This window comes from Mytilus edulis, chromosome 7 (assembly GCF_963676685.1).
Source record: "Mytilus edulis chromosome 7, xbMytEdul2.2, whole genome shotgun sequence".
NCBI lineage: Eukaryota > Metazoa > Mollusca > Bivalvia > Mytilida > Mytilidae > Mytilus > Mytilus edulis.
The window spans coordinates 56581848-56649211 of NC_092350.1; the positions used below are offsets into that span (position 1 = coordinate 56581848).

Consider the following 67364-nt stretch of genomic DNA (forward strand, 5'->3'; position numbering starts at 1 on the left):
ATAAAATTGAAGAGAATTAATGACATAAATGCCTTATATACGTCCATTGGTCCATCAGTTTGTTTAAAAGCATGGCATATAAAACCACTATCCGAGTATGATACATTATTACTAAAAGTGTAGCTAATGGCGAAAATCTGTCAAACTAGCATTTACAACAAAATCAAATATTACTGCACTAGATATGGAACATAAAAAGTAAAATCACAAAAATACTGAACTCAGAGGAAAATCAATTAGGAAAGTCCATAATCACATGGCAAAATCAAATAACAAAACGCATCAAAAACAAATGGACAAGAACTGTCATATTCCTGACTTGGTACAGGCATTTTCAAATGTAGAAAATGGTGGATTAAACCTGGTTCTATAGCGCTAACCCTCTCACTTTAATAACAGTCTCATTAAATTCCGTTATATTTACATGATGCGTTAAATAAACAGTCACAATTAATAAAATAGTCAAAATATGGGTACATCAGTCATAAATAAGAATAACGTTATGAATTTGAAACGATGATTTCTAAAATAACAACGAAATGGCTAGTTCATGCTCTTATGATTATATTTTATTTTTCATGTAAACATTCTCTATTATAGTATGGCGACTTCATTTTTGAATTGTGGTGTATGCAATCTCCGCCATATTTCCAAACTTCCCACAATCTGGTGTACTGAATGTGATGAAGGACTTTGCGAAGGCTGCAAGGAACACCACAGTTTATCTAAAGGAACTAGGAGTCATACCGTTATCCCAATTTTGGAATATAATAAATTACCGAGTGAACTCGTCAAAATTTCTCATTACTGTAACAAACACAATGGAAAATATATCATTTACTGCAAGACTCATGAATGCCCTTGTTGTATCAGCTGCATTGTTCAAAATCACAACAAATGTGATGAAATCGTAAAACTAGATGACGTCATTCATAACGCTAAGACATCAAACGCATTCTACGAAATCGAGCAGACATTGGTAGAAGTAGCCGAAAATTTTAAAAACATCCGACAAGACCGACAAAAGAACCAGCTGACCTTATCTGAGATTCGGAAACAGATTGAGAAAGAAATCGCAGAGACCCGAATAGCGATTAATAATTATATCGACAAAATACAAGCAGATATAATAAAGAAGCTATGTGCAACAGAAGACAAGGAGAGTAGAAAAATCCGTCAACTGTTAATTTCTCTAGAGGAAAAACAACAAGAGGTTTCGATATTGCAGGATAGTATTTCAGATATCAAACAGCATGCTTCAGATCTTCAGACTTTTTTGTCTTTGAAACGAATCGAAAAGGAAGTAACTGGCAAAAATGAATTCATTAGGTCAATATCAGGTAATGAGAATTTAAAAAAGTTCGTTCTGTCATTTCGTATCAACACTGCAATTAAAAATTTCATTTCCGACATTCCAAATTTCGGGAAGATACTGGTTGAAAGTCAACAGTCTAGTAATGAGCTTACTACAAGAAAGCAAAAGCAAGCTCAAATGATGGTTACAAAAGTACCGTCAAGATCGTTTGGAAATATCAATTTAAAGTTACAACAAACCATTAACACGAAACAGGTCACAAACACTCTTGGTACATGTATGCTACCTGATGGACGGATGGTATTTTCTAGCAGTAGATCTAGAATCGGTTTTATAACCGTTCTGAACGCAAATGAATCACTGAGTTTTGAAGTAGAATTACCATCATTATCCTTTGATGTAGCATACATTACAGAAAACAATACATTGGCTGTATCATCTGGTGATGCTGGTGCCCGATGTATTTATATTATTGACATGCAAACCCAAAAAATTAATAAAACTATTTCTATAAAGAACTTTATATACGGGGTAACATATAATGGATCCAAAAATTTTTATTCTAGGATAAATAGAGGAATTCAAATGATCAAGCCAAATGACGATACTATAAACGATATAGTCCGAGTTGAAATGCCAGCTTATTGCTACGTTACATCATTTGGCAACAAACTTTATCATACAAATCCAGACTATAATTTCGTTACATGTTATGATCAACAAGGTAAAAAACAATGGATATTTCAAAATAACAGCGTTTTGCAGAAACCCGCGGGCATCTCTGTAGATAATGACGGTAATGTTTACGTAGTATGCCATAACTCAAACAATCTTATAATAATCTCTCCTGATGGGAAAAAACATCGACAACTATTATCTGCAAATGACGGGCTCTCCGACCCACGGGCGATTCATTTCAGCAAGGAAAGAAACATGCTGATTGTTGCTAATACAAGAGGAAAAGCGTTCATATATTCTGTAAACTGACATATCTTTTTGTTATGATTCAGTTACTGTATAAAATCTTAACATGTAAGATATCACAAATATGTAAGCTGCTTCGGATAGAAATCGGCCAATGATATTTAAGTATGAAAACGAATATCAATACATCTGTTAACCTATATCTGGTTGAAAATATTGCTGCAAAGTCTCTAACTGTAATTGTTTAATAACTGAAAACACATTAGAACCTTACAAAATAGAACAAAATTCATCTGCTATTTTCGTATATTAATGTTCCAAAAGTCAATCGAAGTCGTATCAATGTATACCTGTACTTGCATAATGTCGGTCGAATTCTATAAGACACAGCTTTTTTAAAATAATAGATTTTCCTCGTGTCGTGAAGTATCATATGAAGGTTTGCACAATATGACTGTGAATTGAGCAGGAGGTTCGATATTCGTTTTATAAAAACTGCAACCAGCTACTCGCAGCTCTTTTCTCTGTCAAATGTTCTTAATATAAAAAGAATTGATAGGATCATTATGATATTCAAATCTAAAATAGTACATTTGAATTAAAAGGAATGTATCTGACATTTATTACTATATCCGATACGTAGCTATAGTTCATATCAATAAATTGAGAAAAAAATCTTGTTATGGTGTCATCAAGTCACAGTTTTTTATTCGTTCTGAATATCGATTCGAGGTTCTTCCTGCCTTTAGTCCCGTCCATATAGCATAAGAAAATTATTGACTTAGTATTCCAAACCATTTAAGCTGTATCAATTTTGGACAAGAGCAAACACAGATAGAGATCCACAAAGGTTAAAAGTTCATGGTTATATAACTATATGAGACAAAAGACAAAAATAAAGCCAACATTCGTAGCTCATCGTAAGGCCTTCAAAAATTAAGAAAAAACAATTTTCTTCAGTATTAGGTAAAACATCTAAGGATAGCAAAATCTAAAATTATTCAAAATATCATTCAATAACCTTGTCCGAGTTGTGTATGGTTAAAAAGTTAAACAGACAAAAAAAAGAACGATGAAGAGCAATCACCAACAGTGCAGTGACTATAGTGGCATATGGTCATTCAAATGGTAAACATTTCAGGAAAAGGATGTTAAAACTGCGTTACCTTTTAATACTTGGTTATAATGTATCATACATCGGAAGGAGGAAACTACTCGAATACAGCATATCACACGTGAGATTAACATCGCAAAAATAACAAGTAGAAAGTTAATACTATGAGATAATTACTCAATCAGCTGATGAAAAGATGATTACACATGTATTCGTACATTTGTCGTACGCTATTATATATCCTGTTGTACGTCTGATAAGATTTTACTACTGGGTAATTTGCCTAATGTTATCATTGATTAAACTATCAATACTAAAATTATTGCCTTTATGACGGGATTGCTTCCTTCAGCGGTTAACTAAGGAAGTAAGTAATTCGTTAGCTTAGTCAGTTATCACGCTGCCTTGTAACACAGATGTCCCGGGTTCGAGTCCCGGAGGAGACAAGCAATTTAGCATGACATTCATGCTCTCCGGTTACACCTAACTTATCAAAAGAGAAAACTTCACTGCCGCATACTGAAAATATTTATTGACGCATCACTACATGCACTATGTCAAGGATTTCACTAACTGTCGTAAAAAGTTCAAGAAATAAACATTTAAGACATAAGAATAAATGAAAGGGAAGGGGGTTGTAGTTACAACGTAAAGAACATATCCGATATCATTTGTAAAACAGTTATTCCATAACGGTCAACCAACTCGTGATGGCGTACGTAAACTTTACGAAGGGATGATTTCAACTTCACCATTTGGAACTAATTGGTGTAATAACTTCCTTGTGAGCAGTCACCCCCATTAAGAAAATAATGATAGAAACTGCCAGCACGGGAATATCGTATTAATTAAATTATATGATGACATTTTGCCTAACATATTTTCCGCCTTACAAAAACATAAACATAATACAAGGTGATTTTTATGCCCCACCTACGATAGTAGAGGGGCATTATGTTTTCTGGTCTGTGCGTCCGTCCGTCCTTCCGTCCGTTCGTTCGTTCGTTCGTTCAGGTTAAAGTTTTTGGTCAAGGTAGTTTTTGATGAAGTTGAAGTCCAATCAACTTCAAACTTAGTAGACATGTTTACTATAATATGATCTTTCTAATTTAATTGCCAAATTAGACTCTTGACCCCAATTTCACGGTCCACTGAACATAGAAAATGATAGTGCAAGTTTCAGGTTAAAGTTTTTGGTCAAGGTAGTTTTTGATTTAGTTGAAGTCCAATCAACTTGACACTTAGTACATATGTTCCCTATGATATGATCTTTCTAATTTAATTGCCAAATTAGACTTTTGACCCCAATTTCATTGTCCACTGAACATAGAAAACGATAGTGCAAGTTTCAGGTTACAGTTTTTGGTCAAGGTAGTTTTTCATGAAGTTGATGTCTAATCAACTTCAAACTTAGTATACATGTTCCCTATGATATGATTTTTCTAATTTAATTGCCAAATTAGACTTTTGACCCCAATTTCACAGTCCACTGAACATAGAAAATGATAGTGCAAGTTTCAGGTTAAAGTTTTTGGTCAAGGTAGTTTTTGATTTAGTTGAAGTCCAATCAACTTGACACTTAGTACACATGTTCCCTATGATATGATCTTTCTAATTTAATTGCCAAATTAGACTTTTGACCCCAATTTCACAGTCCACTGAACATAGAAAATGATAGTGCAAGTTTCAGGTTAAAGTTTTTGGTCAAGGTAGTTTTTTATTTAATTGAAGTCCAATCAACCTGAAACTTTGTACACATGTTCCTTATGTTATGATCTTTCTATATTAAATGCCCAATTATATTTATCATCCCAATTTCACGGTCCACTGAACATAGAAAATGATAATGGGAGTGGGGCATCCGTGTACTATGGACACATTCTTTTTTTTTTATTTCGATCCCCAATGTAATCAACAGGTCTTTGATCTTAGAATTAAACGGTACTGTGATTTGCAAGTGCAATTCTAATGATGAAAACTTGAATTGCTCAATTTTTACTAATATGATGCTGTTAAGTATTTCGTGAAATACGACTTGTTTTAAAGGGTAACGATGTTTAAATCTGATAGTTTCTCATTTGTAATTTTATTATACATTTGTCATAGTATATGCTTTTAGATACAAACACTTTAATTATGTTTTTGATTCGGGCGTCAATGATGAGTTTTGTGTTGTTAAAACGTTTATCTAGCGTATACAATGCTTATCATCATGATCATAGTATCTATGTTGAGTTATTTCTCTGAATGTTTTAATTTTGAAATTCAGCTTTGAGATATGTTTTATTTTATTTCGTATTGATGATAAGAACTTACAAAATGTATTATTCAGAGCTATTTTCCATTCACTTAAATAGACTTTTTAATGAGATTCATTTTGCTCTCAGTATTACTACTAATCACAAGTGATTGGCGCACAAGAACATTCGGTATATTGCTTACTTTGTACTCTTCTTTTTTTTAGAATTTAGATGTTTCTGGATGAAATAGCATGACCTAATTTTTTTCGTAGTTTTGATTGCGTGATATGAAATATTAAAACAGGGTGATATTATATTTGAGACATAATCCACAAAGATATATCAATTAACGTGAAGGTAAACACCTGTATGTCACCGTAGGGCCTTCAACAATGAGCAAAACCGATACCGTTTAATTCAGCTAAAAATACACCGAAATGACAGAATTAGAAACAGTTCAAATGACAAAAAGTAACGATCTGCTTTCAGCTATGAAAACAAGCGAATAACAATTCTAGACACTAACAAAGAGAGACAACCCCTGAATGAAAGGAACCTAAGTAAAAACAAACATAGAAGAATTTGACATGATTGTACGTGATCTTCTAGTTGTACCGTCATCAGGAACGCTCAAAGCCAAACATTTGAAATCACATGATGTATAAATACCGAAACAGTTGAAGCGCTAGCTCAAAAATACTAAAAACAATTAGCCAAATTCATCTAAGGTCGACTTTTCCTGAGAGAGTTGAAACCTTAGTTTCTTTATAATTTCTAAATTTATAATCGAACAATTTTAGAAAGGTAAGTTATAAATCATTTCAGTACCCAACCAGCTAATTTCATGAATTGTAAATAAAGAATTACCGTAGAATAAAAAATTCCCGAGGCACATAAGTATAACGGGAATTGATTGTCTTCTTGCGCATTTGTAATACATGTATTTGTAGGCGTAAGGATTTTTGGCGCCAAAACATAGGTTGTAAAGTAACTGTTTTATATAGTAAATTCTAGCCTATACTTCGTACTGTGAACATCGTATTTTGTGAGTGCCGTTCACCGTCACGCTATGGATGGAAAAGACTCAGCTGCCGCGAAGGCAAAAGAGAAGATATCTGAAAGTATTGAACTTTTAAATTATCGGCAAAAATTAGTAAAGATGGCAGACTCTTCAGAATGTGGGTGGAAATTGGTTCAGGAGTATACCGCAAATCCTTTGGCGGACGATTCAGAAGATGACAGAAAGATATTTCGAGCACAAATCACAGCGGAAAGGAAGATCAAAGCAGCCAGAGAAAAGAGGAGATCCCGCGCTGACCCTTATGTGAAACCAGCGAGTTCCGGTGGAAGCAGAGATAGACAGACAGTATCAAGGAAACCTGGTGTTTGTTATAATTGTTACAAGCCTGGTCATTGGCAGAATGAGTGTCCTGAAAAGAAACTACCAAAGTTAAGTAAAATTTTTGATAAATGTTGTAATTAAGCTTGGGATTTGAGTTACAAATCAAATTTTGAGTTAGAAGGGGGGAGTCGTTTAGTGAATTCTGCTCACAAAGAGGTAAACAAAACAATGGTCAATTGTGTTAACGGTTCAGTCAGGTATAACGAGAGTAGTGACCAGACGTCTGGTCATTTAAATTTACAGGTGAATGTTTTGACACCAGTCGGTAAATTAAATAAGGCAATACACAAATGGAAGGAGACTGGTACAAGTGAGTACATTTTAAAAGTAATAGAGCAAGGCTATGGTATACCATTTAAAACTCTTCCAGACAGTTGTGTTCTCAGAAATAATGAATCATCTTTAGATAATTCTGTTTTTGTAAATGGTGAAATTTCTAAATTATTACATAAGAAGTGTATTTCAGAAGTTCACGAAATACCGTATGTAGTAAATCCGCTAACGGTAGCATATAACAGATCAGCAAAACCTAGATTGGTTCTAGATTGCAGACATATCAACGAGTGCATACATCAATTTAAATTTAAGTTTGAAGATGGGTCAGTTGCCAAGTAACTATTTCATAAAGGAAATTATCTGTTTCGCTTTGATTTAAAAAGTGCTTATCAGCACATAGAAATATTACCAGACCACAGAAAGTATTTAGGTTTTAGTTGGCAATTTGAAGGGACAACCAGATATTATGTATTTAATGTTCTTCCTTTTGAAATTGCTAGCGCTGGTCATATATTTACCAAACTTACAAAAGAAGTTGTTAAGTACTGGAGGAGTCAAGGTTTGAGAATCATAATGTACTTAGATGATGGTTTGGGCGGAGACATTAATTTCGATTGCGCACACCGTGTTAGCACTTTTGTAAGAGAAAGTTTGATAGAGTTTGGTTTTTTAATAGCAGAAGAGAAATGTATATAGTTGCCTGTTCAGAATATTACTTGGATGGGTTATTTTGGGAAATGCAATTTGGAAAAAAATTAGGTTGTAAAGTGACTGTTTTATATAGTTAATTCCAGCCTGTACTTCGTACTGTGAACATCGTATTTTTAAGGGTTGTTTAAGAAAAAAAATTTGCATAATTTTGTGTTTTGGTAAATATATTGATTTTTAGGTAGGTTGCATTGATTGGCTATACAAACGTTTACGACTTTTGTACTAAAAATTTTCATAGCCCTTGAGTCCTAATGACTCGCTTTCTTTTCTATTTCGAGATTTACAAACAAAATTATGTTTTTCTTTTTCTCATTTGATAAGTGAGGTACAACACTTAGAGTTTCGTTGGCATGGACAAACGGACACAGGTTTCCTCAAACGGTTTTTCCTGGGCGGCCACGAAACATTCATTTATTCAGTTATTCTAATACAAAAGGTCAACATTGAAGAGTATATATTTTTGTTGAACATTGATGTTATTGTTTTCACATTGTATAGTGTATAATATGTTTATATTGATCATTTGTCTTATTAAATCGGCAGCTCACAATATGCAGTACTCGAGCTAGTCAACAATTATGTGTTTTTGGTGATCTCAGGTGCTCCGGAAGGGTAAGCAGATCCTGCTCCACATGTGAAACCCGTCGTGTTGCTTATGTGATAACAAATCTGGTAAATAGTCTAATGCGGTAGGTCACATTCATGAAAGGGAAGGGGATTGTAGTTACGACGAAAGGAACATATCCGATATCATCTGTGAAACGGTTATTCCATAACGGTCAACAAACTCCGTATGGCGTCCGTAAAATTTACGTAGGGATGATTTCAACTTCACCATTTGGAACTAATTGGTCTAAGAAGTAAAATCACAAAAATACTGAACTCAGAGGAAAATCAATTAGGAAAGTCCATAATACATGGCAAAATCAAATAACAAAACGCATCAAAAACGAATGGACAAGAACTGTCATATTCCTGACTTGGTCTAGGCATTTTCAAATGTAGAAAATGGTGGATTAAACCTGGTTCTATAGCGCTAACCCTCTCACTTTAATAATACGTTCCTTGTGAGCAGTAATCCTCATTAAGAAAATCATGATAGAAACTGCAAGCACGGGAATATCGTATCAATTCAATTATGATGACATTTTGCCTAACATATTTTCCGCTTTACAAAAAAAAACCAAACATTAACAAGGTGAATATTTGGTTTTTTTATTATTTCGATCCCCAATGTAACCAACAGGTCTTTGATCTTAGAATTAAACCGTACTGTGATTTGCAAGTGCAATTCTAATGATGAAAACTTTAATTGTTCAGTTTTTACTTATATGATGCTCTTAAGTATTTCGTGAAATACGACTTGTTTTAAAGGGTAACGATGTTTAAATCTGATAGTTTCTTATTTGTACTTTTATTATACATTTAAGTACCCAACCAGCTAATTTCATAAATTGTAAATAAAGAATTACCGTAGAACGGGTTTTTTTCAATACCATACCCGTATCACCTTCCGGCTCACATATACAGTAATGGTTGAGGGTTTATACAGGTGTCTGATATTGACAAAAGCTAAAGTATATTTACAAGGAAGTCCGGAATTGGTTTTCAGAATAAAGAACAATAAGTAAGTATATGTTGTATTAGTTCTTCTATAAAAAAAAAAAGAAAAAAAAAAGAATGTGGTATTATTGTCAATAGATAACTCGCCACAATAGACTAATTGACAGATAAATTAACAACCATGGGTCACCGTACGGCCTTACACAATGAGCAAAGCCCATACCACACAGTCAGCTATAAAAGACCCAGAATAGATAAATGTAAAACAATTGTAATTAACGGCATAACTTGTGTACAAACAATGAGGGAAAAACAAATAAGTAACACACCAACAAACGACATCAACTAAATTACAGGTTCCTGACTTGAGACAGGAACATACATACAGAATGTGGCGGGGTTAAACATGTTAGCGGGATTCTTACCCTCCCCTTACCTGGGATAGTTGTGTAACAGTATAACATCAGTTGAAAAAGGCTTAACTTATCAGATGTATACACACAGAAATATTACACAGAGTCGACGTGGCCGGGTACTAGTCTATGTGTCATTTCTATCACTGGGCATGTCTTTAAAGTCAAGATAACGTTTTCTTTTACTGTCGCCTGTAGTTTCCGTATCTTTGCAAGTTTCCGAAAGAGAGCCTAAAGCATTCGTGTCGTTCATTTCCTCTACAGTATCGTTATTTCACGGTCACTTTGGACTATTTTTGTCTTATATTTTTATGAGGAAATCTATTCTATTAAGTAGGAAATTAAATATTGATTTATGTCATTACAAAGGTGGTTTAATGTCAAGTTGTATTAGATGGGCTATGTCACAGATTTTAGTAAAAATTGGCATACAACTCTGGCTCGATGAACTCAACTGAAAATCGAAAAAATATTGCATTTATCTCAATTATCATTTGAAATATTACTGATTGAATTCTTACAAAATGGGTGAACATTTGTATAGAAAGCACATAAAATCGGCGAAAACCCTTCTAAAATTTGTCTTAAAATCGCCACATCTCTAATTCTACTCCATAGATTTTTCTTTAAAAACTATATGATGTTGATACATAAATTTTCGTTATAATGATGCAAAATAAAGATAGGGTCACCGACTTCGTTTTTACGGTATACATCATTCAAAGTTGCGTTCTTTGTGAAAAAATCCAACAAAACGTCGAAATAATCGTAACTTTATCGCGTTGCAGGCCATAAAACGTTGATTTATGACGTTTTTCACTACCAACAAGATAACAAATTGATTATTAGACATAAAACGAAGTCGGTGACCCTATGATTATTTTATATCATTAAAACAGAAATGTATGTGTCAACAATATATAGTTTTTTGAGAAAAATCTATGGAGTAGAATTAGAGATTTGGCGCTTTTGAGACAAATTTTAGAAGGTTTTTCGCCGATTTTATGTGCTTTCTTTACAAATATTCACCGATATTAAAAGAAATCAATCTGCAATTTTTCAGATAATAAAAGAGATAAATGTAATTTTTTTTCGATTTTCAGTTGTAGTTCAACGAGCCAAGGTTGTATGCAAATATTTAGCAAAATCTGCGACATAGCCCATTTACTGTTCCTTGACCTTAAAGGGAATTGATTGCCACTTCAAGATCTGATAACCCGTAAGAAGCACATGAAATGGGAACTCTTGTTTTTCATAGTACTTTATTAAGTTGTAAATCGATAATTGAATAATCCAGGTGTCAAGGCGACTATATATAATTTTACTACAAAAATTTAACCGGACGTAGTTTGTCTACGTTCAAACGTATTATAAATACATAAATATTTAACACGGAGCTTTGGTTCACATCGATCAGCAAGCTATAAAAGAGGGACGAAAGATACCAAAGGGACAGTCAAACTCATAAATCTAAAACAAACTGACAACGCCATGGCTAAAAATGAAAAAGACAAACAGAAAAACAATAATACACATGACACAACATAGAAAACTAAAGAATAAACAACACGAACCCCACCAAAAACTAGGGGTGATCTCAGGTGCTCCGGAAGGGTAAGCAGATCCTGCTCCACATGCGGCACCCGTCGTGTTGCTTATGTGATTACAAATCCGGTAAATAGTCTAATTCGGTAGGTCAAATTCATGAAAGGGAAGGGAATTGTAGTTACGACGTAAGGAACATATCCGATATCATTTGTGAAATGGTTATTCCATAACGGTCAACCAACTCGTGATGGCGTCCGTAAAATTTACGAAGGGATGATTTCAACTTCACCATTTGGAACTCTTGATTTAATAGCTTCCTTGTGAGCAGTAACCCTCTATCAAGAAAATCATGATAGGAAATGCAAGCACGGGAATATCGTATCAATAGAGAGATATATACCCCGTATGCAGGTGCTGCTGGAATGTTGCTACTTAGAAATGGAAAGTTCACAATTGGAAAGCTGAAATCATCTCTTTTGTCGTAAAGTTTTGTCTTCAACCGACCCTCATTGTCAATTTCTAGATGTAAGTCAAGATATGAAGCTGACTTAACTGTATCTGTAGTATCCTTTATCTCCAATTCGATGGGATAGATGCGTTCCACATAGTCACCAAATTTTGAATTGTTTAGTGAAAGAACGTCATCTATATAGCGGAAAGTAGAGTTAAAGGATATTGCTAACTTCTTATCTTTCTTCCTAAGAAGTTCCTGCATGAAGTCAGCCTCATAATAATAAAGAAACAAGTCAGCAAGTAGAGGGGCACAGTTTGTTCCCATTGGTATACCGACAGTCTGTTGAAAAACACGTCCTCCGAACGTAACAAATATGTTGTCAATCAAGAAATCAAGCATCTTGATAATATCGGTTTCAGAGAATTTTTTGTTTGAATCAGAGTGATTCTTTACAAAGTAGGATTTATCCCTCCCTAAGACAAGATACTTGTATCTACGTTGGCCATTCTTTTTTATGAAGCAAAGTAATACCAACTCTTTTAATTTGTCTTTAAGTTTGGAATGTGGAATACTTGTGTAAAGAGTAGAGAAGTCAAATGTTTTAATACTGTTACAAGATGAAAGAGAGTTAGATTGTATGTACTCTAAAAGATCTTTGGAATTTTTAAGTATCCACATCTGATTCACGCCACCTCTAGAATAGGCAGTTTCACAATAACTTTGAAGCCCGTCTTTGATTGCTGATAAAATGGATGTTAATAATTTAGAAAGAGGTTTTGTGGAGCACTTGGAAGACCCAGCAATATACCGCTGTTTGTAAGGACACTTATGTAGTTTAGGTATCCAATACAGTGATGGAAGATCCAGTTCTTCATCTTTGGTTGAAATACCAAAGGAACAAAGAACAGACCTGTGATTATCCAGGATTTCCTCTTTGGTAAGTGTCGTGAGGGTATATGTTGAGTTTCCAAGTGAATTGTCTATACCTAATTCGTTTATCAAGCAATTAATGTAATGACTTTTACAGACAAAAACGATGTTATTTGGGGCTTTGTCTGCGGGGACAACAACATATTTATCATGGAGGTCGGATAGGTGTTTAGCAACATTTGGGTCTTTAAAAATTGACGTAGCATGGGCATTGATGGACCCATTCAGTTTCTTAATTCTGATTTGTATTAAGGACCTCACTGCCTTTATCCATTCGGATAGAGTGTCTACGTCTTCCTTCTCGCGCTTAGCCCATTGCCTGGCATAATCCTCGACTGAATCCATCAAAATTTTAAAGTTGTATTTCCAATTGATGGATTTAGGCTCACGATATTTCGGACCTTTCGATAACACGTTTCGTAGAGAAGTGTTATTAACAATGTTAAGGTCACCGGTAATAACGTGGCCAGCGGGATTATATGTGAATTGGGAACTAGCACAAGTGCAATCAGGAGGTTTAGACTTGAAGTCGTCAATATCGAGATCCTGCAAAACGCGTTTGTAATTGAAAATTTTAGTTGCAATAGGTTTGGTATAGGTATAAGAAATTATTGGTACAGACTGGTCTTTAAAATAAGGAGGTATTTTCGATTGAACTAATTTATGATGAAGGATATTGCCAAGGTTGACGCCATCGAGACCTCTGTTGGCAAAGGAAAGATTTAGAAAATATCTTTTCTCTTTTTCATCTTTTCCAATGCGAACTGGCTTGAAAAGTCTGTGACTTGCAATATCCGAAATTATAGCTTGAAGTTTGTATTGGTTTGAATGAGGGTTTGTAACAGTGGATTCCAAACATAAATTGAACAGAGAATGAAGTTTTGAAAGGGGTAATGAATAAAGTTTCGTGCGAATGTGATGAATACCTAACGGTTTTTGTATGAATGGCAGCAAGTCATTAATAGAGACATCATGCAGAGAGGGTGATGTATAATGACGATGACCATGACTGCGTCTACGTCGAGGAGTCGAGTTGAAAATATTCATCACATTCACCGAGTTACACGAAGGACTAGATAGAATACCTATACCATCAATTTTGTCATTGCAGCCATACGGTGTTGCAGTTCCCAATTGTCTAATCCAGTAGTCTTCTTTTTGTCTACGGAGAGTCGTTGAAAGATTAGGATTGTTAGAGCTATGGTATATCTTTTCGATAATGCGAACTGTCATAGAAACGATGGAATGATCGGGCTGATTGAAATGCTGGTATAGAATGTCGTTAGCATTGAGGTTAATGTCTGATCTATGACCGCACATCCGTTTGTTTAGCCTTCCTTTCGTTTCACCGACGTATACCAATCCGCAAAGGTTGCACTCTAATCCGTAGACGACATTTATCGATTTACAATTCAGATCATCGTAACTTCTGGTAAAATATGACTTCTTGGTCAAATTGCTAGTGAATTCAGCATCTGTAATTAAAATAGCACAAGTTTTGCAGCCTTTGGTCTCACATTTTGAAATGCGACAGTGTTGTACTGTGTCATCAAAAACCAAAATGTCTTTAAGGAGAACTGAACATGGCTGTATATGTGTAATGTTGCTGCTGTCACTAGGACGATGATCTGAATGAGTCGTGTTTGGGATATTTGTCATGTCTGGTGATGAGGGGACACCTGCCGTATCAGACGACACCGTGTCCATGGTGACGTCTGTTTCGGACCTTTTTATACTGGGCGACGTCCGAGCCAGTTTCCTGTTAGTTCTTCGTAAGTTCATGCAATTGTAGTTTTGCTACTGGGCGGATGATGTCCTCGGGGACAAAATGTCCACCAGCAGAGACATCGACCCAGTGGTAATAAAAGAGGGACGAAAGATACCAAAGGGACAGTCAAACTCATAAATCTAAAACAAACTGACAACGCCATGGCTAAAAATGAAAAAGACAAACAGAAAAACAATAATACACATGACACAACATAGAAAACTAAAGAATAAACAACACGAACCCCACCAAAAACTAGGGGTGATCTCAGGTGCTCCGGAAGGGTAAGCAGATCCTGCTCCACATGCGGCACCCGTCGTGTTGCTTATGTGATTACAAATCCGGTAAATAGTCTAATTCGGTAGGTCAAATTCATGAAAGGGAAGGGAATTGTAGTTACGACGTAAGGAACATATCCGATATCATTTGTGAAATGGTTATTCCATAACGGTCAACCAACTCGTGATGGCGTCCGTAAAATTTACGAAGGGATGATTTCAACTTCACCATTTGGAACTCTTGATTTAATAGCTTCCTTGTGAGCAGTAACCCTCTATCAAGAAAATCATGATAGGAAATGCAAGCACGGGAATATCGTATCAAAATTATAAGGGGCACCAACAATATGCCTAGTGTTGAAATATTCAATAAGGACAACAAACGGTCTAATCTATACAAAAGAAGGAAAACACTTATGGACCACATCAACGCCAACCTCTGAGCATCATGGTTTTGAATTTAGACAGTTGCAAACAAATGAATGGGGTTTAAACGTTTTAATAGGTACAAACCTCAAACGTTAAATAAATTTGATATATGACACAACGTAAAAATACAAAATCAATAAAATAAGGGGTGAGATGTTAAAAGATATCAAACATATAAAAAATGAATAAATATTTATACATACTAGATTTCTAAATAAATAAATGTTCAAATATAATCAAAATATATAAAGGACAACCAACTATCCAGATTTAGTTTTAACTATACTAGTTTAAATCGTATGTGTATCATAATGATTGTTATCTTAAAATGTTTCTGTCATAAAGCCATGTCATCAGCTGTGTATTTACCAGTTGTGTATTTACTTTCCTGAACGCCCCTTTACATGCTCAATGAAATACTGCAATTATCAGGTAAATTTAAAGAACAAAGCATGATTTGTTTACATTTTGGTTATCAATCGATACATCATTTTCTTAATCAATTATTAATACAAGTAAGTAATAATATTGTATTTTATTTCAAAACCAAAATCATGCTCAAAGCTCAAAACCACTATACGATTGGACAACAACTGTATTCATTTCTGACTATAGGTATTAGTTGGGCACTAAACCTGGTTTTATAGCTAGCTATTCCTCTTACTTATATGACAGTCATGTATATATATATTGATTACAATGCGTCCACATAACATACAGACATTAAAGGTTCAAATATTAAAAATAAGTGTACATCAGTCAATATTGTTTTATAATCTTAATCATTAAACAACCATGTATAGCTAACTATGCGGTATGGGCTTTGCTCATGATTGAAGCCGTACGGTGACTTATAGATGTTAATTTCTGTGTCATTTCGGTCTCTTGTGGAGAGTTGTTTCATTGGCAATCACACCACATCTTCCTTTGTTTATAAAGAGACAAAACACAGAAGCAAACACGAAAGATAAGAATACAAAAATAACTATAACACATTAACCAGTGACGGGAAGTATAAGTAACGAGTAATGTCAAATATTGCCAAAACAGTAAAGGGGTTTTACACTAGTAAGTGTTTTGGACCCTGTATAGCTTGCTGTTCGGTTTGAGTAAATGCTCCGCGTTGAAGACCGTACCTTGACCTTTAACTGTTTACTCTTAGAATTTGGGACTTAGATAGAGAATTCACATTTGCACGCATACCACATTTTCCTATATCTATTTACTATTATATAAAGCTATTGAAGAATCATTGAATACTACCTAAGATGTGGAAAATAAATATAAGAATACTATACTGTAAGGAATTCATAGTGACCATTTCTTATAAACACTCTTATAAGTGTATTTTATTTTTAGGGTGAACATTCTTAACTTTATAATGGCGACAATATCTTTGAAATGTGGTGTATGCAATCTCCACCATATTTCCAAACTGTCGGCGATCTGGTGTATTGAATGTGATGAAGGACTTTGCGAAGGCTGTAAGAAACACCACAATTTATCTGAAGGACTTCAAAGTCATACCATCATACAAATTTCCGAATATAATAAATTACCACTTGATGTCGTAAAGAGTTCACAATACTGTGACAAACACAATGAAAAGTACACCGTTTACTGCAAAAAGCATGAATGTCCTTGTTGTATCAGCTGCATTGTTCAAAGTCACAACAAATGTGATGAAATCGTAAAACTAGATGACGTCATTCATAACGTCAAGAAATCGAATGCATTCTACGAAATCGAGCAGACATTGGCAGAAGTATCCGAACATATAGGGAAAATCATAAAAGATCGACAAAACAACCGGAAGACATTATCTGAGACTCGGAAGCAGATTGAGAAGGAAATACAAGAGACCCGAACAGCAATCAATAATCATATCGACAAAATACAAGCAGATATAATAAAGGAGCTTTATGCGTCGGAAGACAGGGAGAATAAGAATATCTGTCAACTGCTTATTTCGTTAGAGGAAAAGCAACAAGAGATTGAGATATTGCAGAAGAACATTATAGATATCAAGCAGCATGCCTCAGATCTTCAGACATTTTTGTCAATTAAACGAATCGAAAAGGAGATCGCTGGCAAAACTGAATACCTTAATTCAATATCAAGTAAAGAAAATATGAATCAGATAGTTCTGTCATTTAATATCAATTTTATTCCTGACATCCCAAATTTTCGAAAGGTAATAGTTGAAAGTACACCAATATTGAGCTTACTAAGAACAAGCGAAAACAAGCTCAAATGATGGTGTCAAAAGTATCACCAAGATTGTTTGAAAATATCAATCTTAAGTTACAACAGACGATTGATACGAATAGAAAGAGAGACACATTTGGTACATGTCTGCTTCCAGATGGAAGAATTGTGTATACAAACCACAATGACTTTGGCGTAAGAAGTGTAATGGTGTTGAACGCAAATGGATCTCTGGATTTTGAAGTATTGTTACCATCATCAAAGTTAGCATGCTTTGATGTTACATTCATTACAGACAACAATACACAAGCTGTATCATCTGGTGGTTCTATTTTCATGCGAATAGACATTATTGACATGCAAACCGAAAAAGTCAAGAAAACTATTCCGTTAAAGGGTAATTTATATGGGATAACATATGATGGAACTGGGTTAATTTTTTCAGAGTTGTATCATTGAATTCGAATGATCAATCTAAATGACGAGACAATAAGCGATATTTTCGGAGATGAAGTTCCTTTTAACTGCTACGTTGCAACATTTGGCGAAAAACTTTATCATACAAATACGAACGAGAACACAGTTAAATGTTATGATCTTAAAGGTAAACTACAATGGACATTTCAAAATGAAACCATTTTGCAGACACCAGGAGGCCTCACCGTAGATGGTAGTGGTGACATATACGTAGTAGGACGAAAATCAAACAATGTAATATTGATCTCTTCTGATGGAAAGCAACACCGACAACTGTTATCTACCAAGGACGGTCTCTCCGTACCATGGGCGATTCATTTATGTAAGGAAAGAAACATGCTGATTGTTGATAATAAAAGGGGAGAAGCATTTTTATATTCAGTAAACTGAACAATTATGCAGATATGATTAAGTGATAACAGAAAAAGTAAACAATTTGAAATATCTTAGCTAAATATGTTTCCCTAATGTCATGAATACAGTATTATATGTTCTGAGTTTCTTACATTGCATGTATTGCAATGGTGTCAAGATAAAACCATTAACAGTAGTATTTTCTTAATATCAGTTAAGAATTAACTCTTAAAAGGAAATGCACATATACACCTTTGTTAGGCATTGTCATGCACTTTAAGCTATTCCGCCCAGCGGCAGATCGAGGAATTTTAATAAGTGGGGGCCCACTGACTGACCTAAGAGGGGGCCTGCTCCAGTCACGCTTCAGTGATTCCCTATATAAGCAACCAAATTTTTCCCAAAAAAGGGGGGCCGGGCCCCCTGCCCCCTAAATCCGCCTCTGCCGCCCCCGATGTGGACGTGACATTAGCAGGCGATCCAGTAACCCTTAGAAATACAACCGGTTTCTTGCAGTTTGTTCGAAATTTTGTTTTTCTCAGTCACTTTTTGAAAATATGGGGTACTTTGCTAGGATCACAATTGCTATTCATATTTAAAGCAGTGAATTTGTACAAAAAGAAACTTAAATATCTTTGATAACAATTTCCTAACAGTAGCTGCAGTGTATCAAAAGATTGAAAAATGTATATTGTTATAATTTTACTGTCTATTAATCAGTCTTGACATTTGATTTTAGATTCTATTGATTTGAGACAAGGGGAACAACCACCGTTACCTGGTTCATACAAAATGTACAATCAATATCGTTTATAATTTAATATTAGTTTTATTTATTGAAATCCTTTATTCAATAAAGAAGAGAATTATAAAATTGGGTTTGCAAATATATAATAAGAAGATGAGGTTTTATTGCTGATGAGATAACATTCCACCACGTGTGTTACATGTGTTAGTGCCTATATATAGTATTAGGTCACAAGCATACCATGTAACGAATTTATCTTACCAACTATCTTCACATGTTGATTTTTGACTAGCGGCCTGTCAAAGGGATCAAATCTTCAAAACTTTATAGTATTTAGATCCTACTGCCATTCGTCGATACAGAAAACAAATGCCAACAATAACAACTTTTAAGCTTTTAATTTTGTTTATGTACAACAATCGTCTGTTGAATCTTTTCAGATTTCTTTTTTTTTAATGGACTCTCACCATTGCATCAACTATATATATGGCCAAATAATTACTATATTTATACAGCAAAATTGTACACTACCGCATACTTAAAATATGTCCTTGCTATCCTAAAATCACCTTTGTATACAATATACAATAGAAGATGAGGTATTATTGCCAATGAGACAACTCTCCCCAAGAGACAAAATTGACACAGAATTTATTCAGCTATACAGGCCCCGAAATGACAAGGACAAACAATTTTAACGAGTTAAATGACGGTGGCCATGGAAGTCGGAAACCAATCATGGTTTGTTTTTTTATTGCAATTTCCAATTGAGTATAGCTGTACACAACATGATAAAAGATTAATCAAACATGTGAAAATTTATGTTATTAGTACAAACTAAATTAAAAGTTGGACAAATATCCTGTTTAAAATAAGCAAATTTTTGTATGTACTTGGACTGGACATGTAAAATGCACTGACTTATAGTACTTGCATTTTGTTAACGATTTGTTTAAACAATTCTCATAATTGTTAACATAATTTTTATATGGTAACTTTATTTCATCCATATTTTAAATTAACTTCCATAAACTGCACCTTGAAATACATATAAAGTCTGGAAGAGGTCATAAGACAAACAACAAACTCCTTATAAAGCATATTCAATTGAAAGTCAAAATAATTCAGATCAATGATGATAAAGTGTAATGGGTGTCACAATGTTCACGTATGTCTGTAGTGAAATTTTTGGTTTATTAGGAAGATGAAGTTTGAAGTTACCATTTTAAATCATATAAAACAAAATCCATTCTAAAAAGAACTATAGTTATATTAAACGTTAATTCATTCACATCATTCCAAATGCTTTTTTGTTTTTTTAATTCATTGTAATCAGATGTAATCATGATTACTTTGCCAATGTAATCATTAATTTAATCAGACACTTTCAGAAATGATGTAATCATTAATTTAATTTAATCGTACAAATGACAAAGTAATTGTAATTTAATCAATTACATTGAAAGTAATCGGACCCATCTCTGGTGATTCCATCGGGGACGAAACGTCAACCAACAGTGGCATCGACCAAACGGTGTAAATAGTTATCAAAGGTACCAATATTTTCATTTTATACGCTAAACGCGCATTTCGTCTACATACGACTCAGTAGTGGCGCTCAGATCAAGATAATTATAAAGCCAAACAGTTAAAAGGTGAAGAGCATTGAGGATCCAAAATTCCAAAACGTTTTGCCAAATACTACTAAGGTTATCTATGCAAATGAACGAAACAAATATGTAAAACACAAACAAACGACAACCAATGAATTACAGGCTCCTGACTTCGAACAGGCACATACATAACAAATTCTAATGCAACAACGTTTGTAACGTTCATTTTGATTGGATAACGTCACTTATTTACATGGCATCAATTGACAATTGATGCTATGGGACGTACGCGCAATCGCAGACGGCATATGACAGATTTTAAATACATGTTTTAACGTTGTTTTCTGTCAGTTTCATTAGAATGGAGATAACAATATTGTGTTTTAAGCTCCGACGGCATCAATTGGGGATTTGATGGTCGCAAATACCCGTTTACTGTCTCCGCTAACGCGTCGCCAGTAAACTTAATTTGCGACCATCAAATCCCCAATTGATGCCGTCGGAGCTTAAAATACAATACAGTTATCTCCTCAATGTGGCAGGATCCCAATTCTCTCCTACCTTGGACAATGGTGTAACAGTACAACATAAGAACGAAATATACAAATCAATTGAAAAAGGCTTAACTCATCAGATGGATGGAAATACAAATGCTACAAACACAAGTGTACGTGGTCGGGTACTTGTACATCCCAAAAACAAAAAAACGTTAAGTACACATCTGATAGTAATCGCAGTTACTAACAGCTAGTTCAAAGCCACAAACAACTTATAAAAAATGCATCTAAAACCACTTTGAGTTTTGAATAACACCATTTAGTGAGTCTTCGTTTAGATATTGCATTGTAAGGTCACGAAAACTATGGATTCAGTTATTTTATTGGGTTTAATGTTTGTGCATTCAGGAAAATTTGCATATTCGTGGATTATATAGTTTAAGGTTTTCTAAAAGTCTATATATCGGCATACAGCAAATTTGAAAATCGTTGAACATTTTAATTCGTGGTTTCCCTGTACCCACGTCATCCACGAAAATTGTTAACTTACGAATAATTATAAATCAACAGCAGTGCAATATCAATTGGTGGATTCTTTTAGGTCAGTTTTAAGGATTTCATGAATATTCAGGACGCGAAAAAAATACAAGAAATTCAGCCAATTAACTGGCAACCTACAGACACCTTCATGAGTTGTTGCAAGAATAATTAGTGTGGAGAGATCGTGAAACCTCCCTCTACATAAAGCGTTAGACCATACGTTCTCATTTTCACCAGACGTGACAACAAATTCATACATTCCGTTCAGTTAAATTAATATCTCGCATTAAATCGACGGTCCAAAATAATACAAAAGTGTTACCTTTTTATATACGTCAGTGAATGCATGGCATTTACAGTAAAGCAGATCAAGTTAAATAAACAAGCAAAGTACATGAGTATAAAAACCTAGACAAAAAAGAAAAGGCAAGCTTCAGTCTTAACTAAACTAATTAAAATAAATACCATAGCATAAGATGATATGATTTAAGAACACTAGTATAATGATATCATTTATGGATCAGAGTAAGTCCCCTTGGAACATTGAATACATTTAGAGCAGATCTCGATCTTCGCCTGTCTGTTGTAGTTGTCTACTTTATATTACAAAAAATGTAATTGTAACATCTAGAACGACAACGTTACACAGCCGTTTTATATTAAGTGATTGTAATTGTTCTCTTATAACATGTCCAATTGTCACTCATTTGCTCCTAATTTGATATTTAATTCAATTGGAAAGAAATTCCTTATCTTTTTGTAGGTTTGTGTTGGCCAACTATGGGATTTTAACCTGTATAATAATTGTACTGAAGTATGAAAAAAATCACAACAATGTAAACAATAATATTCAACCTCTGTATAATATAAATTAATAGTACTCGTCGTTAATTCCGTTGGTCATACGGGATATGGCATAAATTATATAACAAGATAAAGTAACGCATGGACTACATTTCCTTTACCAAGTTAGGAATATGACAGTTGCTTTTCAGTTGTTCCATTGATTAATAGCGTTTGATTATGTCAGTCTTTATGGACTTTTTTTCTATTGAACTATCCTTATAGTACAGTATGCTGATACACATTTTTTGGCATGTTAATAAACAAATGAATATTTCAGGTTCTTAACCTATAAGCGTCCTTTTAACATCAATGTGTGTTTGCATGGAAAGAGCACATTTTAATCTTTATTCAAACACTATTTTTTTTTTTTTTTTTTTAAATATGGTTCAATTAAATAATTGTGATACAGATAAAAGTAATGTATTTTAATAATTGTTTTTGTTTGACCTTTCAGTATTATGTAATAGCGACTGGACATAACGCAAACAAAAAACAAACAATCTAAAAATTATTATTTTGAAATGAAAATCTCTTTCTTTTCTTCGACTTTACAGAATGAATAAACTGTTGCCAATTACAAATTACTTACAGCCTTTATAACATTCGTCTATAGATAAAACATTTGGGTTGCAAGTACGGCTGTACCAAATATATATTAAAGACATAAATCATTATACATTCACGAATTGACGACATTGGAATATTATTAAATAAATTAAGCCTTACTTCGTTTACTGATGTTAAAAAATCTGTCGAATGCATAAGTGTCAACAATATTTAAAATAATCAAAATTTAAAATATGTTTATAGATTGTGAGTACTCTGAGATCTGCTCTTTGTTTTTGTTTGTTAGAAATATTGAATATATATATAACCAAATAACGTCGAATCAACGTTTTTGTGTCATGATTTTTTTATCTATCGAATGAGTTGAGCCCTTTTCAACTAATTTGTATAATTTGATTTTATATTGTGTTGTAACACCACTGTTCCTTTAGAATACGAGCAGGACGAGCGCTCACAAACAAGTTTAATAACGTCATATCTTTAAGTGCCTTTTCCAAGTACAAAGCCTGTATTTAAGGTGGATCCCTACAGATATAGCAAATTTTTTTTCACCATTGAATTTTTCTTAAAATTTGCATACATATACTATACAATGGCCTCTATGAAAATTTGAGTTAAAAATAGTATGTCACCAGACTCGTTTCCATGGTAACGGTCACCAAAGTTGGTACATCACGTGTATGCATAAATACATACCTGATGTAGAAACTCTGGATTTTTTTCAAGCCTTTGAAAGTATTTTGAAGGGTTTGTTCTTCATTTATTACAAAATTATTATTTAAAATGTAAATAAAACACAAATAATGGCAGTTTTATTCATTTTCATTGATTTCGTCTCTAATTTCATCAACACTGCTCCACAAAAAAAACCACAGATTTTGTTAAAAATTTCTATTTTTCTTAAATTTCCAAAAAAATGGTCCAATGAATATTTTTTTAAATTTGACATAAGATGGTCATAACAATGAGCTTTAAAAAGAAATAAAAAAAAATATGGGTCACCAGACTATTTTTTGCACGAAAAATGTTTTTGTGACCCCTAACGAAACAGTGATCAACAGCAGTTTTTTGTATATCTTTCATTATTGGTGATCAAAGTGTGACATATGTTGTCATATCCTTTGTTAAACTAACACAGAATAATACAGTTTCACAAGGCAATCAAATGAGAACAATTTTTTGGTTTCTATGAACAACGGTTACCATGGCAACAGGACATGAAGTTGGAAAATTCAAGTTTTTGCATTGTTCTGATGTGCAAGATTAACAACCTAACAGACAATGGCAGATCAAATACCATGATTTCAGACCAACAACACATGGCTTCTATGTAAATGTAAACAAATATTATGATACATTGTAATGCAGCTTATATTAGCATTACTGTGGTCTTAAATGAGCAAAATAAATTACTCAGAAGTTAGCGAAAATCAGCAAATATATATTTTTTTAAATTATCGATTCATAGGTAACAGTCATGCAAGTAAATGGATTAAAAAAGACTTTGTCACCTTTTCCACAATTAATGATTTAAGTCTGATGAAGCATAATGATAATACATTATATATTTCAGTTGTCATAGTAGCATAACCAAAAAATGATGAAATTATAACTTTTTCAAAGGTTTTTCAACTTTCTTTATTTTGAATGCCTCAATAATCAAGCAAACATATAACTGTTATATTTACAAATGTGTAAATAGTTTACTCCTCTGATTCAGTCAAGTACTTATTGATAGTCATAGAATTATTAGAGTTCACTGTGTTCTCAGTCAAAATTATCAATCCTTCCATATTGAATAGTACATGTTGCTCCCAGTCAGATAAAGCATATTACTATTAGTGGCAATTCTTTTCTTTCAAAATCTTTGTTTTCTGGTTATCTGTTTGCCTCTCTAATTTCTTATTCATACTTTCCCAAATTTTCTACGTAAATTTTCCAGGGGAACATTCTGTTGCTTCATTTACCTGAAAGTTTAATTTATTTATTTGTAATGAAAAGGTGTAATATATACTAATAAACTACTAAATCTATATAATATTTCAGTGAGTGCAAAATTAATCCAATCATGCATTACAACATCAATTTAAAAAGATTATATTATACCTGACTAACAAAGGTACTCATTAAGAGTTTTATAATATGATATATGGCCAGGTTTTTGAAGTGATTGCAATAATTAGGTCAGCTGATGGGTATGCATTTTATATTGCTTTTGCATATGATGGCCATCCTTTTTAGTGGTTTTTGTTTTGTGAACAATGGCAATTTGGAATGCAATAATTGACAATATAAATGATATAGGAAGCATTATAGGGTCCAATGCAAATAAATTCAAGGTATACATGTATATTTAATAGGTGTGACCTTTACCATATATGTGTACCTTAAATCAAAACAGTTGAACTGTTCTTTTTGGTAAAAATTTACATATATACAGCATGTGACCAAGTTTGAAATAAACATAAGTTATCTACATCACATAGTTATCTTCATTGTCAGAATTGTGGCACATAAGAACCAGTGGCAGTCTTGATAATATACTTTGTATTTAAATTATAAAATAAAGTACAAATCAATAGTGTAAAATGTGGATCACTGTGACCTTCTTTTGCCTGGAAGCTGAGTTACTTACTGAGACTCTGAGAGTGTATATATAAGTTTGCATGATCTGACACCTTTTAGTTGCTGAGATATACATTTGTTGTATATGAAATTGGATGTTTAATGTAACCAAAGTCAGTGAAGTGGAAAATGTAGGTCAGTGACATCTGTGTACAAGTTTACATGATCCTACATTTTATAGTTGAGTCTACTAAATATATTGTTCAAAAAGAAATGTTATAAATGCCTGCAAAACACCATTATCAGATTAAAAAGTCTCAAATGGAACCTAAGTTTTTTTCAAAGGTAACTACATGTAATTATCCTAAAATGTATGTATTTACCATTGACAGTCATCCTTCATTTTTCTACAAAACTGCTGCTAATAACCTGCTGTTAAATGATGACCATGAGACCTACAATTGATAACAAATTTAACAAAAATTAAATAAGTAAGTTAATATAATCAGATAATTTAGGATTCATAAAAAGTGAGAGTTTTATATTACTTTTTATCAATGTTGGTTGTTCAATATCAAAATAGTGAAAATAATGATAAAAAAAGCCATATTCCATATAATAACAAGAGCATTGCTAAGTATGGCATCCTCTCACCATAGAAGACTGTTGCTTTCACATGGGTGTTTAGAATCTACAATGTCCACTTTCACCTTGACATTTGGGAATATCTTTTCTATTAATAAAGTTAAAGTCTAAATTCTTTAAATTTACCTGTATTACTTTCATAGTTTCAACCAGTACCAAACATTTGCAATTCTGCAACATAACTAGCTTCAACCTAATGAAAAAAAGTGATAACAAATATATATAAATGAAAGTGCACGCAGTGTTCAAAAACTATAGCTAAAACATATTACATTTAAAATTAACTGGAAACTCAGGCTGTTAACAATGAAATTTGTAATAATAATATGTATAAAGGCTTTCAAAACCAAATAGGTTTCATTAAATTTGTTGAAATTATACATTAATATAGATTTCATTTAATAAATTATACATATGTAACTAATTCTAGTTCAATATTTTTGTTGAAACAAATTCTGTCATGTTCTATACATGAAAGTCTTCAAGTATATATAACAATGCTTTACCACAAAATTGATTTGAAATATTGACCCTAAACTTGAAATTATTACCAAGATCTGTTAATTCATTTTTATGACTGCTTAAGTGCAAATATGAATATAATTATGGTCCTCATTATACTTTATATCTACTTAGGAAAATTTATGAATTATATGACTAAAGGTTTAATTACCTTCCAATTATTCATTAAATTAACCATGTTTAAAACTGTTTCTTCTTTTGAATTTATTTACAGGATTCTTTTGCAACTGCAAATATTTTCTTTCCAGTTTAATTCTCCTTTTTCTTTAAGTATGGCTGATGAATTCACAGACAGTACATTCAATCCATTAAGAAAATTGTTGAAATGTGTGGCACAAATTCCTGCATGTATCATTCCTGAAAAATATGATATGAAATGTCAGTCTGCACATGTATTGGTTAATTAGATAAACTATAAACTATTTAGACTTGAGTTCATAATTTTATTTGGAATATACAATTGATTTTTTCAATTTATATTTATATAATATGATTGTGAATTCATGTTTACCTTTATTCTTATAGATCACAGACTCACATTTATTTCTAATAATGTGGAATGAGGGTGGGTGCCCCCCTTCTTAATTTTCTTTTTTGCCTTCATGCATTATCCTGCATTCTACACATCATTCTAAATGACTAAATATGTAAGGTTTCCGACCACTTGGTCTCTGATCACATGCAAAAGATGACTTAAGGTAGATCATAAGTAAATCTTTTTTGAGACAGAATTTTCTTATACTTAGCCAGAATGAAGATTTTAATATGCTCTTTTCAAAAATATAATAAAAAGTAGGGGTCACCGTGCTATTTTTCAAGCTATGAGTCGTTGAAAATTGCCTAAATTTGGTTAGATTGTTAATGGAAAAACACAATTGTGTGCATAAAAAATAATCTATGAGATAGAATTTTGAAATAAATTGTGAAAAGAAAGGTTTTGTAATATGTTTTAAGAAAATAAAAAGAAAAAATGGTGTCACCGAACTTGTTTTCTTGCTACAAGTAAAAAGAAAAAAATTCCCTATCTGTCCAGTATAAATTTTTTACTAAAAGAGTTATCTTCCCTTAAATGGCTCATTTGAAAAAAATGATTCAAAAAGCAAAATAAAATGATATTTGTTTAATTATTTTAAATTATACAATAAATTGTCAAGTTTTCTTTATATTATTAAACAGTCTAACCATCAAATTACAAATCTGTCTCCAAATTTGCAGATTTAGGCAAATAACTAGACCGATTTTTTACTGTGATTGAACTGATTGTTCAATCCAAGATGGCGGTATACCATGAATCTACCTTAATATGAAAATTCTGATTATAAAATAAAGAAAACTAATATTTTGAGTTTGTAAAACATTATTTTTGTGAATGAATCATTGTGACTGCAATTGTTTACTTTTTCAATTCTAATTTTATTTATGGTTATATAATTGCTACCAAATAAGTATTTACAAAATAATCCTCTCCTTTTGGATGCAAAACTAAAAAGCCCCTTATGTATAGATGTCTTTGTGTACATTGCAAAAATGATAAATAACTTCCAGGGGCAAAATTCCAGAAAAATTACTAAGTCCAGCTTCATAAAAAATTTGGGCAGCACTTCCCCTCAAAATAAAGCTTTTTACCCTCAAACCACATAAACCCCAGACCATAATAGAGGGGAATTAAAGAAAGAAAAAGAGAGGTGTGGGGCAGGTTCATTTATTCAAGACATGAAACCATACACCTTCTCCAACCAGTAAAATGTGTAAAGTCTAAAGAGAATATATAATAAAGAGAAAATTGAACTCTCTTACCATGTGCAGCTTTTGAATTGATAACAAATCCACAAGTCCCATTTTCCCCCTCGTTTCTACACTGTCACACATGATATGCAGGTTACATGCACTGCAGCTACAACGATATGGTATGGACAAAATGCTCAACGGCCTCCACCTCCTGGTCCAAGCCTTGAAGGTCGTATTTCCGTTCACAGACAGTATCCGCAGGGGACAGTTTTGCATCTTAACGAACATATTCTGCGCTAGGTGATCATCAGAGCTAGCCGTCGACCTTCTTTCCAGGTTCCGTCAAACGAAACATCACTGTCTGTGATCGGACGCCGAATTTCTCCAACTCTCAAAAACTTATATCATATGATATTATAAGTTGAGAATCATTTAAGACTGTGTTAACTTTCAGGCTGAAGCTATTCATATTCTTTATTTTTAAAGAACGCATGCATTTATCCTTTATGATAAACCTTCCTTTCTTCTGAGCGATGAGCTGTAACTTGGAAGTTGTTTACACACGTTGACAACAGACGACATCGGAACTGTTACCGTGACCTAGATATACAGGCGATATATCCTAAATTTTTAAACGGGAACCAGTTTTACATCAGTAAAATGTTGTTATCTCCCTTAGTATCGGAAGTCACCTTAATTAAGTGGTCGTCGTTTGTTCATGTCTGTTATATATTTTTCTCACCTAGTTTGTTTTATAATATATTAGGCGGTTAGTTTTTCTCAATTGAATTTTTATGCCCAACCTACGATAGTAAAGGGGCATAATGTTTTCTGGTCTGTGCGTCCGTTCGTTTGTCCTTCCATTCGTTCGTTCGTCCCACTTCAGGTTAAAGTTTTTGGTCAAGGTAGCTTTTGATGAAGTTGAAGTCCCCTATGATATTATCTTTCTTATTTTAAGAGTTTTGACCCCAATTTCACGATTGACTGAACATAGAAAATGATAGTGCACATTTCAGGTTAAAGTTTTTAGTCAAGCTGGTTTTTGATGAAGTTGAAGTCCAATCAACTTGAAACTTAGCATACATGTTCCCTATGTTATGATCTATGTAATTTAAATGCCAAATTAGAGTTTTTATCCCAAGTTCACGGTCCACTAAACATATAAAATGATAGTGTGAGTGGGGCCTCCGTGTTCTATGTATTTCATATTTGTCATTGTGGGGGCTTTAAAAACCGACTAAAAAGTATGGATTTTCTCAAAGTTGAAGACTGGATGATCGCCTATAATTGCCTACATCAACTTCATTTGAAGTTTGGTAGATAGTTATCTCACTGAATTCGGTTCACCCTGAATTCATACCATATCGCATGAGGTTGTTTTTTTACATGAATGAACGCTAAACAGTTATTTAAGATAAATAAATGTACAATAAAACAATCAGATTTAAAAAAAAAGCTCCCAAGTTAAATGATTTTGATTTATACATGTTATACTAGTCTATAATTATGTTAATCGTACATTGTTTATCATCAGACAAAAAAACAATTAATGCATTAGGTAGGTCCTGTAGAAGGAAATCGACCACGACGAGGAGTGGGAAATTTGGAGACTCTTGGAAATTAGGCTAAATTGAATAGAGACCGAAATTTATCCTTGCATCAGGCTACCTACGGCCATTTCAAAGAGTTTATGTAAGGGTTCGTATCGTGCAAATAACATAACACGCACTTTACACGTAACAATAGACTTACAGCAGACATTCTGACCAAACTTGGCTGCACATTGATACATGCCGCACAGCAAAATAGACACCCATCTGGTCAAGGATTCTACTGACGGTCATTATATTAAAGTGATGGGGATGAACATTAAGATTAGGATAAATGTTTGCCTTACTCAACAGCTAGCCGTCTTAAGAAAACGGTCACACTTTTCACTCTGATATTGTACATGTCTTATGTGTATTTCTTTTTACGTATTCATTGCAAATGGTATTAAATATAAATATACCTTGGTTTTTTTTATTCGAGCGTCTCTGGTGAGTCTTTTGTAGACAAATCGCGCGTCTGTCGAACACAATTTAAATCGTGGTATCTATGACGAGTCAGTTATAAGGAGGTGTATTTTTTTTAATAGAGCTTCAGATATATTTTGTTTTTATTTATCATTGTTAATTAGAATTTACAAAAAAAAACCCAATACTTTATGATTTATAGAGCGGTTTTTCATTCACTTCAATAAAATAGTTCTTTAACGATATTTTTTTAGCTTTAAACAGTGCTACAAAACACTGGTTGCTTGCTTTGTAATTTTTGTCTTCTAACCAGGACATTTAAATAGAACAAAAGTTGAACTTATTTGTTCCCCACCGCTTGAAATAGAATATGAAACCAAAGACATGTGGTATATGGCAAAAAAAAAGACATATATAAACAAGGACGAATTTAAGGACGTGAGTATAAGCGACTATATATATCATCGCATGACAATAATATATGTTCAACGATGAGCAAACCCGATACCGTATATTGCTTCAAAAATGACAAAACTGAGACCAATTTAAACGGCAAGGATTTTGTTCTTTGCTTACACTGTAACGAATATAATGAACAACAAAGAAGGACAACCTCAAACAACAGGCAGAGTCATACAAAGGATGTGACGCGGTTGACCATGTTTTCCAGTTCTCACTGTTTACAAAAATTTCTACCATTTTTTTAAATTTTATTTTTGCATAGAAAAAGTAAAATTACAAAAATAATAAACTCCGAGAAAATTCAAACAGGAAAGTCCCTAATCAAATGGCAAAATCAAAAGCTCGAACACATCAAAAGAATGGATATCAACAGCCATATTACTGACTAGGTACCGGAGTTTTCCTATGTAGAAAATAGTACCTGGTTTTGAAGATAGGTAAATCTCTTACTTGTCTGACAATTGCATCAAATTTCATTTAATTGACAGCGATATGTGATCAAAACAAACATACATAATAGGTGAATCAGTCAAAAATAGGGGTACAGCAGGCAACATTGTGTTAAAATCTTAATCACTGTAAAAACTAAATTTTAATAATTTAAATAAACATTTTTGTCTCCTTTTCAACACCTTTTCTCCTTTCTCCAACCCCTTCTTCTCTCCTTGCTCCCGTCCCCTCTCTCCTTTCTCCCGCCCCTTCTCTTCTTTCTCCCGCCCCTCTCAGTCTTCTTTTACCCTGTCCGACCCCTCATTATTCTATACCGATCTTCAAATATATTTTTAATTATAAATGATTAAAATGTTATTTGAAATAAATACATTCAGTAGAACATATTTGAAAAAAACACGCTAACTTGAACTGATTTTGTATATATCATGCTTAAATGCACAATAAAACATATTTTGATAAAGTGCGCATTTCAACTATGTTCGTATACCTGTATCATATTACTCGTGACATGTTTAACATATACAAGTCATGTGATCTGTTGTGTGTTTACTTCCTGGTAGCCTAGTTACAACAAACAATGACAAACAGGTAACAATCAGGTAAAATTATTATTTCTAAAATTATTTGTACAAATGTTTTGAACTCAATCAATTCTAAGTCGATCAATAAGACCTTTAATTCAAGTATAACTTTATTCATGTTCGTTAATTGAAAACGAAAGTAGTGACAAATAAACATGATAAAGATAGACAACTACCGCTTATTTTACTGCGTACATCTCATATAAGTGTTTTCAGTGTTGTGATCCCTTTATCTTTGTTTTCTGTTTCTGTTATGGATTATTGGACAAAGTTTCCTTTTGAATCCCCCTTCATCAATATTTGACTATGTTATTTTAGCTCGGGGGAAGGGGGGGGGGGGCACTTACTATGTAATGAATGGTAGGGATGAGCCGCTGAAATAGGTCACTATTTCATCATGTTCATGCTCCATGTAATGTGAAAAGGGTGATAAATTCAGATTGAATATATCATTAGGTTGATATAATCACTTGCTTGATTATATCATAAATATCTGCAAAAGAGGAACGAAAGACAACAGAGGGACAATCAAGCCCATAAACTGACAACGCCATGGCTTAAAAAGAAAAAAAGACAAACAGACAAACAATAGTACACATGACATAACATAGAAAACTAAAGAATAAACAACAAAATGTCTATAAGAGAATAAAAAGGTTATAGATAGAAAACAATAGGGTTCTAGACACGTTGATTTGCAACAATAATCTCTGAGGGGTTTTCAATTTTGTTTGACAGTGTGGAATCGTATGAATACACAACCAACGCCGATCAGAAAGAGTATTTTAAATCAGAAATCTCAAACTTATGGACTCCTTGGAGGGGAGTTGCGAAATAAATTAACCAGCATGACACTCACATGTTTTAACAATATTTTGGCCTAATGAAATGTTGAAGTCAGATTATTGATACATTCCGAAAGTTGTATTTCCGTAAAGCTTTTGGTGCAAACACAGCAACATAAATTGGAGTGATAGCTAATACAATAGGCATGTCATTATCAGCCGATGTGACATAAAAGTTATACATATCACAACTTAATGCGTTTAATATAAACTTTGTGTTTTGTGCTGTGTAAGTACTGGATTTTGGTCATAGATAGATACCGCATATCCTTGTTTATTCCTATATTTCATTTTATCAAACGTGACAATTTTTACATAATTAATTCACGGGTTGTTTATCAGATTAAATATTTGATTCATATTATATTAAACTAATGGCAACATTCTTTAAATATAGCCATCAATGCAATATTCAGCTACAGAAGAATAAGTAAATACTACATTAGAAAAGATGTGAAAAGATTAATATAAGAACAACATAAGAAATACAGAGCGTTGATTTCTTATGAAACAAAGAAATGTCGACCTTTTGATCTTTTAATGATGTTTTATTTTTAGAGTAAGAATTCTCAAATGTAATATGGCGACTTCATCTTTAAATTGTGGTGTTTGTGATCTCCGCAATATTACCAAACTTTCGGCAATATGGTGTACTGAATGTGATGAAGGACTTTGTGAAAGCTGCAAGGAACACCACAGTTTATCTAAAGGAACAAAACAACACACCGTCATACCAATTTCTGATTATCATAAATTACCAAGTGATGTTATTAAAATATCTCATTGCTGTGACAAACACAATGAAAAATACACCATTTACTGCAAGACTCATGAATGCCCTTGTTGTATCAGCTGCATTGTTCAAAGTCACAACAAATGTGATGAAATCGTAAAACTAGATGACGTCATTCATAACGCTAAGACATCAAACGCATTCTTCGAAATCGAGCAGACATTGGCAGAAGTAACCGAAAATATTGAGAAAATCATAAAAGATCGACAAAACAACCTGAAGACATTATCTGAGACTCGGAAGCAGATTGAGAAGGAAATGCAAGAGACCCGAACAGCAATCAATAATCATATCGACAAAATACAAGCAGATTAAATAAAGGAGCTTTATGGATCGGAAGACAAGGAGAGTAAGAATATCCGTCAACTGCTAAATTCTTTAGAGGAAAAACAACAGGAGATTTTAATATAACAGAGGAACATTTCAGATAAACAGAATGCGTCAGATCCTCAGACAATTTTTTCAATGAACAGAATATAAATGGAGGTTTCTGGCAAAGAAGAGTTCATTCGGTCAATTGAATATGCGGTAACAATAATTTGAAAAAGATCGTTCTGTCATTAAGTAAAAACACTGCAATTCAAAATCTCATTTCCGATATCCCCAATTTCGGAAATATCAATGTTCAAAGTAAACAATCTGGTCTTGAGCTTACCACAAGAAAGTAAAAGCAAGCACAAACGATGGTTTCAAATGTTCCATCAAGATCATTTGAAGATATCAATCTAAAGTTACAGCAGACCATAAAGACGAAACAGGACAAATACATTTTGGTGCATATCTGCTACCAGATGGAAGGATGGTATTTATTAGCAGTTATGTTTAAGCTGTAAGTAGTGTAATCGTGTTGAACGCAAATGGATCACTGAATTTTGAAGTAATGTTGCCATCATTGGGCTTTGACATGTTTGATGTAGCTTACATTATAGAAAACAACACTTTGGCTGTGTCATCTGGTTGTTGTTTCACCCATGTATTTGCCATATTGACATGCAGAATCAAAAAGAAAAGGAAACTATTTATGTAACGGAACATATATATGGGATAATATTTAATGGGTCCAAACTAATATATTTTTGGCGTAACAGAGGCATTCATATGATTAATCTATATGAAAAGACCTTTAGCGATGTAGTCGGAGGGGAAATGCTGAGTGAGTGCTACGTTACAACATTACGCAACAAACTTTATCATACAAATCCGCAGGATAACACCGTTATATGTTATAATCAACAAGGTATAAAACAATGGACATTTAAAAATAAAAGCGTTTCGAAGGCATCTCTGTAGATAATGATGGTAACATATAAGTAGTAGGACGTAAATCAAACAATGTAGTACTTATATCTACTGATGGACAACGACTCAGAGAACTATTCTATGGAAATGACGTTCTCTCCGAACCATGGGCGATTCATTTTAGTAAAGAAAGAAACATGTTGGTTGTAGCAAACCAAATTAGAAGCGCATTTCTGTATTCTGTAAAATGACATATATCATTCAATTATGATCTGGTAACATAGCATGCAAATGACACGTATGATGCAATTATGCAACTTGTAATAAATGTCTTGATGCAAGAACGTTTCTAAGAATATAAATGTTAACTAAGCTATATTTTATCATAAAATTGAAACTAGCATTTGTGTTTATATTTTCATTATTAGCAGTTTTTTTTCAAAGGTTTTGATGTAGATTCGAATGCCATAGTAAATATATTGACCTGGTCTTGGCAGCTGTTTAATCTGCATACCAATCCATTAGACTGATAGTTTGATGATTCACGAATAACCAACACCGAGTCACCGCGTATGACCCCTAATCTTAAGGAAATCCGTACCGTTCAGTAAACTATAAATGGCACTGGAGAACAAAATCAAATCAATTTAAACTGCATTCAAGGGCCACATTTAAACTAATAAAATTATACAAAAAATGCGTTGATAGACAGCTACCAACGATGAAACGAATACAGTGTCATATTGCCATTCACATAAAAAAGATTCGTTTCCAGGGTATTGATACTATTTGATACTTTACAAGACTAAGTTTATACTGAATCAAACAATGGCTGGAGCCAATTACGTCACATAAACATAAGAAATAAACTCATCCTAGATACCAGGACTAAATTTAGTATATACACCAGACGCGCGTTTCGTTTACAAAAGACTCATCAGTGAGGCTCTAATCCAAAATAGTTAAAAAGGCCAAATAAAGCAATATTGAGTTATACAACATCAGACTATGATTGAAGATAACTACTGATCATATATACTTGTATGTTGCGAAAAGATAGAATGCATCTATTCTTACACTGTCACATCGTCTGCTGTGCATATATTTTGTACTGCAGGAATATCTGCATAAGGTCACCGTTATATGAATTATCAATGGTCAATTTGCAGATAAGTGCTTTATTTATGCATGCAAACGATACCCAACCGCATACTGAAAGTATTTGTGGCTCTTCTACTATCACTTGTGTATACATTAAATCAATTTGAGTGTTAAATGCACAGTAAATTTTCCGTAATGTGGATTATGTCGTCACGAAGATCAAGGTTTAGATATCAGGCCTTGCAGTCATAAAACTTTCGAGCACGATTTGTGTACTCAAACTTCAAAATCAACCAATCAAAATGCTTGATTTCATGTTTCGAGCATGCATTTTGTGCTCCGAGCACTAAGTAAAGTTTTATGACCTCAACTCCTGGAATATGTCGTGTATGTTCAGGACATAAACAAACTAACAGTAAGGTACATATTAAAGTCTTAAAACTGAACATCAACAATGTAGTCGAGTTGTTTTCCTGGCTTGTGTAAACACAAATAAAACACTTCTCAGGTTTTGGATTAGTTATTTATTACCATATGGAAAAGTTCTAACAAAAGACCCTGTAATTAAATATAAAATTATAATACAAGGTTCAAGAATAATAGCATGAGTACAAGGATAACTCAATGAACTTAAATTAGAATAAATTATACAAGTTTTTAATCTTTCTCATATTTTGTTATTCTAACAAAATATTATAATGTAATCTAATTGAATTAACACGCTTATTGATTTTACAAACTATTCAATTATATGATAATGTCTTGAAAATACAATTACACGCAAAACTAGATTCTACACGGAGCAAACTAAATAGCTAATGTTAAGTAAAAGCAAGGCAATTAAAAATAAGCATAAGCAAACAAAATAATAAGCATTGATAGCAAAATATATACGAACCAACTAAATGCTTACCTCACATTTAGATGCGAAGGTAAAATACAATATCCCCTAATGGGATGGAATCAACAGTACATTGTAACTCCTCAATATAGAACAAGGAATATAATTGTTGAGCCACAAAAACGCACAATTACACTTATACACATATTTTACATGACACTTTACTTTTAGTTTATATTTACTTTATAGATTAATGAAAAACACTACTCAGATAGTATATTAATATGTTGTGGTTTTAAATATTAACTCATATACGTTTTTAATACTTTTTATAATTTTTGACCAATTAGTTAACAATCACTCATTGTAAATATACTAGAATTATTAATTAAATGACAATTAAATATATGTTAGTAATCATGAATACCTAAATGAGGAATATGGTGACAAAGTAACACAGTGGTTGAGCGTAAAAATGTCTGCCTTCATGCTGAGTACAACCAAAAGATTACTTTCAAAGAACAAAGAAATTTCCCTCCACACATATACATGTGATGTAACTGACCAATGATAATAAACAAAGTGACCAACACTGACCATCAATACAATGAATAGGCATTTAACGGGATCCCATACCAGAACTTAGGTTATCACCTTCATTAGCATATAAAGATAAGCAAAACAGCATGCTTTATTCTTTTATTATTGATATTCTTTCTGTAAATAAGTAAACAAATCCTATAAATATGTTCCAATGGATATTTTATTATAAAAATCATAATATCATATAGATCAAAGTACAATCATGAAAGTCAAAACTATATACATATAAACCATTGAAATGTCACCCTTCTACAACAATACCTCAAATGATTCATCTGTTCATTACGTGTAGGGAACAAGACTCTCATGCCCTACAAGAATCATCATGTGACTTGGAATTGATTCATCCTGTTCGGTAAACAGACATTTCACGAAGGTAATGATTCACCGCCGATAGAAAAAAAGACTTACGGATTACTTTATCTCTGTACTCCGCAATCATATAGTAAAATCGACTTCGAGTCAAATTCAAAACAGAAAGTTCCTAATCAAATGGCAAAATTCAAAAGTTCAAGAACATCGTATCATTGACATAGTACAGCCATTTTACAGGTGGAAAAAGGTGGATTAAAGCTGGTTGAAAGCAAGCTAAACATCATACTTGAATGACAGTTTTAACACACTCGCTGTGTTAAAAATGAAGATACCATAAACTAATGCAATATTGTTCGTGCAATTGTGAGAGTAGAATTCCAAAACAAATGAAAATGAACTATAAGTTATATCAAAAACACAAGCGAACCAAAAGTAATATGTAATATTTATATATGATACTATGTACTAAAACATTGAAAGGAGAATTTGAATGACAACTCTAAAAATCATTTCCGTCATCCGTTTGTTAAACATAAAACCAACTGGAAATCTGAAAACATTGTTATCAATATATGTTAAATAGTGCTCAATATTACATGTACAAGTTATAATTAATATATTAACATTTGTTTTTAATTTGCAGTCGACACTGTTGCTTTTCATTTCAATAAATCATAAGTTTATTCAATTTTGAAATCAACAGTATTTAGTACCGATTTTCATACATATTTAAAATAACAGCACAAGTTAAAACCTATTTTTATTTATAAATGTTTAAACTTTTTTTTCTTAATAAATAACTATTCTATAAAACATATTTGAATAATTCGCGCTCTTAAACTGGTTTTGTATACCAGTATGATAAACATATCAAAGTCATGTGATAAGTTGTGTATTTTACTTTCCTGGTCGCCCAGCTACGAAAATGACATACTGGTAACAATCAGGTAAAATTAATGTTTCTAACTTGGTATCTATACATGTTTTGAACTCATTCAACATGTTCAAGTATAAATCGATTGTTTAGACCTTTAATTCAAGTATAACTATATTATTATAGTTCTTTCACAAAAAAACGAAAGTGACAAAGTACAAACAAATGGAAGTTTTTAATGACCTTGACTGGCTATACAGCTTTTGTACGGTCGGCTAAAACACACAAGGAGAACATCGCCGGCTTGATTTTATACTGCATACATATCATAAGCACTTAAATATAATTATTGTTTTCAGTGTTGTAATCCTTAAGGTTCATGTGGACCCTTTGGCTAAATTTGACGTATTTTTACCTCAAACTTTACTCTGAGAAAAGACAAAGATGCGCATCTGTAACAAAAATTAAGGCATAGCATGCCCTAAATAAATACATTTCAAATATGATTTTTTTTTAGAAAAAAAAACTTACCAGGACTTTGCAGTGCACTTTGTTCAGTCCTCCAGAAGGTGCCAAAATAAACAAAGTTTGGAAACCGGTTTGAGAACTTCCCCTGAGGTAATAATTGAAGTGAGCTGTATTTTGATTGACATGGACAATAGATAGACAATAGATACCTGACAAAAAATAATGATTTAAACTGTGTACATGAGTGGACCATATCAAGGGAAACTCAACTGTTTGTTAATTTTATCATCTTCTGCAGCAACAAAAAAAAAGTGCACAGCAAAATCGAAGTAAGTTATGAATTTTCTAAATCAAACAATGTATTAGGGGGAGGGTTGAGATCTCACAAACATGTTTAACCCCGCCGCATTTTTGCGCCTGTCCCAAGTCAGGAGCCTCTGGCCTTTGTTAGTCTTGTATTATTTAAATTTTAGTTTCTTGTGTACAATTTGGAAATTAGTATGGCGTTCATTATCACTGAACTAGTATATATTTGTTTAGGGACCAGCTGAAGGACACCTCCGGGTGCGGGAATTTCTCGCTACATTGAAGACCTGTTGGTGACCTTCTGCTGTTGTTTTTTTATTTGGTCGGGTTGTTGTCTCTTTGACACATTCCCCATTTCCATTCTCAATTTTATTTCAATTCTATATATCTTGGGCATGCTTTTCCTTAAACAATTTTAAGATGCGCAGTATTCCTGTACTTAGAGGCAATTTTGAGGTAAAAATACGGCCATTTTAGCCAAAGGGTCCACATGTTAACTTTGTATTTTTTTTGTTCTCTATTATTGAATATTGGACAAGATTTCTTGTTGAATCCCCCTTCCTCAATGTTTGACTATGTTTATTTCGTCAAGCGAAGTAGTTAAATATGTTTCTATAATTCACCGAGGCATTTCTTTGTTGACGTAAATAAAACCTTCTCTGTTAATTAAGATTAATCCATCAATGAAAATGTACATATGAATGGCTTTCCTACTCTCTTCTGGGTCATGATTTGTGTGAAACGTTCGTCACCAGACACCACACAAACAATAACAAAGGGAATATATCTGTTGTTTGGTATGTCTGTTCCTCGCGATCGTCGACTTGTAATTTTATATTGCCTTTAAGTATCTTTGTCGTCAGATACCTTCAAGTAAACTGGATAAAAACTAAGAGCACAGTAATTCAATGGTATAAACATGATAAACGCTAAAAAAAAATAACATGCGAAATAGAATAAAAATCACATGTGAAGCTTTTATACAATTTAAAAGTGATAAGAGCAGGTCATCAAATAGTAAACTTGTATTTAAAGTAAAAGCACATATAAGAGTTATTAAATTTTTAGCATATATTTTCACAATGGGTTGACCCGGATATAAACAATATGATAATCCCTGAACTAAGCATGTATGTCTAGAAAGTAGCGTTCCTTAAACTGCAAAAGGCAAGTTGAATTCGGTACATTAAACTCGAAACCTCAAGTGGAGAAAAAAAACTAACTGTAAGGAAAATTCAAACGGAAAGTTCCTTATCAAATGGTGAAATTATAAAAAAGACGATGTGGTATGATTGCCAATGAGACAACTATCCACAAAAGACCAACATGGCACAAACATTAACAACTATAGGTCACCGTACGGCCTTCAACAATGAGCAAAGCCCATACAGCATAGTCAGCTATAAAAGGCCCCGATAAGACAATGTAAAACAATTCAAACGAGAAAACTAACGGCCTTATTTATGTAAAAAAATGAACGAAAAACAAATATGTAACATATAAACAAACGACAACCACTGAATGACAGGCTCCTGACTTGGGACAGGCACATACATAAATAATGTGGCGGCGTTAAACATGTTAGCGGGATCCCAACCCTCCCCTAACCTGGGACAGTGGTATAACAGTACAACATAAGAACGAACTATAAAAATCAGTTGAAAAAGGCTTAACTCATCAGATAGACAAAAAATACATGTTGACGTGGCCGGGTACTTATACATCCCGACACAAAAAGACACAATTAACAGATCTGAGAGTACTTGCAGTTATCTGACAGCTAGTTCAGACATGAAACGAATATAATTTAATTTTTGATTTGGATAGGAAATTTCATCAGTAAAAACAAGAAATTTACCAAAAACAATGAAATTCTCGTAATAATAATAAGTAAATAAAAATCATTAAATCTATCCTGCTTTGTATATGAAGTTGTACTCATTCGATTTTAAATCGATTTATAAGATATCTAAGTTAAGTAAAATTTTACTCATTAGCTAAAATCGTCATGCGTTAAGTGGGAAATCAAAGCACAGTCTTGCCCAATTGTCTATAAGAGGTTAAAAGCTTAAAGAGAGAGAAAAAAGCTAACAGGGGTCCAAATTATGTGCACATTGTATGTTACAGTTAACCAAATAGGGATTTAAACACGCTGATTTGCATCAACAATCTCTTGGGGTTCCTTTATTTTCTTTGACTGTGTGAAATCTTATAAATACATAACCAAGGCCGATAATAAAGGGAATTTTAAATCAGAAATCTCAAACTTACAGAGTCCTTGGAAGGGAGTTGCGAAATAAATAAATCAGCATGACAACCGCATGTTTCGACAATGTTTTCGCTTAAAGGAATGTTGAAGTCGGATTTTTGATACATTCCGAAAGTAGGATTTTCGTAAAACTATTGGTGCACAGCAACACAAATTGTTAGGATATTGTAGTGAAAGCCAATACAATAGGCACGTCATGATCAGCCGATGTAAAAAAGTTATACATATCACGATGTAATGCGTTAATAAAAACTTTGTGTTTTGTGCTGTGTAAGTACTGAATTTGGGTCATATCCTGGTTTTTTTTTGGAATTTTGGTTCTTCAATGCTCTTCAACTTTTTACTTGTTTGGCTTTATAAATATTTTGATTTGAGCGTCACTGATGAGTCTTATGTAGACGAAACGCGCGTCTGGCGTACTAAATTATAATCCTGGTACCTTTGATAACTATTTTCATATATATTTAACTAATGGCAACATTCTGTAAATCTAGACATCAATGCAATACTAAGCCACAGAAGATTCAATAAATGCTACATTAGATGTGAAATATAAATATAAGAACAACATTAGAAATACATAGCGTTGATTTCTCATGAAACAATGGAATGTCGACCTTTTAATCTATGAATTATTTATTTTTAGGGTGAGAATTCTCCATTGTAATATGGCGACTTCATCTTTGAATTGTGGTGTTTGTGATCTCCGTAATATTACCAAACTTTCGGCGATCTGGTGTACTGAATGTGATGAAGGACTTTGTGAAGTCTGCGAGGAACACCACAGTTTATCTAAAGCAACTAAAAATCATAGTGTCATACTAATTTCTGAATATCATAAAATACCAAGTGATATAGTTACAATTTCCCAATTTTGTGACAAGCACAATGAAAAATACATAATTTACTGCAAGAAGCACGAATGCCCTTGCTGTAGCAACTGCGTTGTACAAAGTCACAACAAATGCGTTGAAATCGTAAAACTAGATGACATCATCCATAACGCAAAGACATCAAATGCATTCTACGAAATCGAGCAGACATTGGTAGAAGTAGCCGAAAATATTGAGAAAATCCGACAAGACCGACAAAAGAACCTGATGAATTTATCTGTGACTCGGAAGCAGATTGAGAAGGAAATACAAGAGACCCGAACTGCAATCAATAATCATATCGACAAAATACAAGCAGATATAATAAAGGAGATATATGCATCGGAAAACAAGGAGAGTAAGAATATCAATCAACTGCTAATTTCTTTAGAAGAAAAGCAACAAGAAGTTGCGACATTACAGATGAACATTTCAGATATCAAACAGCATGCGTCAGATCTTCAGACATTTTTGTCAATGAAACGAATTGAAAAAGAGGTCTCTGGCAAAGATGAATACATCAGGTCATTATCCGGTAACGAGAATTTAAAAAATATCTTTCTGTCATTTCATATCAACACTGCAATTAAAAATGGAATTTCTGACATCCAAAATTTCGGAGAGATCACGGTTAAAAGTAAACCATCTGGTACTGAGCTTACCACGAGAAAGCAAAAGCAAGCTCAAATAATGGTTACAAAAGAACCGTCAAAATCCTTCGAAAATATCAATTTACAGTTACAGCAGACCATTAACACAAAACAGACCAAACACATTTTTGGAACATGTCTGCTACCTGATGGAAGGATGGTATTTTCCAGCAATAAGTTTGGCAACTGTTCTATCATCGTTCTGAATGCAAATGGATCACTGAGTTTTGAAGTAGAATTACCATCACCATCATTTGATGTAACATACATTTCAGAAGACAATACGTTGGCTGTATCATCTGGTAATTCTGGTTCCACGTGTATTCATATTGTTGACATGCAAAACCAGAGTGTCAGGAAAACTATTTCTGTAAAGGATTATATATATGGGATAACATATACTGGCTCAAATTTAGTTTTTTCAGGACTTAACAAAGGAATCAGAATTATCAATCCGAATGACGAGACAACAAGCGATGTAGTCGGAGGTACAATACCAGGTTACTGCTACATTACAACATTGGACAACAAACTTTATCATACAAACCCGAAAGCAAACACCGTTACATGTTATGATCAACAAGGTAAAACACACTGGACTTTTCGAAATGAAAGAATTTTGCAGACACCCGCAGGCATCTCCGTAGACGATAATGGTGATGTATACGTATTAGGACGTGGATCAAACAATCTTATAATGATATCTACAGATGGAAAACGTCACCGACAACTGTTATCTGCAAATGAAGGGCTCTCCGAACCCTGGTCTATTCATTTAAGTAAGGACAGAAATTTGTTGCTTGTTGCTAATAGAAGAAAAAACGCATTCCTGTATTTTATAAACTAACACATTGATAAGTTATGATTTAGTGACTGTAGACGTTCTTAACATGTTATATCTCATAAATACATGAGCTTCTTCGGAAAGTACGCATAATACCAAAATTCAATTGTTATTTTCGAATATTAATGATCCCAAAATCAATAAAAGTGGTATACAAGTATACGTCATTCAGAACATGTAAGTATTGTTTCGACAGGAACTACCACGAACCGATTTCAAACGTTTAATCTTTGATGCCACGCGCAATTTAATCACAGGTTTAGTAACTTGAAACATGGTACGTTATTTACACGACAACGTGTGGCGCCATACAATATTGTAATTCTCGGTTGCTTTTCCGATTACGGAAATAACGAGGAGATCGAAATTCATTAGGAAACAGCAATTTGCAAACCTCGGCAAATTCTGTAACACTACATCATTTGATAGATTGATGGATTTGTGTGAGACATCATTTATTTAATTCTATAGAAAAAAACACATTGACGATGGATTTGAATTTATATTCCATCTCTATTGATTCATTTTTCGGTAGAAATTGCACTATATTAAATATATCTCGCAAGTTTAGATTATAAATAATTACTGCATAATTTTAAAAGACGATTGTAAAATTATTGTTCTGATAAAAAATAAAAGATCAAAGAGATTTTAAATAAATGTAGGAATTATTAAGATTCGATCTTAGTCTAGAATAAGATCAATGGTTGGTATAAGATGTTTCAGCTGAGCATAATGATTTTGGTAAATAAACTCATCTTAGATACAAGGACTAAATTTTATATATACGCCAGACGCGCGTTTCGTCTACAAAAGACTCATCAGTGACGCTCGAATCCAAAAAAGTAAAAAAATAAAGGCCAAATAAAGAACGAAGTTGAAGAACATTGAGATCTAAAATTCCTTAAAGTGTTGCCAAATACAGCTAAAGTAATCTATGCCTGAGGTAGAAAAGTAAAGAACTGCAACTGTTTAATAATATTACTAGTAGTATCATTTGGGCAGAAAGTAATAAAATATTTTATGGGACATTCAATACATTCTATAAGTCTTTTTTTCTCCAAAAAAATAAGGGTGCTACAAGGAGGGAAAGTGTTGCCTAATTTGGTCTGCAAAAATCATTGTTATATAATAACAACGATGATTTTCATTTCTGGGTCCATTTATTTGCCAAACAAACCTTGAATCATTTTATGTTGCACCTGTATGTCTGTCTGTCTGTTTTTATAACTCAGTTAGTATTCGGTCACAAGAACATCTAAAGTCGTTTCGATGGCAAATACGATGGTGCTAATACCAACAAGTCATTCAAAACTCAGATACGTTAGAAAAATGTCTGAAATGATTCCTATGGAACCTGTGTAACTCTAAACAATAAATCCGCTTTTTGTCGAGCCTTCGACTTTAGTCGAAAAAGCGAGTTTAAGCGATCCTACTTTCCGTCGTCGTCGTCGGTGTCGTCGGCGGCGTCCATTAATATTCACTCTGTGGTTAAAGTTTTTGAAATTTTAATAACTTTCTTAAACTACACTGGATTTCTACCAAACTTGGACAGAAGCTTGTTTATGATCAAAAGATAGTATCAAGAAGTAAATTTTGTAAAATTAAAATTTCATTTTTTTCGTATTTTACTTATAAATGGACTTAGTTTTTTCTGCCGGGAAACATTACATTCACTCTGTGGTTTTAGTTTTAGAATTTTAATAACTTTCTTTAACTATCCTTGGTTTGTACCAAACTTGGACAAAAGCTTGTTTATGATTATAAGATAGTATCCAGAAGTAAATTTAGTAAAAAAATAAATCCATTTTTTCCCTATTTTACTTTTAAATGGACTTAGTTTTTCTGCGGGGAAACATTACATTCACTCTGTGGTTAAAGTTTTTGAATTTTAATAACTTTCTTAAACTATCCTGGGTTTGTGCCAAACTTGGACAGAAGCTTATTTATGATCATTATTACAGATAGTATCCAGAAGTAAATTTTGGAAAAAGATTACTCCATTTTTCCTGTATTTTACTTTTAAATGAACTTAGATTTTCTTCCAGTTTACATTACATAAATAAAGTCTGCAGTTAAAGTTTCAAAACATTTATTAGATTTATTAACTATCCTAGATTTTTACCAAACTTGGAGAGAAGCTTATTACAATCAAAAGATAGTATTAAGAGGAATATTTTTATTGATTTTTTCCTCATTTCTGATGAGCCTGCGATTTACAGCAAAAGTAGGCGAGACACTGGGTGCCGCGGAACCCTTACAATTTTTTTTTTTCTTATCAAATAATCAAATTGAAGCGATTTCGTTTGGTGATGAATTTGGCAGTAAATGTCACGTAGGTATTTGATATTAATTAGCATTAAATATATCGATTGATTGTTGTTTGGCAACTATTTATACTGAAATGAAAAACAAAATAAGATTGCTTACTATTTTTTGAAGCACCGTAGACTAAGTTGCATTTCCATAAATCAAAAGAGTTTCATTTGTCAAAATGTACAGTGGCATATTGTCATACTATTAATGAAGATAAAAAAAAAGACGTTGATTCTACGATTTTTTTCTGTCCAATGACTCAATATCAAATGTAGGTTTTCGTTAAGTTATCACAACGTGAATTCGCGAACATTACAAATTGCAAATACGCGATGAATTTTAAGAACAAATAAACAAGGCAGTTGCTATTTGTCCGGCTAACCGGACGATTAGTACCAGGACTATTTGTCCGGCCAATACAATGTGCATGTCACTATCATATTTGTGTGTGTGTGTAATATTATCTTCAGTAGCACCAGGGGGTAGCACATGTTTGTAATCTTTAGTGTTAGGGCCTTATCTTGTTACTAGTAATTGAAATAGTTGTTTTCTTCATACTAGTATATAGTCCAATGTGGATAACGAATAATTAGAAAAAAAATCATATTACTTTCCATATTTTTTATATAAGACAAGAGAAAAAATGACTTGTAAAACAAACTTGGGTTGTGTTTCACTCGTGCATTTTAAGTTTAAGTAAAGGGTTTTGTATAGCTAAAAAGGTACAAAATCATTATGTCTGCAGCTGTCAAAGAGAAATAGACCCCTTGACAACGTCATCAATGTTTTGATTGAAAGGTGAGACATTTTTTCTATAACCCCCCCCCCCCCCCCCGTTTGTTTTTAATTCTATTTACGTGAGGGGGTCGGGCTGACACGGTGTTCTTCTTTTACCAAATTTCTCCTTTCTTTTTTTTTCTCCTGATCTCATCTCTGCTGTCCCATGTATTTCATTACCCCACTTCATATATATAGTCCTATTTCCAACATCCCCACTTCGAGCCAGTTTGTAGCCTCCATTCCCCTCCCTGATATAACCCTTCGAGGGCTACTTACAAGATTCATTTTGGGAATATTACTGAGTTAAATTTCATTCAGTTAGACATGCAATTGTAAAGGCCTTTCTCAACTACTCTTGCTTTGAACATATTTTCCACCATTTACACACGGCTGTAGCGAGTCGAGTAATTTGGTAAAACCGATCAATTATCTTTTATTTCCCATTTTCCTTGTGATTTCAATTTTTTAGAGTCCCTTTTATAAGATTATATCATTCTTAGAAGTTCATTATATCATGTTCAATTGTCAAATTCCGAAAACTGCAAAGTTTATCACAAATATTGATAATATCACCGTTTTCAGCCATGATCTTAAAATTGAAAATCAGTGATCAGATTACACGCGCCCCCTTGGTGCTTCTGAAGATAATATTACACGCACTTCCAAACGCACATAATATGACATGCGCATTACAATGGCCGGACAAATAGCCCTGGCACTATTCGTCCGGCTAGCCGGACAAATAGCCACTCCGAATACACAATCTATACAATATGTCGGTACTGTAAAAGGAGATCGAACATGTACTAAAATAAAGAGCAGGAGATTATGGTGTCATGGATATGGACATAAATATATCCTTTCAACAGGTCTCATAACGACACTCACAACGAACTTTTGAATGGTTTTAACTTTTATCCTTAGAGAGGTTTCGTCTTACGAAACGAATACATGTACACATATTGCTACCAAGGTGATTTGTTTTCATTTTGATCCACAAGTAAATAGGTGTTCAATTTAAAAAAAATAAAGCTAATTGTGACTTACCTTTGCAATGAGATTGTTGTAAACTTTAATTTTTCAATTTGAATTTTAGATAATGCGTTTATCGCTTTGACTTCAGTTTAATCATGTATATCTATTATATAGTCATTTTATAAAATTGACTGTTTTTGTTACAAGCAGATAACCCTGGCCTAACAACTTTTTGGAACTGTTGGTCCTCGGCGATCTTCAACTTGGTAGTTGTTATGGCTTTCAAACTTTTTACATCTGAGCATAGTTTTGTGTGGACGTAGCGCGCGTCTGGTGTATACAAATATTTTTGAACCTGTTACCTTTGGATGGCTATTATTCGTTTTATTTCTCTGTCCTATATTTTCTCCCATTTATCTGTTTATTTATTGTAACCCTGTCGTGTAATGGTTTCTTTTTAATGTTATAATTAACACTGCCATTAGAGCGGAAGGTTTGGCAAGCCACACAACCAGGTTAAACCCACCATTTTTTTCATAAAATGCCCTATACCAAGTCAGGAAAATGGCTATTGTTACATTATAGTTCGTTTCTGTTACACCTTTAACCAGCAAATGAATGCAAACAACTTACACATTTTCTCAGAAATTTATCAATTTTTGTTTTGTAGTTCTCGCAAACCTTTTTATTTTAACAAAACAATAATTTTAATGCATACATGCTGTAACAACTTACTTAGTTGACAGCTTATAACTCAGGATCCTCATGTTAGGAATGGCTTTGTTAAGGGAAACACTACTTGGTAAGATACAACTTATTCATAAAATGTTAGTAAGTGTCTTTATTGCATAGCAATATAATATTTCCCACAGAAAGCAACCAAATGTTAGCGTGCAATAAATTCTAATATTGCTCTAGTGCAATAAATCATCAATAAAGGCAACAGTAGTATACCGCTGTTCAAAACTCATAAATCCATGGACAAAAAACAAAACCGGGATAACAAAATACATGACGTCATCAACGACAAAATCTTAGTTTAATCCCATTTTCATTCACAAAAAGTTGTGCCAAATATTACACACGTTTATAGTAAATTTGTTTATTTGATTGACAGATTTATTCTTGGTGTAAAAAATAAAGACATGACTATTTTGTGTTATTGTTAATAAACTCGCCAGAAGATACCAGATTATAAAGAGGTTAACATCTATAGGTCACTGTAAAAAACCCTTTTCAGTACTCTTGGCTATATCAATATAGCTAATTATTATTGTTGGAGGAAACCGAAGTTTAAAGGAGGTTCCCTTTTTAAATTATAGTGTCGGCAGGCTGTACTCGATCAACTACTGAGACCACGAGTATACAGCGCCCCCTGAAAAATTAAAAAAAAACCCACACAATTGAAGATGTAAAAATAACACAGAGACAATAATACTGTTAACAAAGAAGAAATATAAATTAAAACAATAAAGGATTATAAAATACTTTAGCAATACAATTAACGGTACTAATTTAATTTTCTTGCACCAGATGCGCATTTCGACATTACATGTCTTTTCAGTGATGCTCGTGGCCAAAATATTTAAAATCCAAAGCTTATATAAAAGATGAAGAGCTATAATCCCAAAGGTCCAAAAAGTATAGCAAAATCCGTGAAAGAAATCAGAGCTTTGCATGAGGGAAATACATGAGGGAGATACAAGACTATGATACAATCGCGCTTATGGCAGTTAATTTGTTTCTTTGTATTGAGTACTTAATTACATAGAATAAGTGTATTTGTACGCGTACTTTATGCAGCCATTATTGTTCATTTGAATGCATGCAGTCCTGTGCATATTATTGGCAATAGTTATCAAAAAGGTACTAGGATTATAATCTAAACGATCTAACATTCCAGACGCGCATTTTGTCTACATAAGACTTATCAGTAATGTTGAGATCAAACTAGTTATAAAGCCAAAAAAGTACAAAGTTGAAGAGCATTAACTGATGTGAATTGACACGGAATAATACATGTAATATGTCAGCATAATTCCTTGATGTCAATACCTAATAAAAAAAAGCGCAGTTCTCAATCAAAAAATATTCCGTAAAGTCATTTGCAAAATGTAGTGAACTGCTGTATCGGAAATGAAATTTTCACAGTTAATGCATTTCGTCTATAAACATAATGTTATTGTGTGTGTTTTGTTTCACCTTGGAGGCAGGGTTGGAGAGCTTTCAATAAGATATAAAAAATCAGAATACCGACAATATTTTAGACTTAGTATCAACAATGAGCTTTCTTAAAACCATAGTTTGGACAAGTTTACAAAAAATAAGATTTTAGTTTGAATTCAAAATGTCTTTGCTTTGACATCAACAAAGATCTCTACGAATGGGATACCATTTTCAATTAGAAAAAAATGAAACTTAATCACGGTGCTCCAAGCTGTAATGATCAATTTTATTGGGGTTATCTTTCAGTATATGATAATTGCCAGACCACCGTCAATCGATACATTTGATGTAAATTAATCAAATACATACAAGACATTTACTGCCAAATACATCATCAAACAAAATCTCTTCAATTAAATATATATGTAGTTGTAAAATAAGTACCGAAAAACGAATGTGTCTAGGCGATAATTGAATAGGTTTAAATAAATTAAACTACACACAGTTTGTCGATGTTCAGCTATATCCAAAATACGGTAATGTTCACACATGTATAAAATACACAAATTTTACAGATATTTGAAATGGATACACGTTCAACCAAATTTTAAATACATAAATTCTGTAGTAGATTTTAAGTAAATAAATGTTAAAAAATAAATAAAGTTTAACCTTGTGATAAATGGTCAACAAAACATATAGATATAATTTTAACATTTTAACCGTGAACATTAAACTAAGACTGTATGTTTATCATGGTTATCATGAAATGTTTATCGAAAAAAGCTATGTGATCAGTTGTGTATTTACTTTCCTGGACGCCCCTTTTTACGATCACTGAAATACTGCAATTATCAGGTAAAATTATTGATTTTAGCATGCTTTGTATCCATTTTTGTAATTAAACATTATATCTTTATGTAAATCCATTACTGAAATAAGTAAGAAACTATATCGGTACTATTTCGAAACCAAGATTATGCTCAAAAGCTCAACAGATAACACACCAAACGTCAAATTGATATAAACTGTCTTACTTGCTGACTTGGTACAGGTTTTTGCAAATGTAGAAAATTACGGCTTAAACTGGGTTTTATAGCTAGCTATACCTCTCATTCATATGACAGTGACATTATATTCCGTTGTATTGACAACAAAGTGTACACAAAACAAACATCTATAACATGTAAAAATGTCAAAAATAAGAGTACAATAGTCAGCAAAGGAAAACAAAAAGACATATAGAAAAAAGCACTTAAGCTAAGACGAAAAACAAAAATACGAAAAATTATAAAGCAGAGTGACGGGAAACATAACTACCGAGACTCGAGTGCCAAATACTGTCCAAACAGTAGAAGAAATAATTTACAAAATAATTAATTAACACCTCCTGAATACTGTTCTTCTCATATATTTTATGATGATATGATACTTAGCCCCTAACGAGAAGGATTGTGCGTGATATTCATATGATTAAGACATAATCTTTTAATCAGTTTAATTGAGGTCTGGAGCTGGTATGTCAGTTAACTGCTAGTAGACTGTTGTTATTTATGTATTATTGTCATTCTATTTATTTTCTTTTGTTACATCTTCTGACATCGGACTCGGGCTTGTCTTGAACTGAATTTAATGTGCGTGTTGTTATGCATTTACTTTTCTACATTGGCTAGAGGGATTGGCGAGGGTTGATATCTCATAAACATGTTTAACCCCGCTGCAAGTTTGCGCTTGTCGTAAGTCAGAAGCCTCTGGCCTTTGTTAGTCTTGTATGGTTTTTAATTTTAGTTTCTTGTGTAAAATTCGGTGTTTAGTATGACGTCCATTATGAATGTTATTGTATAAATATCTTTAAGGGTCAAGCTGAAGGACACCTGTGGGTTCTGGAGTTTCTTGATATATTGAAGACCCATTGGTGACCTTCAGATGTTGTCTGCTCTATGGTCGGGTTGTTGTCGCTTTAACACATTCCCTATTTCTTTTCTCAATTTTGAGATAAAAGAGATGTACAATATAACAAAAAGGAAATTTTAACTCATCAATAGTAAGTGAACAAACTGACAATTGCATGACAAAAACAAAACTACATAAATCACATCATTAAAAACTATTACTGGGCAGGTAGAACCCAACCAAAAATTGGTTGTGATATTTGGGCTCCCAACCTCAGAAACTCCGTGGGGAAAATTGAGCCTTCGACACCCGTGCACTAGTCAATTAAATGAAAAATGGAACCAGATTTTCTGTCTAAAGAAATAACTTTACGAAGAATTCTGAATAATTCTAATGCAAAACCAACTTACAGCTATTGAAAACCATGCCAACTCTTTCATTATTAAGAGGAGGAACTCATTTTGGTTTTCAAATGATACAGAATGATGATTTTACAAACTTTATCATACAAATCTGAATAAGCATGTTATGATATAAAAGGTAATAGAGAATGGACATTCGAAACTACAAGCGTTTTGCAGAAACCCGCAGGCATCTCTGTAGATAATGATGGTAATCTATACGTAGTAGGACGCACATCATACAATCCTACATGATTTCCCCTGATGGAAGACGACACCTAGAAGTGACGGTCTCTCCGAACCTTTGTCTGTTCATTTTAGTAAGGAAAGAAACATGCTGGCTTTTGCGAATACCAGTTTATTATTATCAAACCAGATTTTCCGTCTTAGAAATAATTTTACCAAAAAATCCTAATTATTCTAATGCACACCCAACTTACAGTTATTGGAAACCATTCCAACCCTTTCGGTATTAGGAGGAGGAACACATTTTGGTATCTGAATGATTCAGAATAATGATTTTACAAGTTCATTATACAATTAATCGGTCTTTCAGAATAGTTACGATAGAAAATCGATGCAATCCGACAATAACACAATTAAATGATATTGGTTGAATACTAAACCAATGTTCAAAATGTCAATACTGTTTAAAAAACGAGATCGCGTGCAAGGAATTATAATGTTTCCGCATGGGGTTTATCATCTTTTTGACACACTGTTTTGGCCCTTAGGATTCGTCGTTATGTTAAAATCAGATTTTCGATTCATTCCGGGTGTAGGATTTCGTCATACCTATTGATTCAAATATTACAAAACAATAGTTGAAAGCCCAATATATCATGTGCACTATGTAGAACTGATATAAAATAAAAGTTATACATAGCAAAATATAATAACCAAGAGGCAAAATTTGATCAAATGTGCCAATTTTCATATCTGTTACGAGTATGTTTGTACAACAAAACAATTAAATCGCAAAAAATCAACTAGTGGCATCTTTCAAACCAGCTTTTTTGCTGTTGACTGCTCTATGGTTGGGTTGTTGTCTCTTTGACACATTTCCCATTTACATTCTCAACTTTATTCACTATAATATAAATCTATAAATGAACCAATAAACACTACATTATATATTAAAATAAATATAAGAATAATGTTAGGAATTCATAACGATTTCTTTAAAACAATGAAATTGTGACTTATTTTCTATATTCATCTTGAATATAAAAAAAATATCTCCTATCTTATCCAGAAAATATTTTGTTCATCATTTTCTTCAAACAACAACTGTTTTATCCATTTGAGTTGAATTGTTCATATATAAGTATCAATACCAATAATGTTTAGTCCCCCTTCAGTATAATTTTATGATAAAGTATCTCTTTAATCATTTAACTTTCTCCATTCCAGATATAGTTATATATCATAGTTCTAATGTTTTGTATAAAATCTCTTTGTAACATCACATTGCGTTCTATATATGTTATATTTTGGAGTATAAGAGACTTCACTACAATTATTCTTCCTAGCCTTTTAATCTTCGCACAGTTACTATCATTGTTTTCATAGAAAAATGCAAGGTTCATGTACGGAACCATATTAAAAGAGGGACGAAAGATACCAAAGGGACAGTCAAACTCATAAATCTAAAACAAACTGACAACGCCATGGCTAAAAATGAAAAAGACAAACAGAAAAACAATAGTACACATGCCACAACATAGAAAACTAAAGAATAAACAACACGAACCCCACCAAAAACTAGGGGTGATCTCAGGTGCTCCGGAAGGGTAAGCAGATCCTGCTCCACATGCGGCACCCGTCGTGTTGCTTATGTGATTACAAATCCGGTAAATAGTCTAATTCGGTAGGTCAAATTCATGAAAGGGAAGGGGATTGTAGTTACGACGTGAGGAACATATCCGATATCATTTGTGAAATGGTTATTCCATAACGGTCAACCAACTCGTGATGGCGTCCGTAAAATTTACGAAGGGATGATTTCAACTTCACCATTTGGAACTCTTGATTTAATAGCTTCCTTGTGAGCAGTAACCCTCTATCAAGAAAATCATGATAGGAAATGCAAGCACGGGAATATCGTATCAATTGAGAGATATATACCCCGTATGCAGGTGCTGCTGGAATGTTGCTACTTAGAAATGGAAAGTTCACAATTGGAAAGCTGAAATCATCTCTTTTGTCGTAAAGTTTTGTCTTCAACCGACCCTCATTGTCAATTTCTAGATGTAAGTCAAGATATGAAGCTGACTTAACTGTATCTGTAGTATCCTTTATCTCCAATTCGATGGGATAGATGCGTTCCACATAGTCACCAAATTTTGAATTGTTTAGTGAAAGAACGTCATCTATATAGCGGAAAGTAGAGTTAAAGGATATTGCTAACTTTTTATCTTTCTTCCTAAGAAGTTCCTGCATGAAGTCAGCCTCATAATAATAAAGAAACAAGTCAGCAAGTAGAGGGGCACAGTTTGTTCCCATTGGTATGCCGACAGTCTGTTGAAAAACACGTCCTCCGAACGTAACAAATATGTTGTCAATCAAGAAATCAAGCATCTTGATAATATCGGTTTCAGAGAATTTTTTGTTTGAATCAGAGTGATTCTTTACAAAGTAGGATTTATCCTTCCCTAAGACAAGATACTTGTATCTACGTTGGCCATTCTTTTTTATGAAGCAAAGTAATACCAACTCTTTTAATTTGTCTTTAAGTTTGGAATGTGGAATACTTGTGTAAAGTGTAGAGAAGTCAAATGTTTTAATACTGTTACAAGATGAAAGAGAGTTAGATTGTATGTACTCTAAAAGATCTTTGGAATTTTTAAGTATCCACATCTGATTCACGCCACCTCTAGAATAGGCAGTTTCACAATAACTTTGAAGCCCGTCTTTGATTGCTGATAAAATGGATGTTAATAATTTAGAAAGAGGTTTTGTGGAGCACTTGGAAGACCCAGCAATATACCGCTGTTTGTAAGGACACTTATGTAGTTTAGGTATCCAATACAGTGATGGAAGATCCAGTTCTTCATCTTTGGTTGAAATACCAAAGGAACAAAGAACAGACCTATGATTATCCAGGATTTCCTCTTTGGTAAGTGTCGTGAGGGTATATGTTGAGTTTCCAAGTGAATTGTCTATACCTAATTCGTTTATCAAGCAATTAATGTAATGACTTTTACAGACAAAAACGATGTTATTTGGGGCTTTGTCTGCGGGGACAACAACATATTTATCATGGAGGTCGGATAGGTGTTTAGCAACATTTGGGTCTTTAAAAATTGACGTAGCATGGGCATTGATGGACCCATTCAGTTTCTTAATTCTGATTTGTATTAAGGACCTCACTGCCTTTATCCATTCGGATAGAGTGTCTACGTCTTCCTTCTCGCGCTTAGCCCATTGCCTGGCATAATCCTCGACTGAATCCATCAAAATTTTAAAGTTGTATTTCCAATTGATGGATTTAGGCTCACGATATTTCGGACCTTTCGATAACACGTTTCGTAGAGAAGTGTTATTAACAATGTTAAGGTCACCGGTAATAACGTGGCTAGCGGGATTATATGTGAATTGGGAACTAGCACAAGTGCAATCAGGAGGTTTAGACTTGAAGTCGTCAATATCGAGATCCTGCAAAACGCGTTTGTAATTGAAAATTTTAGTTGCAATAGGTTTGGTATAGGTATAAGAAATTATTGGTACAGACTGGTCTTTAAAATAAGGAGGTATTTTCGATTGAACTAATTTATGATGAAGGATATTGCCAAGGTTGACGCCATCGAGACCTTTGTTGGCAAAGGAAAGATTTAGAAAATATCTTTTCTCTTTTAGATTGGTAAAAATAGATTGGTTTAACTATTACTATGAATGTCCTACAAATATTTAATCACATAATCTATATAATTATGTTTATAAAGTGGTAGATTACTTCTGATAAGAAATAATCAATTAAGTTTGTCTGATATATGCTGTTTATAAATTATACCGCGCCTTTAAATAGTTTTGTGTATATCATGTTTACCATTTATCATATAAAGTCACGTGATAAGTCGTGTGATGACTTTCCTGGTCACCCTTTTATTAACAACAATGAAACACTCGTAAATATCAGGTAAATGAATGAATTTAACATGATTTGTATAAAGTTTTTGTTATTAATCATTTATTAATCTATAAATAAGATATGAATAGTAAGTATTGTTTCACCATTTCTCTACCACAAAAAACGAAAGTTGCAAAGATTACCAGATTATTTTACTGCACACATCCAATATGCTCATTGAGTTGGCCCGGTTTTCAGTTTTCGAAAAGCTAATTTTTGTTTGTGTGCTCCTGTTATAGACTTTTGACCAAGATTTCATTTTGAAGCCTCCTCGTGCAAGTGTGATTATGCCTATGATATACATGTTATAAGTCTGATTGGGTTCCTAAGGATTTCCTAAAAAAACCTTTTCTCTGCATTCCATTCAATCAATCAAACTGTACATATAAATTGCGTTCCTTATCTGTTCTCGGCCAAGATTTGCTTGCAATATTTGCCGTGGAAGCCAAACAAACATTACAATAACCAACACATTTATTGTTGGTTTTAACTGTTCCTTTTCTACTTGCAAGTTGAATTGTCGATTGCATTTTTGTCGGCAGATAATAGTTGAAAAATGTATGAAAAAATTATGAGCACAACGGCTGTAAAACATATCCATATATTTGCATAGGTCCATAAGTTTGATTGACAATATGGAATGTAAAACCACTCAGCCGAGTATGATACTTTATTCCCCAAAATATCACCTAATTGAAAAATCTGACAAACTACTTATCACAAAACATAAAGCTATTGAAAATAGATTCATGCTGCATCCTCGCCCGGGGGGATTTACTATATACAAGTTGATGGGACGTGCTGCTGAAATAAGTCGCTTTTGCCAGCTCGAAAATATGGGAATGGATGGGGAAAACTATCAGAAATATAAGATAAGGTCCACAAAGTTCCAATTACTTGAATATGAAAAGCCCTGTATTTTTTTCACAGCCGAAAGTCTCAATGACAAGACAAGACAAGTTTGTTAATACACTCAGGTAAATATTGTGTGCAACAAAAGCAACAAAATGTAGTATACCAAATAATAATTTGGTCAATTTGGTCAATAAATATTATAAATAAAAAATAATGCAACCCTTTTATCGAAAAAGAGGTTTTTAGTATTTGTAAAAGTAAGTAAAGTAAGTACATTACACACAGAATCTTAGCTTTATATATTCCGTCGTTCCAACACACCGCACGAAACCAAACCTACATGGATTAAGGTTTACACTACTAAGATCTACTCTACCAATGAAGTATTGAAGTAACCCCGATACTGCATCAGATGTGGATAATAAATAAGAAAACCGTTATGAATTTTAAACGATGATTAATTATAATAATACAATGCAGTGGCTTCTTGATCCTCTTATCATTACTTTTTTTCAGGGAATCATTTTCTATTGTGTAATGGCGACTTCATCTTTAAGTTGCGGTGTTTGGGATTTACGCCATATCACCAAACCTTCTGCGCTTTGGTGTAGTGAATGCGACGAAGGACTTTGCGAATGCTGCCAGGAGCATCACAGTTTATCGAAAGCATCACGAAATCATACTGTCATACCAATTTCTGAATATAAAAAAATACCCAAGGATATAGTTCAAATATCTCAGTTATTTGACAAACACAATGAAAAATACATCATATACTGTCAAAAGCATGAATGTCCTTGTTGTAGCAGCTGCATTGTACAAAATCACAACAAATGTGACGAAATCGTAAAACTAGATGACGTCATTCATAACGCCAAGACATCAAATACATTGTACGAAATTGAGCAGACATTGGCAGAAGTAACCGAAAATATTAAGAAAATCATGAAAGATCGACAAAACAACCTGAAAACATTATCTGAAACTCAGAAGAAGATCGAGAATGAAATACAAGAGACCCGAACAGCAATCAATAATCATATCGACAAAATACAAGCAGATATAATAAATGAGCTATATGCATCGGAAGACAAGGAGAGTAAAAATATCCGTAAACTGCTAAATTCTTTAGAAGAAAAGCAACAAGAAGTTGCAATATTACAAAAGAACATTGCAGATATCAAACAGCATGCGTCAGACCTTCAGACTTTTTTGTCTTTGAAACGAATTGAAAAGGAGATCGCTGGCAAAGATGAATACATCAGGTCAATGTCCGGTAGCGAGAATTTAAAAAAGATCGGTCTGTCATTTCGTTTAAACACTGCAGTCAAAAATTTCATTTCCGACATTCAAAATTTTGGAAGAATCACGGTTGAAAGTAAACCGTCTACTATTGAGCTTACCACGAGAAAACAAAAACAAGCTCAAATGATGGTGGCAAAGGTACCGTCAAGATCGTTTGGCAATATTAATCTACAGTTACAGCAGACTATTAACACGAAACAGAACAATAACACGTTTGGGACATGTCTGCTCCCTGATGGAAGGGTGGTATTTTCTAGCTATAGCAGTACAATTGGCAACGGTACTTTAACCGTTTTGAACGCAAATGGATCATTGAGTGATGAAATAAAGTTGTCATTCTTTGATGTAACATACATTACAGAAGACAATACATTGGCTGTATCACGTGGTAGTTCCCTATTTAAGTGTATATATATTATTGACATGGAAAATCAAAAAGTCAAGAAAACTATTTCGGTAAAGGATTATATATATGGCATAACATATAATGAAAACCAACTGGTTTGTTCTGGGCGGAATCGTGGAATTCAATTGATCAATCCAAATGATGAGACCATAAGCGATATAGTCGTAGGTGAAATGCGGGCCGAAAGCTACGTTACAACATTTGGTGACAAGCTGTATCATACCAACCCGGTTAAAAACACCGTTACATGTCATAATATACAAGGTAAATTACAATGGATATTTCAAAATGAAAGTGTTTTGAAGAAACCAGGAGGCATCACCGTAGATAGCAGTGGTGACATATACGTAGTAGGACGTAAATCAAACAATATTATACTAATCTCTAATGATGGAAAACAACACCGACAATTGTTATCTGGAAGGGACGGTCTCTCTGAACCATCGTCAATCCATTTTAGCCAAGAAAAAAATATGTTAATTGTTGCAAATAGAGAAAAAGGAGGGGCATTCTTATAATCAGTAGACTGAACCATTTTGAAGATATGATTTAGTGAATGCCGAAAAAGTTAAAATTTAAAATGTTTTAAATAGATATGTTTTCCTAATGTCGTGTATAAAGTATCATGTAAATATTGTTTGTTCTGAGTACCTTACATTTAATGTATTGCAACGGCACCAACCTCAAACAGTAGCATAAATATTTACTCTTTATAGCACCTATATTAAGCTATGTTATGTTTTTAAATTAAAGCTGTAGCGCCCTAATGAAGATTAAATTAAGCAGGCGGTCCGATATTCTTTATTGGAAATGCAACCGATTTCTTGCAGCAATTATAATTTACTAGAATCACAGTTGATATACATTTTTAAAATAGTAAAAATGTTTAAATCACAAAAAAAGTGCACTCCGAGGAAAATTCAAAACGGAAAGTGCCTACTCAAAATTTCGTCACCTTGGAATTATACTGGTCTATGTCCAATTTTGTCACTTTGGTAAAAATTAGACTTGAAGTTTATAATTTTTTTTTCTTTTTTAAATTTAACTCAAGCTTTAAATAAAAAAGATGCTATGCTTATGCAGGTCCTAGGTGTCTTATAAGTGCTTTACATGACCTCATAATTTTATCCATTAAAAAGAAATTGAAATCAGATTTTGGAGATAGAACATTTTTATGATCGAAAAAGAAGGAAAAAGTTAAATCTTACACTGACATTGGATATAAAACAGTATAATTCTAAACAATTGATTGATTGATTGTTGGCTGCTTAACGTCCAGTGGCAATTTTTTCATGCATGTTCAGGACGAGAACAAATTTACAATAAATTCAATAGGTAGGTCCTGTAATAGAGGCCGTCCGGGAGGAAGGTCGGGGAAATTTGGACTGCCACGGGAATACTAATGTAAATTGGATAGGGACAGAAATTTTGCCGTACAACAGGCCACTTACGGACACATCAAATAGTTGTTTGTAAAGGTTCTTAACGTGCAGAGAGCGTGACACTCTCTCCATACGAGGCATCAGATTTAACGTCCTCTTATTCTAAACAATAACTTATTTAAGCATACGGCTCACCATAATGAATACCTTTGATATTTACCTCTTTTTTTATTATTAAAAAAGCACATGAACATTTTCTAATGTTTTATTTCAAAAACAAAAACATCAAATAAACTAAAAACAGTTTCGAATATAACACTAACAATATCAACAACTTTGGTTTCCAACAACTAAAAAGAAAAACACATCATTCTTGGAAATAGGAACATCATTTAAAAAAATAATGAATATAAAATAAGAATAAAAATAATTTTAAAAAATAAAATTTTTGATATTAATTATCACATTCTAGTATTATCAACCTTTTTGACTTATTATGAGAAAACTCGTGGTTCAATTTCAGTTGTTCTCTACATTTTTAAAAATGTCTTACTTCAAAACCACACACTTCAAATTAACTAAACTTCAAACGGATTTTCTCATTTAACCCTCTGAATATAACACAATCAAACATCATTATTTTTGGTTTTGAAAGCAAAAACGAAGAATACCATCTTCGTGGACATAGGAAAAATATCTTATAAACTATCCTTGTCAATGTTAATCACAAAATTCTGTAATAACAAAAAGTGTCACAAAATCAGAAAACATGTTTCAGTTGCAGGACTGTGCTTCCTCAAATTTACTTCAATACTTTTTCAAAGTAGTTACGGTCGTTTAATGGCATATATTTGTACATTGACTTGATTTTGGCAATCTTTTCTTTCGACAACACGGGAGTCTTGCCGAGTTTTACAATTTTAGGTGGAGTAAAACTACTTGAAATACCACCACTCCCCTTCCTTGTTTGTTTTCTAACAGAAACCTCTGTGTAATTTTCATCTCCATAAGCTTTTTTGTATTTCACATGGCATGGCATGTATGCATCAATTTGCAGCTGACTAACTTTAGTAAATGGTACTTCAGCAAAAGCATAAGACAAACTGGCTTTTTGAAAATTCATAAAGTCCGACTCCTTCATCTGAATTACTTTCATGCTTCTTTTCCGTACATTAGTAAGCACTCTCATGCAGCTGACAGGACTATATATTTCATTCAAGTGAAGAGCCTTCTCAAAGTGGCTATGTACATTATCGACCTCCTGGATTGTAGAGTGCCCGGCCTCTGAAAACTTTTGTTCTATCGTTGTCAGAGTTCGGGTAGTAAACAACATTTTTTTTAAAGCTGATAACATTAATGAATTTCTGTCCGTGGTACACATGAATCTGACCACAAGGTAATTGTATCTAATGTTTTAATTTCAGCCAAAATAGTTTTCAGAATAACAGTAAGGGCACTTGCAATTTCATTTCCTCCTCGTCCAGCCAAAGTTTCTGGCCATACAGCATTATATGCACACTTATTCAGAGAAAAGTGAGCAGTAAGATTGTACATGTTCAGTTTTCTTTTATAAAAGAAATTTGAAATATTAGCACGAGGACATGTGATTACATTTTGCATATCAAAGCAAACCACAGGCTTGATACTATGTCTGTCCTGGTCTCGTTCTACTTTAGCGTTGTTTTTGTTTTTAATGTGATTTTCGTATTTTTTCTTAAATTCATCAGTTAAAACATTGCCTTTCAAACTAGATTTAAATTCTTCACATTGATCACACCTGTCTTTTTAAGGAATGTGAAATCCTAAATTGAATTCATTGTTAAAAATACTTCGATAGATATGAATTTTCTCAACTTTAATGGACTTTGACTGACATTTTTCCTTATACAGCTGATACATTTTTGAAAGAGACAATGTTGGTTCTAAGTATTTACGAGATGAATTAGCTCTACAGTAATGAGATTTAACTCTCGGAAATGAGTTGATATGATCCCGATTAATACATAGGGCTGCTTCTGGAATTTTGTGTTTGATATGTTGTCCTCTTTTGTCTCCAAAAACAGGATTCTTATGATCAAAATACCACTGTATTCTCCGCGCACTTATATCAAGTGTGCTTAAATATAATTCTTTGCAAACCCGCACTTTGATCGAACCAATAATGAAATTGTACTCAAATGAGAATTGTTTTCTAGAATTTTGTTTGCTAGTTCGATGCCTAATCTTTTTGTTTCTTATTACAGTCCTAGAATAGAACACATTTTTTGCAGAATCATTTAATGACCAAAACGAATCAAACAGGCTCAGAAGCAGAAATCTTTTCACTACACTTGTATTTACAATGGCCTTTGCAATCTTTCTTGGTTTTTATTCTTTTACTTTCAACTGTTTTCCCCTTTGCGTTGATATATTCTTTACCAGACTGACGGTTACGTTTACGTATGTTTTGTTTCCAGTTTTGTGTTTGTCTCTTCCGTTTTCTACCTCTTTGTTTGCTTTCTTCAATTTCATTATTTGTACCTTCATTGTTTTCATTATTGTTATTGTTCTGATCTCTATTAACATCTATTTCGGTGTTCCTTGTATATATTAGTTGTTTGTACTTTTCTTTAATACTTTCATTGGTGTCTTTTATGTTTTCATTTTGTTTTGCAACACATATATTTGTTTGGCATGGTTCCTCTATAACAATAAGAGTAGTATTTACATCTTATTCTGTGTCTTGTATAGCTTGTAATAGTTCTGCTTCCGTTGAAACATGGTTAACTGCTGTTTGTATTTCATCCATTATTTTTAAATAACTGTCTGTGATCTAGTATTTATTACACAAATAATATGTCAAATCTGTGTTATTAAAATTAACAAACTCATGGAATTGATCTTCATTTATATCAGGTCGTAGGCTTAAGTGAAGAGATAACAGAGTTGTATAGCATTTTGTTAATATTGCATCTATTTCTTCTATTGAAAGAGGAATGCCACATATATCCAATGTGTCTATAAAGTTTAAGAAGTGTACAATGTAGAGTATAGTTATTGGAGCTACTGTATCAAATGATAAATACAAATTGTTCAACTTATGACAGTTGGAAATTACAACGAAGTCTACATCAACTAAATGCTCACACTAGTACTGTGACAGGTTCAAATACTCTAGGTTTGGTAGTTGTAGTAGAAAGCAAGTTGTAGAAATGTCTGAATGTGATAAATCCAACCATGTTAAATTTGTTGATTGGCTAATATTAGAGCTCAACAAAAAGTCTAAACTGGCTGTGCTGTCCTTGTAATAGGACAATGATATATCAAACAATGAAAAACACCTAGAATGCAATAAAATGTACTCCAAATCTTTCTTATACAAATGAAGGGAACGAGAGAATTCAAAGATTCTCCATAGACTTGATGTGAATTTGATTATTTGGTAAAACCGTTGGCAAGTCCGATTAACAATAGTTAATAGCTCTTCAAGTTCAAAATATGAAAATATGTGAATGATAGCTAAATCTGGCAGGTCTATGATTGTTGTTGGAGCATCAAAGTCACTGCAATTTAAAGGAAGAAAATGTATGAATAAGGTTCTTCACAAAATAACAAAAAGCAAAAACATTACAATTTTTATTTCACATCAGTTGGAATGTTTTCATTTTGAGACAGATATATTTTAAGATCTGAGGTTGTTGTTGACTGTGATACTTGAATTTGTTATTTCAAAAAAGACAAAAAGTCTGAGAGTATTTGTTTTAACATAATAGTGATGTATCTCTATTTTTTATTTCAATATTTAACATTATAGTATCTCCATTTGTTAATGAAATGCACTATTCCTGAAGTGTTTTCTATCAGTCGGAATATCTAATTACATTATTTGCAAGTTTCAACACATATTTTCCTAGAAAATAAAACAATTCTTTGACATTTAAAAGGAAAACATAACAAATTAACTCACCAGATAATTGACATGCTATACCAAAATGGCTATTCGTCAACTTTGTCCATGTGACCCAAACCGAGATATCCTATTGGCTATGGAGATAGAACATTATAATGCTGAATACAAGGAATAAGAAAGGAGTTAGAACATTGTAATACTGAAAATAAGGATAACAATGAAGGGAAAGCTATATATGAAACATCATACAGATAGAACATAGTTTAAAAATTCTGTGTGCAAAATATTGGCATATTTTTGAAAATAGGAGATAGAACAGTATAATTCTCATGCGACGAAATGTCAAAATCAAATGATAAAACACACTGAACGAATGGACAACAACTGTCACATTCCAGTCTTGGTACAGGCATTTATAAATATAGAAAATGGTGGATTGAACCTGGTTTTATAGCGCTAAACCTCTTACTTGTATAACAGACGTATCAAATTCCTTTATATTTTATGACGATGCGTGAATAGAGCCGTACATTCCCGAATTGACGACATTGGAATATTATTGTACGAACTAAGCCTTACTTCGTATACCGATGTTTAAAAATATGTCGAACGCATGAGAGTCAACAATATTCAAAAAATCAAAACTTCAAATATATTTATTAATTGTGAGTACTCTGATATCTGTTCTTGGGTTTTGTTTGTAAGGAATATTGAATTGATATAACCAATATTCGACGTCTATTCTATGTTTTTGTTTCATGTTTTTTCTTTAATCTATCGGACGAGTTGAGCCCTTTTCAACTAATTTGTATATTTTTTTCTTATGTTGTGTTGTAACACCACTGTTCCATTATGATAGGAGAAGGAAGAGCTCTCACAAATATGTTAAACAACGTCATATTCTTGATGTGCCTTTACCAAGTACCCAGCCTGTAGTTTAGTGGTCGTCGTTTGTTCATGTCTGTTATATTTTTTTTCTTAGGTTGTTAGTAATAGATTAGGTCGTTAGTTTTCTCAGTTGAATTATTTCATGTATTTCATATTTTTCATTTTGGAGGCGTTTAACACCGACTATACGATATGGATTTTATCATTGTTGAAGACTGGATGATCGCCTACAATTGCCGACATCCACTTCATAGATACCAAATCGCCTGAGTTTTTTTTTTAAATGAATGAACGCTTATTTTGTTTTTTAAATGAATGAACGCTTAAAAGTTATTTAAAATAAATAAATCTACAATAAAACATACAGATGTAAACCAGTCTATAGAAGAAACGATTCGATAAAAATTTTCTTATATCAACGAGCGATATTGTATCATATCAACGAGTTGCATTGTGGGAAGTTTCAGACGAATGTTAGCATTTGTACAAATAAAGGCAGATTACTCGGGATAAAGTAATGACTCTGTTCTTAAAACAGGGTGACATTTAACACAACATACGTCTTGTGTATAATTTCCATGAACTATTGTATGTAATAACAAACAAAGTGTATTTAAACGAGAAAATTGAATTGTTGAATAAATGAAACATAAATGCAAGATTTATCGTTTGTAGATGTACACATTCTATAAATATCATGTAGCAAATTCAGTGGAATGCAATTGAGATGAATTCAATTGTTTGCTAAGCCAAAATCACCTATAAGTCAAAGATACTGCTATATTTTATTATATCAATGCGATATTTGCCATATATCATAGTGATGATTTTTTAATATAAAAAAATAGGGATGCGATACTTTTCAAATATTACTGCTATAGTTTTCTAATATAAAACAACGTCACAATGCATGTCAAGAAAGCTGCAAACATAATTCACAAACTTAGATCATGACCGGTTTAATGCGTTGGTTCAATATCACTAAAATTTCGTAACTGTAACAAAATTAACGCTTAAATGTTCTTATCATTTCGAAAATGTTGCTTGACCCTATTAATAGTTGAAAGTGTTAACAACCTGTTCAGTCTATTGTTTTTAATCACATGGTTTAACCGACTAATTCTATTTGAAGTGATGATCATGATGATGCAATGGCTGAATTTATATGCGGATGCAAATAGTCTACCGACCTATTATATTTTATTATAATGGTCACACTGCTATAGCCTATTCACCTCAAATTAATAATATCGAAATAGACAAAAATATCATTAGTTAAAGGAAACATGCATTCAAATAATCCAATCCAATACAGCTCAAAATTACAATGAATATTCAAATGGTAAAATAAATAATCCAAACAAATTAAAATGTACAAATGCTGATGTCTCGAACTTTGAAGATACCAACTGAGGTAACATCAGACTATAAATTGAACAACTTCAGATACAACGAAAACCAAAAATCTTGTCAAACATAAAATGTATTTATTATTAACATAGAAAAAAATATCAAGAAGGAAAACATTCTTTTTGGATATCATAGACTTTTCCCGTTGGTAAATCGATATCTCTATGAACATAATCAGCTCGCCGCGTGGGCGCTCTTTTACGTCGCGATGGCCGTGAGGGCATTCCGATGTATTGTTGCCACAGAGATTTTACTTACGTGTTTGACTAGTAATCGATCGTTTAAGTACGCGAACATTTTTTAGTGCAAAATAACAATCCGTATCGCTTGTTATAAATTCATTTCTTCAATGAGTACTATTTT

The 67364-nt window shown here is 33.0% G+C and overlaps 3 protein-coding genes and 1 long non-coding RNA gene across 5 annotated transcripts; 3 read left to right on the top strand and 1 right to left on the bottom strand.

Moving 5' to 3' along the window:
* The first annotated feature begins 601 nt into the window (after nt 1-601).
* On the top strand, nt 602-2302 carry LOC139483239 (uncharacterized). The gene has a single exon (XM_071267270.1). The coding sequence runs from the start codon at nt 602-604 to the stop codon at nt 2300-2302; it is 1701 nt and encodes a 566-aa protein (XP_071123371.1).
* Nucleotides 2303-24848: 22546 nt separating this feature from the next.
* On the bottom strand, nt 24849-29372 carry LOC139481839 (uncharacterized). 2 transcript variants are annotated; one of them, XR_011654707.1, is made up of 4 exons: nt 28245-29372; nt 27099-27639; nt 26552-26618; nt 24849-26235 (listed from the first exon to the last, which is right to left on the bottom strand). It is a non-coding gene; the product is annotated as an uncharacterized lncRNA (long non-coding RNA). The 2 variants fall into 2 exon arrangements; XR_011654708.1 differs by having other exon boundaries at nt 26111-26235; nt 27099-27304; nt 28745-29372.
* Nucleotides 29373-38825: 9453 nt separating this feature from the next.
* LOC139481840 (RB1-inducible coiled-coil protein 1-like) lies at nt 38826-44981 on the top strand. Its single transcript, XM_071265355.1, has 2 exons — nt 38826-38870; nt 42487-44981. Exon 2 carries the CDS (start codon nt 42509-42511, stop codon nt 44207-44209), a length of 1701 nt encoding a protein of 566 aa, XP_071121456.1. The 5' UTR covers nt 38826-38870; nt 42487-42508; the 3' UTR covers nt 44210-44981.
* An 11813-nt stretch (nt 44982-56794) lies between these two features.
* LOC139483525 (uncharacterized) lies at nt 56795-60067 on the top strand. Its single transcript, XM_071267544.1, has 2 exons — nt 56795-56875; nt 58238-60067. Exon 2 carries the CDS (start codon nt 58259-58261, stop codon nt 59948-59950), a length of 1692 nt encoding a protein of 563 aa, XP_071123645.1. The 5' UTR covers nt 56795-56875; nt 58238-58258; the 3' UTR covers nt 59951-60067.
* Nucleotides 60068-67364: the final 7297 nt, after the last annotated feature.

Bases quoted from the DNA above. Each gene is read 5' to 3' on its own strand.
- LOC139481840 (XM_071265355.1), top strand. From the start codon at position 42,509: ATGGCGACTTCATCTTTGAATTGTGGTGTTTGTGATCTCCGTAATATT.
- LOC139483525 (XM_071267544.1), top strand. From the start codon at position 58,259: ATGGCGACTTCATCTTTAAGTTGCGGTGTTTGGGATTTACGCCATATC.
- LOC139483239 (XM_071267270.1), top strand. From the start codon at position 602: ATGGCGACTTCATTTTTGAATTGTGGTGTATGCAATCTCCGCCATATT.